Source organism: Hyla sarda, chromosome 10 (genome assembly GCF_029499605.1).
Source record: "Hyla sarda isolate aHylSar1 chromosome 10, aHylSar1.hap1, whole genome shotgun sequence".
Lineage (NCBI taxonomy): Eukaryota > Metazoa > Chordata > Amphibia > Anura > Hylidae > Hyla > Hyla sarda.
Genome location: NC_079198.1, coordinates 81,454,921 through 81,506,547, shown reverse-complemented (window position 1 = coordinate 81,506,547; position 51,627 = coordinate 81,454,921). Strand labels below are relative to the sequence as shown.

Here is a 51,627-nt window from a genome sequence, read left to right as displayed (position 1 = left end):
CCACTCCTGTCCTCACTGTGTGTAGTATTACACCTTGGCTCTATATACTTCAATTGAACTGAGCTGCAATACCACACACAACCTAAGGACAGGTGGGGTGTGGTTTTTGGAAGAAATTAGCTCTGTTTTTCTATTCCTGGATCCATTCAGATATCTTTGACGCTTAGAATAGTGTCCAGAAAGGTTTATTTTGGTTTCAGACAGATCAGAGAATCTTGGTTGTCACAGCTTGAGAATCCTTTTGGTGATTTATTTTTTTTTTTTTTTTGTAAACACCAAGCAGCTTTCATGTGTGTCTTTTACTGAGAAGCTTCTTTTTGGCAACTCTTCTAAAAAAAAAAAAAAAAAAAAAAAAAAAAATTTGTGGAATGTGACTTCAAAGGTTGACTGACCTACTGCAAGTTTCTCCCACATGCACACGGGATCTTTAGAGCTCATCCAAAGTACCAACATCCCCTTCTCCCACAATTACTTTGTTTGGTGGGGTGGCCAGAGCTAGAAAGGGTCCTGGTGTGTCCAAACTTCTTTCATTTAAGAATTTTGGAGGCCACTGTGCCCTTGGGAACATCCAGTGCAGCAGGTCTTTTTTTTATTTTTTATTAATTTTTTGTTCCCTTCTCCAGATCTTTGCCTTTACACAATCCTGTCTCTAAGCTTTACAGGCAGTTCTTTTCACCTCATGGCTTGGTGTGCATTGTCAGCTGTGAGACTTATATAGACAGGGCTGTGTCTTTCCAAATAATGTCTAATTCACTGAATATCCCACAGGTGACTCCAATAAGGTGTAGAAACATCCCCCCGATTCTGTAATTAGGTTTTCTTTACAGGAGATTGGGGGAGAGTTATCAGAACTTGACCAGTTGCCCATGGCAACCAATTAGATTGCTTCTTTAATTTTTGAAAAAAACGTCAAAAATTAAAGGAAGCTCATTGGTTGCTATGGACAACTGATTCATTTCCCTCTGAACAGGTTTTGATTGATGGGGAAAACGTTAACCTTTTATTTTTATATTGGTACAAATGTGTAATGGAAAGACTTTCCGAGTGCATTGTATATGATTCATGCAGACTGCTTTGTATCTGCAGCTAGTGTACACTGCCCTCCAGGGATTCTTTCCCCCTGTCCACTGTCTGATCCGGTGTGCGGTCCCTGTCCCTGCTGCTGTCTGTAGCACTGTCAGCAGAAGGTCGGAGTAACTGATTTATCTTTTTGAGTAGCAGCTAAATAGTATGACATTTCTAAAAAGTTGCTTTATTTTGCATTCAGGAAACAAGTCTATAAAAAATCAGTGCAAAGGTGTCCATAGTCTTTATAGGGTGTGTATACAGTGGTCCCTCAACATACGATGGTAATCCATTCCAAACGGACCATCGTTTGTTGAAACCATCGTATGTTGAGGGATCCGTGCAATGTAAAGTATAGGACAGTGGTCTACAACCTGCGGACCTCCAGATGTTGCAAAACTACAACACCCAGCATCTGGAGGTCCGCAGGTTGAAGACCACTAGATGGGAGGTTATACTTGCATGTCCCCGCCGATCCTGACAGTCACCGCTGCCCTGGATGTCGCCATGTCCCCGACGCTCCAGCAAGGCCTCTGCTTCCCCGGCATCCTCGCTTTCCGTCGCCGCCATCACGTCGCTACGCACGCCGCTCCTATTGGATGATGGGACGGCGTGCGCAGTGACGTGACACCGACTATGCAGGGGCGTCCTGAAGAGGACGTGCCGGAGCCCCGAGGACAGGTAAGTGATCATCAGCAGACCACATGGGGCACCGTAAACGGCTATCCGGTGGCAGCTGAAGCAGTCTGCGCTGCCGGATAGCCGTTTATGCGATGGCCCCGACATACAAAAGCATCGTATGTTGATGCTGCCTTCAACATGCGGTGGCCTTTGAGAGGCCATCGCATGTTGAAATGATCGTATGTCGGGGCCATCATAGGTCGGGGGGTCACTGTATAATTAGTTTGCCAGCTACAGTAGCCTGTGAGGCCCACCCACAGGTTAGTTCTTACAGGCTGATTGGCAGTGTAGCACTGACAGATTTACTATGCTTTAGTACAGACTGTATTGCAGTATAGTATACAGTAAGCAGAAGCTCGAATTTTTTGTCTCCTTAGGGGACTTAAAGCTGCAAGTAAAAATAAAATGTTTCCCATAGAGATACATGGAGGGAGTGTGTTGGCCACTGCTCCGTTCCTGAGGTGAGCCGGAGTGCTGTGCAGGAGATCGTGGGGGTCCCAGTGGTTGGCATTTTACATTTAAAATGTTACCTCCACTTTGCCTTAGAGCGTTACCATCATTAAGAACAACTTTTGAAATGTTGATCAGCCATGTCAAAAGTTGTTGATCACACCGGGTCTCGCAATCTTTCTGTTCCTTTTGTGAGGTTTCTATTGATCTTTTATGCACATTGTAGGCTTAAAAAAAAAATTAGCTTTTTTACAATAATTTTGGTATTCAGTGACTTTTTTTTTTTTTCTACTATAGATTTATTGATTGGTAAATTTTTTTCCCCTCACCAGATGTTTTAAATATAATTGTTTGAAACCTTTTATAGGTGTTACCTTGTTTGGTGGTCAAATAAATGAGCAAATACAGATATTGTAATGTACAGACCAGTTCATAATACAGTGACCCCCCCCCCCCCCCCCCCCGACCTACGATGGCCCCGACATACGATCATTTCAACATACAATGATCTCTCAGAGGCCATAGCATGTTGAAGGCAACATCAACATGCAATGCTTTTGTATGTCGGGGCCATCGCATAAACGGCTATCCGGCAGCACAGACTGCTTCAGCTGCCACCGGATGGCCGTTTACGGTGCCCCGTGTGGTCCGCTGACTATCACTTACCTGTCCTCGGGGCTCCGGCGCGTCCTCTTCGGGATTCCCTGCATCGTCGGCGCTCTCCATCATCGTCATCACGTCGCTGCGCACGCCGTCCCGTCATCCAGTAGGAGCGGCGTGCTTAGCAATGTGATGGCGGTGACGGAGAGCGAGGATGCCGGGGAAGCAGAGGCCTTGCCGGAGTGTCGGGGACACCCCCGGGATGCGGCGACAGTGATGGACGGCGACAACCAGGGCAGTGGTGACTGTCCAGAGCGACGGGGACAGGTGAGTATAACCTCCAATACCAGTGGTCTTCAACCTGCGGACCTCCAGATGTTGCAAAACTACAACTCCCAGCATGCCCGGACAGCCAACGGCGTGCGTAGCGACGTGATGGCGGCGACGGAAAGCGAGGATGCCGGGGAAGCAGAGGCCTTGCTGGAGCGTCGGGGACATGGCGACATCCAGGGCAGCGGTGACGGTCAGGATCGGCGGGGACATGCAAGTATAACCTCCCATCTAGTGGTCTTCAACCTGCGGACCTCCAGATGCTGGATGTTGTAGTTTTGCAACATCTGGAGGTCTGCAGGTTGTAGACCACTGTCCTATACTTTACATTCCACGGATCCCTCAACATACGATGGTTTCAACAAACGATGGTCCGTTTGGAACGGATTACCATCGTATGTTGAGGGACCACTGTACATTAATACTTTTACTGAACATTTAGTAGCAGCAAAACATCCATTGTGCTTTCTCCAATGACACCATCTTGGTTTGGATTATGCATGAACTTTAAAGCGAAGTCTATAAAGCGAAGACTTGCATACTGTGCAGTATTACTTTAACCCATAACATTATTGTATTGGACCTGTATGCAGGTAATAGGTTCGCCATCCCTTTAGTGAACTCTTACATGCTGACATTTAGTTGTTTGCCAGTTGTCTCTCCACACAGCCAAAATCCTTCACTTCATGAAGCCGTGGTCATAGATTTTCCAAAGTGTGGCGCTATAGTACAGACATTGTGACAGTCAGTGTGCTGTTTGCTTTGTTGTACTTTGCGGTGACTGTGTCTTCATTGACCAGCTCGGGCAAATCCAGGTGAAGTTTGAATTTTCCAGGGACTTCAAGCATCAAATCATCCTGAAAAGTAAATAGAGATTGATTTCTGATGTAATGTTTCCTCTACCACAAAACTGATGTAAAAAAATGAATCCCTAGCATCAGGAACTACCGCTCTGCTGATTACATCCTATTACACATGGAGCCATACTAAAACCTCACCTACCTAATGAGGCAGAGGGAATACTTCTTCCTCTTTCTATGAATCATTAATATTATGTCAGAGATTCGCAGAGCACAGTAAAATACGTAGGCACTCCATACTTACACACATAGGGGTACTCTGCCCCTAAATATCTCATCCCCTATCCAAAGGATAGGGAATAAGATGTCTGATCGCTGGGGACTCCTGCAATCTTGGCTGCGGCACCCCAGACATCCAGTGCACGGAGCCGTGACATCACAAGCCTCTGGCGCTGCACCTGATGCTCTAAACAATAAGGAATAAGATGTCTAGGGACGGAGTACCCCCTTTAACCAAGCTCCCAACTAGAGATGAGCGAACTTACAGTAAATTCGATTTGTCACGAACTTCTCGGCTCGGCAGTTGATGACTTTTCCTGCATAAATTAGTTCAGCTTTCAGGTGCTCCTGTGGGCTGGAAAAGGTGGATACAGTCCTAGGAGACTCTTTCCTAGGAATGTATCCACCTTTTCCAGCCCACCGGAGCACCTGAAGGCTGAACTAATTTACGCAGGATAAGTCATCAACTGCCGAGCCGAGAAGTTTGTGACAAATCGAATTTACTGTAAGTTTGCTCATCTCTACTCCCAACTTACTGCTGAATAAGGCAGAACACTGCAGTCTTTTAAAGGTTGTAGTCACACAGTCTTTTCATGTGGATGCCTTGCTAGACTACACATCTAATGGGCTCACAAACATTGTCTCATGTTTTTCAATGGGAAATACATGTCATGGTTTACATATTTTTACATCTTTTCTTAACTCTGCATTGTACCATCCCACTGTTTAGTGTACTGGAAATATATAAACTTGGATGTTGCAGCCGCCATTGACCTCCGTCATAAGGGCAGTGTTTCCAAACCAGTGTCCTCCAGCTGCTGCAAAACAACTCCTAACATGCCCAGACAGCCTTCTGTTGTCTGGGCATTCGGGGAGTTGTAGTTTTGCTACAGGAGAAGGCACACTGGTTGGGAAACACCACCCTAGAGGATTACCCTGCTGGGATATGAGATACAGTCATGGATGTAAATGTTGGCACCCCTTGAAATTTTTCAAGAAAATGAAATATTTCTCACAGAAAAGAATTGCAGTAACACATGTTTTGCTATACACATGTGTATCCCCTTTATGTGTATTGGAACTAAACCAAAAAAGTGAGGGAAAAAAAAAAAGCAAATTGGACATAATGTCACATCAAACTCCAAAAATGGGCTGGACAAAATTATTGGCACCCTTAACTTAATATTTGGTTGCACGCCCTTTGGAAAAAATAACTGAAATCAGTCGCTTCCTATAACCATCAATAAGCTTCTTACACCTCTCAGCCGGAATGTTGGACCACTCTTCCTTTGCAATCTGCTCCAGGTCTCTCTTATTGGAAGGCGCCTTTTCCCAACAGCAATTTTAAGATCTCTCCACAGGTGTTCAATGGGATTTAGATCTGGACTCATTGCTGCCACTTCAGAACTCTTTGTTGCCATCCATTTCTGGGAGCTGTTTGACGTATGTTTGGGGTCATTGTCCTGCTGGAAGACCCAAGATCTCAGACACAAACCCAGCTTTCTGACACTGAGCTGTACAGTGCAACCCAAAATCCGTTGGTAAGCCTCAGATTTCATGATGCCTTGTACACATTCAAGGCACCCAGTGCCAGAGGCAGCAAAAACAACCCCAAAACATCATTGAACCTCCACCATATTTCACTGTAGGTACTGTGTTCTTTTCTTTGTAGGTCTCATTTCATTTTTAGTAAACAGTAGAATGATGTGCTTTACCAAAAAGCTCTATCTTGGTCTCATCTGTCCACAAGATGTTTTCCCAGAAGGATTTTGGCTTACTCAAGTTCATTTTGGGAAAATGTAGCCTTGCCTTTTTATGTCTCTGTGTCAGCAGTGGGGTCCTCCTGGGTCTCCTCCATAGCGTTTCATTTCATTTAAATGTCGACGGATAGTTCACGCTGAGCTGACACTGATGCTCCCTGAGCCTGCAGGACAGCTTGAATATCTTTGGAACTTGTTAGGGGCTGCTTATCCACCATCCGGACTATCCTGCGTTAACACCTTTCATCAATTTTTCTCTTCCGTCCATGCCCAGGGAAATTAGCTACAGTGCCGTGGGTTGCAAACTTCTTGATAATGTTGCCCACTGTAGACAAAGGCAAATCTAGATCTCTGGAGATGGACTTGTAACCTTGAGATTGTTGATATGTTTCCACAATTTTGGTTCTCAAGTCCTCAGACAGTTCTATTCTCCTCTGTCTGTTGTCCATGTTTAGTGTGGCACACACAGACACACAATGCAAAGACTAAGTGAACTTCTCTCCTTTTTATCTGCTTTCAGGTGTGATTTTATTTTATTTTTTTTATTTTTCCCACACCTGTTACTTGCCCCAGGGGAGTTTAAAGGAGCATCACATGCCTGAAACTATCTTATTTATCCACAACTTTGAAAGGGTGCCAATCATTTTGTCCAGCCCATTTTTGGAGTTTGGTGTGACATTATATCCAATTTGCTTTTTCTTCCTTTTTTTTTGGTTTAGTTCCAATACACACAAAGGGAATAAACATGTGTATAGCAAAACATGTGTTACTGCAATCCTTTTCTGTGAGAAATACTTCATTTTCTTGAAAAATTTCAGGGGTGCCAACATTTACAGCCATGACTGTATCTCATATCCATGCAGGGTAATCCTCTAGGGTGGTGTTTCCCAACCAGTGTGCCTTCTGCTTTAGCAAAACTACAACTCCCCGCATGCCCAGACAACAAAAGGCTGTCTGGGCATGCTGGGAGTTGTTTTGCAGCAGCCGGAGGACACTGGTTTGGAAACCCTGCCCTTATGACGGAGGTCAATGATGTGACATTATGTCCAATTTGCTTTTTTTCCTCCCTTTTTTGGTTTAGTTCCAATACACACAAAGGGAATAAACATGTGCATAGTAAAACATGTTACTGCAATCCTTTTCTGTGGGAAATACTTCATTTTCTAGAAAAATTTCAGGGGTGCCAACATTTACGGCCATGACTATTTTTATCCCCCAACAGCTGCATTGCTATGCATTATAGCCACAGTATCATTGGTGCACTCGGCAGAGCCCACCAGATCCCAATGACGGATATATGCATTGCTGAGCAGGATTGAGCACCTGCCAGTGACTGATATACGTGTCAGTTTTAGGCTAGGTTTCCACTTGTCTTTTTTTTTGTGGCAAAAACGCCCATTCTGCCACATGGTGTTTTTTTTGTGAAAAAACGCTACGGCCAGATGTTAGCTGCAAGTCAATAGTTAACTGCAAAATGCCATATCCACTTGGCGTTTTTCAGTTTGGCGTTTTTTTTAAAATCCTTTTGGCGTTTTTGGGCTCCTTTTGGCAGTTTTTAAAAAACAACCTCTTGTTGAGACTTTGGCGTTTTTTCAGGAAAATCTTGGCGTTTTCCTCCCATAGAAGTTTATGGGAGTGAAAAAACGCCAAGATTTAGCAATCCAAAAAAGTGATGGAGATACCTTTTTTTTTTTTTTTTTTTTAATAAAAATTTCGTAGGATACCATTAAAAACAATTAAAATTGTATCTAACGATTTTTTAAACATGGATCAATTTATGTGAGCAGGCAGGGCACTAAAAATGTAGCCGACAATAATAATAAAAATGTAGTGTGTGTTTTTCAAATTTTTTTACATTATTTAGGTAGTACTACTACTCCCAGCATGGAACACACTGTTCCATGATGGGAATAGCAGTACCTGTACTAATTGACAGATCGCCCCGGGTCACAGAGAGCTGTGATTGGCCAGATGGTTCCAGCCAATCACAGCTCTCTACAGGAAATATTAATAGGTGTATATACACGTCAGTGCAGGGGACCATAGAAGAGCGGCCGCCTGCATCTATACATTATACAGGAGGATCACAGCAGGTGTCCGGAGTGACACTCACTGTGATCTGTCTATTAATGCAGGTACTACAGCTCCCAGCATGGAGCAGAGTGTGCTCCATGTTGGGAGTAGTAGTACCTGCAGTAAGGGACAGATCACAGCGGATGTCACTCCTCCTGACACCCGCTGCGATCCTCCTGGAGAACAGCTGATGCTGAGCAGTAGATATACATCCTATAGCTACTGCCCAGCAAGAACTTAGTGAGCCTGCAATGTGTATACAGTATACACATTGCTGGCTCACTTAACCCCTTGCTGAGCTGTGCACTAGGCGCCAGCCCAGCAAGGAAAAAGTTAACTTATACTGCTGGACAGTGTAGGTTAACCCTTTGGGCCGTATACACTATATACAGCTATCTATAGACAGCTGTATATAGTGTATACAGAAGACTAAGTCCGCTTACTTCCCTCCGGTCCCTGATGGGTCCGTGTAACTCCGCCCCCTAGTGATGACATCATCAGGGGGGCAGAGCTACAGACGGGAGCCAGGCTGGTAAGGGTGTACAAAACGTACAATGTGAACAGACCCTTCTGGCAGTGTCTTCCCAGATATTGAGACTCCAGCTGTTGCTAAACTACAACTCCCAGCATGCCCAGACAGTCAAAGGCTGTCTGGGCATGCTGGGAGTTGTAGTTTTGCAAACAATTGGAGGCTCACTGTTTGGGAAGATATTGCATTATGGGCGCTCTCCCCAGCAGACAGTGCCAAAAATGTACTAACCAATATTTTGTGTTTTTTTCTTTCTCTTCTCGTTTCAGATCCGTGTATGCAGAGGATTATGGTGGACTACTGCGGATGAACTGGATTTTTTTTTCCTTTTAATAAAAGGGCTGTGAGGGATTGTTTTTTTTATAAAATAATTTTTCCAACGTGTAGTGTTTTCTTTTATTGAATTTTCAGGCTTAGTAGTGGAAGCCGTCTAATAGACAGAATCCATTACTAAGCTGGGCTTAGTGTTAGCCCCAAAAACAACTAGCGATAACCCTCAATTATTATCCCGGTACCCACTGCCACAGGGGTGCTGGGAAAGCCGGAACGAACAGGCCCGGAGCGTCAAAAATGGCACTCCTGGGCCTAGGCGGTAACAGGCTGGCGTTATTTAGGCTGGGGAGGGCCAGTAACAATGGTCCTCGCCCACTCTGGTAACTTCAGGCTGTTGCTGCTTGGTTGGTATCTGGCTGATAATAAAAAGACAGGGAACCCTATGCATTTTTTTTTATAAATAAATGTAAAAAAAACCTGCATAGGGTTTCCCGTATTTTTATAAAAAATTTGGACATTTTTGGTGCTGTTCGCTGGGGAGAGCGCCCATATTGCAATGTCTTCCCAAACAGGGAGCCTCCGATTGTTGCAAAACTACAACTCCCAGCATGCCCAGACAGCCTTTGGCTGTCTGGGCATGCTGGGAGTTGTAGTTTAGCAACAGCTGGAGTCTCCCTGTCTGGGAGGCCACTGCCAGAATGGTCTGTTCACATTAAACAAAATGGACAATGTGAACAGACCTTCACACTTACCAGCCTGGCTCCTGTCTGTAGCTCTGCCCCCTAATTACATCATCACTAGGGGCGGGGCTACACTGACCCGGCCGGGACAGGAGCAAGGGAGGTAAGTGGATGTCGGCTTCTATATACAGCTATCTATAGATAGCTGTATATACTGTATACACTGTGCACCCCTGTATACTATAGGGCCGGCGGAGGTGAATAGTGATGCTATACGTCACTCCTCATCTCCTTACACTCTGTGGACCGGGCGCTCAGAATCTGACCCACAGAGTGATACCTGAAGGCAGTGAGAAGACTGCCACAGGGGCCAAAACTGGCTGTTTCCAAACATCAGAAAAAACGCCAGAAAAACTGCCAAAATGCAGGAAAAACTGTGGCAGTTTTTTTGGCATTATTGCTGGTGTTTTTTTAGGTGTTAAAAAAAACCAAGTGGAAACCTAGCCTTAAGGGGATAACATTTGGCTTTTGAAAGACTAGTGCTTCCAGTCTTTCTCCCCAGCTGTTCCTCTAAAATCTGGGGTGACTCACAGTTTGAGGAAGTTTTACAGACCTAAGAATGTGGTACTTTAGTATATGTACCTTCACCACTATCCTAATTTAATCTGGACAGTGGTTTATATGGCAAAGGGATCTGCCAGCACTGGACTATTTTTTAAATAACTAAAAAACTGCACTTATATGAGAGGTCATGAGAGATACATTCAGCTCTGTTCTCTTACCTTAGATACATTTAGATCACATCTGGAGACAGAGTGCACCCCTTGTAAGTATGCTGTCAGGATCAGTTTCTGTGGGCTCCCAGCCTCGTCCCTTATTACAGATAGTTCATGCTGTGGGGGAGGTGCGAGGTCATCCTCGTTCAGCTCTGTACTGGACATCACTTCTATAAGGCCTACGTTAGGTTTGGTCTTGGTCTCTGCCATTATCACTATGGGTGTTTTAGGTTCCTCTTTTTCTTCATCTTTCACTGCTATGTTTCTCAGTTGATCCAGTAAAGATCTGTCAGGGACTGATAGGCAAAACCAACATTAAAGCTCTGCCCGAATCACTAGATCACAATAGAATGAACCCCAACAAAAAAACGGTCTGTATGGAGCCAGAGAGTCCTCGTGCTCACACTGTCTTGTCACCTGATCTTCCCTTTTGTGGGACACTTTATAGCTTTAATAGCTGAGTACCCGGCGTTGCCCGGTTTTTCCTTCCTAATCCTTGTTGCGGAGGAAAATAAACAAAGGAGGAAGCTTTTGACTTCAAATCCCAACCCCATATCCTGTCCTCACATCCCAACCTCCTATCCCATCATCATATCTCGACCTTATATCCCATTCTCATATCCCGACCTCCTATCCCGTCCTCCTATCCCGACCTCCTATCCCGACCTCCTATCCCGACCTCCTATCCCGTCCTCCTATCCCGTCCTCCTATCCAATCCATCTATCCCGACCTCCTATCCCGTGCGCCTATTCCGACCTCCTATCCCGTGCTCCTATCCCAACCTCCTATCTCCTCCTATCCCGTCCTCCTATCCCGACCTCCTATCCAATCAATCTCTCCCGACCTCCTATCCCGACCTCCTAATATGTTTACCAGGTATTGAAATATCTCCAGACGTACGGAAGTTATGGGGGAACATACATTTCCCATTGATTTGCATGGGACTTTACACAAAAACCCCGACCCTCACAAATGGGGGTAGTTAAGGGTTAAAGTAACTATCCTATATTTCAAGTGGACATATAAGTAACATGTGACCAAGTATTATCGAAATATCTCCAGCCGTTTGAAAGTTATGCAGTAACATATATTTCCCATAGACTTGTATGACACTTTAAACATAAACTCCGCCCCTGGCAAATCTGGGTGAGTAAGGGTTAAAACACCTATCCTATGTTTGTTGTTGACATATAAGTAACATGTGTGCCAAGTTTCATGTTAATATCTTTAGCTGTTTGGACGTGATGCTGGAACATACACACACACATACATACATACATACATACATACATACATATACACACACACACACGTGAGTTATATATATATATATATATATATATATATATATATATATATAGATTTAGACATATTGGCCCAGATTTATCAAAGAATGTCTACGGTAGAGCTATTTTCCCACATTTATTTGAGTGGTGGGTTTGACTAGCGTGCATCTTATTTATCAGGAAGGTGCAGCAGGATGATGAATTTTGCGCAGCTCTGCTGTGGTGGGAAAAGCTCTACCACATACACTTCTTCTAGACACTTGTGAGGGAGGGAAGTAGACACTTTCCCGGGTCCTGAATTTGGCAGGTTAGGTGTTTTTACTTACTTTCATAGAGCATTTTAGATGCTACAATCAAATTTGATTGTGGTGTCTAAGGGGTTAAAGCCGGGCATCACCGTGATCGTTGATGTCTGGCATTAGAGATGGGTCCTGGTGGCATATAGCCGCCAGGACCACCCAGCTATGACCTGCGCTCAGCTCCTGAGCACGTGTCATAGAAGAGGAGTGGGACGCTGTCGTCCACAAGGGGTTTTAGGTTGAATTGTGGAAGGTACGCCTACTGGTAGGTGGTGTAGCTTTGCACCTAAAAAAAAGTACCTTTGCGCACAAAATAGCGACTTTTGACAAAAGTCGCAAATGATAAATAGGTGACCACTGCATGGTCAAAAAGAAAAAGTTCTACAGGTAGGCAAAAAGAGTGAAACTGTCTATATCAAAAGACGCATTAAAGTCTCAAAATATGCTGCTTGCGCCTGAACTGCGCCTAAACATAGACAAAAAAAATGCTCTAAAAGCAATGATAAATATCCCCCATTGCTCTTTAAGAACTGCCAAACAAGCAGAATCTGGGAGGAGGTAAAACTTTCCTATATCCTGAGATCACCGTACAGGACTGATAAAAAGGTCTTGCAGGGGATAGTGGCGCAAATATAGGGAACGTCTGCTGTGATATCAACTGCTTATGCTCTCTTCACTGCCTATGGTTACTGTGGGACCCAATTGACTTAAGGACTCAGGGTTTTTCCATTTTTGCACTTTCGTTTTTTCCTCCTTACCTTTTAAAAATCATAACCCTTTCAATTTTCCACCTAAAAATCCATATTATGGCTTATTTTTTGTGTCGCCAATTCTACTTTGCAGTGACATTAGTCATTTTTCCCAAAAATGCACGGCGAAACGGAAAATAAAATCATTGTGCGACAAAATCGGAAAAAAAATGCAATTTTGTAACTTTTGGTGGCTTCCGTTTCTACGCAGTGCATATTTCGGTAAAAATTACACCTTATCATTATTCTGTAGGTCCATACGGTTAAAATGATACCCTACTTATATAGGTTTGATTTTGTCGCACTTCTGGAAAAAATCATAACTACATGCAGGAAAATTTATATGTTTAAAAATGTCATCTTCTGACCCCTATAACTTTTTTATTTTTCCACGTACAGGGCGGTATGAGGACTCATTTTTTGCGCCGTGATCTGAAGTTTTTATCCGTATGATTTTTGTTTTGATCGGACTTTTTGATCACTTTTTATTCATTTTTTTAATGGTATAAAAAGTGACCAAAATACGCTTTTTTGCACTTTTGAATTTTTTATGGGCGTACGCCATTGACCGTGCGGTTTAATTAATGATATATTTTTATAGTTCGGACATTTACGCACGCGGCGATACCACATATGTTTATTTTTTATTTTTTTTACACTGTTTTATTTTTTTATGGGAAAAGGGGGGTGATTCAAACTTTTATTAGGGAAGGGGTTAAATGACCTTTATTAACACTTTTTTTTTACATTTTTTTTGCAGTGTTAGAGCTCCCATAGGGACCTATAACACTGCACACACTGATCTCTAATGCTGATCACTGGCGTGTATTAATACGCCTGTGATAAGCATTATCGGCGCTTGACTGCTCCTGCCTGGATCTCAGGCACGGAGCACTTATTCGCCGATCGGACACCGAGGAGGCAGGTAAGGGCCCTCCCGGTGTCCTGCAAGCTGTTCGGGACGCCGCAATTTCACCGCGGCGGTCCCGAACAGCCCGACTGAGCAGCCAGGTCACTTTCAGTTTCACTTTAGAAGCGACGGTCAGCTTTGACCGCCGCTTCTAAAGGGTTAATACCGCACATCGCCGCGATCGGCGATGTGTGGTATTAGCCGCAGGTCCCGGCCGTTGATGAGCGCCGGGACCGACGCGATATGATGCAGGATCGCGGCGCGATCCCGCTTCATATCGCGGGAGCCGGCGCAGGACGTAAATATACGTCCTGCGTCGTTAAGGGGTTAAAGGGGTACATTTTTTTTAAATCAACTGTTGCCAGAAATTTAAACAGATTTGTAAATGACTTCTATTAAAAAATCTTTATCCTTCCAGTACTTATTAGCAGCTGTATGCTACAGAGGAAATTGTTTTCTTTTTGAATTTCTTTTTTGTCTTGACCACAGTGCTCTTTGCTGACACCTCTGTCCATACCAGGAACTGTCCAGAGCAGCATAGGTTTGCTATGGGGATTTTCTCCTGCTCTGGACAGTTCCTGATACGGGCATCAGGTGTCAGCAGAGAGCACTGTGGACAAGACAAAAAAGAAATTAAAAAAGAAAACAATTTCCTCCATAGCATACAGCTGCTAAAAAGTACTGAAAGGGTAAATATTTTTTAATAGAAGTAATTTACAAATCTGTTTAACTTTCTGGCACCAATTGATGTAAAAAAAAAAAAAAAGTTTTCCACTTTAACCCCTTAAGGACCAGGCCATTTTACACCTCAGGACCCGGCCATTTTTTGCACATCTGACCACTGTCACTTTAAACATTAATAACTCTGGAATTCTTTTAGTTATTATTCTGATTCCGAAATTGTTTTTTCGTGACATATTCTACTTTAACATAGTGGTAAAATTTTGTGGTATCTTGCATTCTTTCTTGGTGAAAAATCCCAAAATTTGATGAAAAATGTTAAAATTTTGCATTTTTCTAACTTTGAAGCTCTCTGCTTGTAAGGAAAATGGATATTCCAAATAATTTTTTTTTTTATTCACATATACAATATGTCTACTTTATGTTTGCATCATAAAATTTACGTGTTTTTACTTTTGGAAGACACCAGAGGGCTTCAAAGTTCAGCAGCAATTTTCCAATTCTTCACAAAATTTCCAAACTCACAATTTTTCAGGGACCAGTTCAGGTTTGAAGTGGATTTGAAGGGTCTTCATATTAGAAATACCCCATAAATTACCCCATTATAAAAAACTGCACCCCCCAAAGTATTCAAAATGACATTCAGTCAGCGTTTTAACCCTTTAGGTGTTTCACAGGAATAACAGCAAAGTGAAGGAGAAAATTCACAATCTCCATTTTTTTACACTCGCATGTTCTTGTAGACCCAATGTTTGAATTTTTACAAGGGGTAAAAGGAGAAAATGTATACTTATATTTGTAGCCCGATTTCTCTCGAGTAAGCACATACCTCATATGTCTATGTAAAGTGTTCGGCGGGCGCAGTAGAGGGCTCAGAAGCGAAGGAGCGACAAGGGGATTTTGGAGAATACGTTTTTTTGAAATGGTTTTTGGGGGGCATGTTGCATTTAGGAAGCCCCTATGGTGCCAGAACAGCAAAAAACCCTCACATGGCATACCATTTTGGAAACTAGACCCCTTGAGGTACGTAACAAGGAATAAAGTGAGCCTTAATACCCCACAGGGGTTTCACGACTTTTGCATATGTAAAAAAATAAAAATAAAATTTCACTAAAATGTGTGTTTCCCCCCAAATTTCACATTTTTGCAAGGGTTAATAGCAGAAAATACCCCCCAATATTTGTAACCCCTTCTCTTCTGAGTATGGAGGTACCCCATAAGTTGACCTGAGGTGTACTATGGGTGAAATACAATGCTCAGAAGAGAAGGAGTCATATTTGGCTTTTTGAGAGCAAATTTTGCTCGGGGGCATGTCGCATTTAGGAAGCCTCTATGGTGCCAGGACAGCAAAAAAAAAACACATGGCATACCATTTTGGAAACTAGACCCCTTGTGGAACGTAACGAGAAATAAAGTGAGCCTTAATACCCCACAGGGGTTTCACGACTTTTGCATACGTAAAAATAAAAAAATAATCACTAAAAGGTGTGTTTCCCCCCCCAAATTTCACATTTTTGCAAGGGTTAATAGCAGAAAATACCCCCCAAACATTGTAACCCCATCTCTTCTGAGTATGGAGGTACCCCATAAGTTGACCTGAAGTGCACTACGGGCGAACTACAATGCTCAGAAGAGAAGGAGTCATATTTGGCTTTTTGAGAGGAAATTTTGCTCGGGGGGCATGTCGCATTTAGGAAGCCCCTATGGTGCCAGAACAGCAAAATAGCCCCCACATGGCATACTATTTTGGAAACTAGACCCCTTGAGGAATGTAACAAGGCGTAAAGTGAGCATTTACCCCCCACTGGTGTCTGTCATATCTTTGGAACAGTGGGCTGTACAACATTTTTAATTTGCACAGCCCACTGTTCCAAAGATCTGTCAGACACCAGTGGGGTGTAAATTCTCACTGCACCCCTCATTACATTCCGTGAGGGGTGTAGTTTCCGAAATGGGGTCACATGTGGGGTTTTGTTTTTTTTGCGTTTGTCAAAACCGCTGTAACAATCAGCCACCCCTGTGCAAATCACCTCAAATGTACATGGTGCACTCTCCCTTCTGGGCCTTGTTGTGCACCCCCAGAGCACTTTGCGCCCACTTATGGGGTATCTCCGTAGTCGGGAGAAATTGCGTTACAAATTTTGGGGGGCTTTTTTTCCCCTTTACCTCTTGTCAAAATGAAAAGTATAGGGCAACACTAGCATGTTAGTGTAAAAAGTTTATTTTTTTACACTAACATGCTGGTGAAGACCCCAACTTCACATTTTCATAAGGGGTGAAAGGAGAAAAAGACCCCCAAGATTTGTTAGGCAATTTCTCCCGAGTACGGCGATACCTCATATGTGACCCTAAACTGTTGCCTTGAAATACGACAGGGCTCCGAATGGAGAGCGCCATGTGCATTTGAGGCCTGAATTAGGGATTTGCATAGGGGTGGACATAGGGGTATTCTACGCCAGTGATTCCCAAACAGGGTGCCTCCAGCTGTTGCAAAACTCCAAGCATGCCTGGACAGTCAACGGCTGTCCGGCAATACTGGGAGTTGTTGTTTTGCAACAGCTGGAGGCTCCATTTTGGAAAGAGTGGCGTACCAGACGTTTTTCATTTTTATTGGGGAGGGAGGGGGGCTGTGTAGGGGTATGTGTATATGTAGTGTTTTTTACTTTTTATTTTATTTTGTGTTAGTGTAGTGTAGTGTTTTTAGGGTACAGTCACACGGGCAGGGGATTACAGCGAGTTTCCCGCTGCGAGTTTGAGCTGCCACGCAAAATTTGCTGCATTGCAAACTTGCAGCCCGATACTCACTGTAAGCCCCTGCAAATGTGAATGTACCCTGTACATTCACAGGCGGGGGGACCTCCAGCTGTTGTAAAACTACAACTCCCAGCATGCACAGTCTCAGTGCATGCTGGTAGTTATAGTTTTGCAACAGCTGGAGGCACACGGGTTGGGAAACACTGAGTTAGGAAACAATGTTTCCCAACCAGTGTGCCTCCAGCTGTTGCAAAACCACAACTCCCAAACATTCTCAGGCATGCTGGGAGTAGTAGTTCGGCAACATCTTTAGAGCCATATGTTGCCAAACTACAACTCCCAGCATGCTTGAAGTTGTAGTTTTGCAACATCTGGAGGACTACAGTTTGCAGACCACTAATACAGTGGTTCCCAATCTGTGCCCTTCCAGATGTTGCAAAACTACAACTCCCAGTATGCCAAAACTGTCCAGGCATGCTGGGAGTTTTAGTTCTGAAACATCTGAAGGTCCAGATGTTACAGAACTACAACTCCCAGCATGCCTGGACAGTAAGGGCATGCTGAGGATGTGTAGTTTTGCAACATCTGGAAGGGCACAGTGGTCCAAAAACTGTGGACCTCCAGAAGTTGCAAAACTGCAACTCCCAGCATGCCCAGACGCAAAGGGCTGTCTGGGCATGCTGGGAGTTGTAGTTTACAGGGTCCCAATACAGCAATGCATGTCGCTTTACGGCGACGTGCATTGCTGTAAAGGGCCCGACCGCGGCTGAAGATCTACTCACCTGTCGCCGCCGCCGCCACCGTCTTCATCGTCTGGATCCGGGTCTTCAGGGACGAGGTAAGTACCGGGGCCGGCCCCCAGCACTCCCCCGTCCCCCGCCGCGTCCTCCGGTTTTCCTCCCGTCCTCTCCGGACTTCAAGGGGCCGGGCAGGACGGGAGGAAGTAACCGCCCACCCCTCCTGCGATTGGTTGGTTAACTAACCGACGGATCGCAGGGAATAGGAGGAGGTGGCAGGCTTGCCACCTCGCTCCTATTCTTTAGCATGGTTCTGACTGTCTGTGACAGCCGGGATCATGCGAAATTACCGGGCGGTCGGGTCCCAGAGAACCGATCAGCCCGGTATCGCCGCAGATCGCAAGGGCGATCTCCCTTGCGATTAGCGGCGGTCGCCGACATGGGGGGCCTGCATGGCCCCCCTCGGCGTTTGCCCTGGATGCCTGCTGAAGCATTTCAGCAGGCATCCGGTTCCGATCTCTGCCCGGCGAGCGGCAGAGACCGGAAAACGCCAGGACGTACGGGGACGTCCTGGGTCCTTAAAGCCCAGGGTGCGGGGACGTCCCCGTACGTCCTGGGTCCTTAAGAGGTTAACTTTGGAGCTGTAAAACTAAAGTATCCCTTTGGTCATTTTTACAATAACACTTAAAGGGGTAGTCCAGTGGTGAAAAACATATCCGCTATCCTAAGGATAGGGGATAAGTTTGAGATCGTGGGGGGTCCGACCGCTGGGGCCCCCTGCGATCTCTCTGTACGGGGCCCTGGCTCTCCGGCCAGATAGCGGGTGTCGACCCCCGCACGAAGCGGCAGTCGACACGCCCCCTCAATACATCGCTATGGCAGAGCCGGAGATTGCCGAAGGCAGCACTCCGCCTCTGCCATAGAGTTGAATTGAGGGGGCGTGTCGGCTGCCGCTTCGTGCGGAGGTCGACACGCCCCCTTCCCGCGAGCTGTCGGGCCCCCCGTACAGGAGATCGCGGGGGGCCCCAGTGGTTGGACCCCCCCGCGATCTGCTACTTATCCCCTATCCTTAGGATAGGGGATAAGTTGTTCACCACTGGACTACTCCTTTAATTGAAAAGGGATAAATATTCTACATAAAGAAAATAATAAAGGAAATACTGATTCAAAAATGTATACTATTCTTTGAACAATTAAAAATTATACAATTTTCTAATATACTTGATATATATGATTTCCTTGCAGTTGAAGAAAAGCTCTGAATTTTTTTATAGCTTACTAATAACTAATCAGGGAAATTGGCCAGATAATGAGGAATCGATGGAGAAAATACATAAGAAAATTGTATGACTTCTCACCATGTAACAATTACCTTTCCCTGCTATATGACAGCTTCACTTACCATCCTCTGTTCTTCCCTTTGTCTTCTTTTGCTTCTGTCCAATTCCTTCTAGGCTCCTCCTCATTTGTTGTACGGTGCCCTTCAGTTTAAATGGAGCAATGCAGTAAGAATGGCAGAGGGTGACTTTGTGCTGTTGTTCTATGTATTTCATTGCTAGGCGGATAAGCTGGTCCTGTTCTGTGGGGTCTTTGTCGGCTTTCTTTAGGACCTCTGGGCTGTAGGCAATGCTAATAACTGGCAGAAGAGAGAAAATAACATCACATGTAACATCTGCAGCTCTACAGTGATTCCATCTGATTGCAGGAGATTGCAATGAGTGGGATTGAGCGGCAAGCCAGGGAGTGAAGAGCATTATTCTAATTCACCTGTATTTAAAATGTTACTCCTATACCAATAACCACAATAATCATAATTTTCCATCACCAGTATTATCTATTTATACCCCAGACAGGTCCTATTTGTTGACCCGATGCATGCAGTGGTGCTCACATCCACCCCCACTCATACCTTTCACCGTCTATGCAATGTACAGTACATCAATACTTTGGACAAAGAAGCATTCTGCTGCGGCTGTGTCACGTGTCCTGACCGTAATGGGAAAAGGCTCTGAAATTGACTGGTGTCCCATACATGCATGGACAGCGCTCAGTTTAATGGGCTCTGTAGCTACTGAGGAAGGGCACTTTGCTTTCAGAACAAATACTGACCCTGGAATTTCTGCTGAAGATATGCACTAAAGGATCAGCATTATTAACCAATGAGGCTAATCCTTGACATTTCTGTATAAAATCTGTGGAAATTAGAAGGATGCTACTTATTTCTACAGATGTTTCTTTTCCACGGCAATGCCAAAAGTCTGCACAGAAACTTCCCACTGCACATGAAAAGGGTTGCAGAAACACGATGTAACTGCTGAAGAATTATTACCGATTTCTGCATAGAATATGCACTAAAATCCATGTCAAATATAATACTTGTAAACTGGGACTAGGAGGGCTACATAAATAAATTAATTAATTTAAAAAGATATATTATTGATTTGTTTCCTGAATGCAAAATAAAGCAACTTTCTAGTCTTCATTAAAAATGTCCTACCATTTAGCCCCTTCTCGGACAAAGGTAAGAGAAATCTGTCAAATAGACTTTCTGCTCCAGCGGCAGAGTGGGGGAGGTAGAGCCACACCAGTTCAGACTGTGGACAGCGGGAAAGGTTTGTAGAGAATCATAGGCTGTGTACAATTGTACAGAGAAGGCCAATTTTACATGGCAAGCTGCAGAGGCACCCCATTTATTCATGTCACGGTATCATAGTACCAAACATAACTGATATAACATGCACCCCCCTTTTGCCATGGTAGTCACATTCTGTTTAGCTTCCAAGATAAGTAAAGTGTCTGATGACTGACCAAAAGTAGTAAGTAGTTTAAGAAAATAGCTTCATAGGCCTCATTTTATACATGGTTAAAGAGATACAGTGGTTATTAATGGTACTTATTCTGAGTGGGTGACTGTTACTGGTGGGGTACCACAGGGGTCAGTCTTGGGTCCTGTTCTATTTAATATATTCATTAATGACCTTGTAGAGGGGTTGAATAATAAAGTAGCAATCTTTGCAGATGATACTAAACTATGTAAAGCGGTAAACACAATAGAGGACAGTGCACTGTTACAAATGGATCTGGATAGGTTGGAGGTTTGGGCTGGGAAGTGGAAGATGAGGTTCAACAATGATAAGTGTAATGTAAGGTAATGCACATGGGGAAGAAAAATCTGAGCTGGGATTATGTATTAAATGGGAGAACACTTGGGTCGATTGACGTGGAAAAGGACTTAGGAGTCTTAGTTAACAGTAAATTTAGCTGTAGCGACCAGTGTCGGGCAGCTGCTGCCAAGGCAAATAAAATCATAAATAGGGGCATAGATGCCCACGATAAGGATATAATTCTACCGCTGTACAAATCACTAGTCAGACCACACATAGAATACTGTGTACAATACTGGGCACCAGTGTACAAGAAAGATATAGTGGAGCTGGAGAGGGTTCAAAGACGGGCAACCAGAGTAATACGGGAATGGGAGGACTACAGTACCCCCAAAAAAATATCAGAATTAGGGAAAAAAGAAGGCTTAGGGGAGACCCAATTACTATGTATAAATATATCAGGGGACAGTACAGAGATCTCTCCCATGATCTATTTATACCCAGGACTGTATCTAAGGTGGTCATGGTGAACTCTGTAAAAGAATTTAAAAGGGGTCTGGATGCATTTTTGGAGAGTAATCTAGTTACGTATAATCTGGTTATGTATACTAGATTTATAGGGACAGAACATTGATCCAGGGATTTATTCTGACTGATTTGGAGTCGGGAAGGAATTTTTACTTCTAGTATGAGGGTTTTTTGCCTTCCTCTGGATCAACTCAGTGGGGACTCATTAGGTTTATAGGCTGAACTTGATGGATTATGGTCTTTTTTCAACCTTATGAACTATGTAACTATGTTCCTCAACTTGCAATGGTCTCAACATAAAATATTTTCTATCATACAATGGTCTTTTCTGGACCATTGTAACTTGAAACCAGACTCACCATACAATGCTACAGACAGTCCAGATATAACGATGCAAAACGTGTCAATAACTGGAGGAACCAACTAATCAGAATGGGCATTTCACTGGTAAAACTCCTGTATTACTGAAGTACATGCACTGACTGGCTGTCTGGTAGTGCCCCCTACAGTACAGGGTGGTACTACATGTTCTGTACTGCTCTTTACCTGGGCCAGGGTTAGCTGCTCCTTTGGACACCAGGTGAGGGCGGCTCTCTTTTTTTTGGAACCTGTGTATGTACTGTACAGGATCCTGACGAAGCTCCTGTCCTCCACATAGTGATTTACAGCTTTCACCAGCTGTATCTTGCTTTATATATATAAGGACTTGCATTATTTTATTATTTATCTACTTATTTTAACCTCTTGGGGATGCAGGGCATATGCATATGCCTTGTATCCCCGATCCTTAAGGACTGAGGGCGTACCTGTCCCGTTTACTGGGTTATAACCGTTCTCACAGCAGAGAATGGATTCAACCCAGTGGGTCCCGGTTGCTAGGGGCATCCAGGACCCACGGCTAATGCCGGGCACGGCCGATCGGGCCGATGCCCGGCATTAACCCTTTAGATGCCGCAATCAAAGTTCATCGCGGCTTCTAAGAGGAAAGTAAAAGAATCCCGGCAGCTCAGCGGAGCTGATCGGGACTATTGCGACAAAATCGTGATGTCCCGATCAGCTTACCGGACCACGAGAGGGTCCTCACATGCCTCTCTGTTGTCCGATCGGCGATCTATTGCTCCATGCCTGCACAGCAGGCTAGAGCAGCAGATCGCCGGTTACATTGATCAGTGCTTTGCAATGGGAGAGCACAGATCAGTGTATGCAATCAGAAGATTGCACGTTTTAGTCCCCCATGGGGTTAAAAAAAAGAAAAAGGGTAAAAAATAAATATAATGTAATAAATAATAAAAATACTCATATGTGGTACCGCCGCATGCGTAGATGTCCGAACTATAACAGTATTAGGTTAGCTAAACCACATGGTCGATGGCGTACACGTAAAACAAATACCAAAGTCCAAAATTGTGCATTTTTGGTCAGTTCATACACCATAAAAATATTAATAAAAGCGATCAAAAAGTTCCATCAAAACAAAAATGGTACCAATAAAAACTACAGATGACGGTGCAAAAAATGAGCCCTCATAGCGCCCCGTACACGAAAAATTAAAAAGTTATATAAATTGGTTATCCTTGTAACCGTATGGACCTACAGAATAAAGATAAGGTGTCATTTTTACTCAATATTGCACTGTGTAGAAACGGGAGCCCAAAAAGTTACAAAATGGCTTTTTTTTCCACCACACAAATCATTTTTTTAATTTCGCCGCAGGTTATAATATAAAATAAGTGATGTAATTACAAAGTACAACTGGTGATGCAAAAAACAAGCCCTTATATGGGTCTGTAGGTGCAAAATTGAAGGCGTTATGATTTTTAGAAAGGAAGGAGAAAAAAGAGAAAATGCAAAAAACGAAAATTTGCTGAGTCATTAAGGTGAAAAAAGGCTGAGTGCCTAAAAGGTTAATTTAATCCTCAGTTTTTTTTCCCTCTTTTTTTTAGATAACATTTTGGGGCTTCAGAACCAATTACCAGGTTTCCATATAGTTATTGTCTCAACATACAATGGTTTTAACATATAATGGTCGTCCTGGAACCAATTAATATTGTAATTTGAGGCACCACTGTATAAAACAATATTCATGTTTATATGCCAACCCTGGACAGGACTGGTTCATTGTGGCACACTCACCTGCTCCATCAGATATATCCTTCAATTCCCCAGCCATGAGAGGCACAGGGTGTTTATCAGATTCAGGAGATGGGATCTTTTTCCATTCACATATGTTAATAAATAACAACTGTTCATCTGGATCCTGCACATACAGTGTAAAGGGAAGTTTTAATATACAGATTTGTTAAAATGGCATCAGTCTAAAAAGCCGTGTTTTAAAATATGGTTTAATGAGGTTTTCTAATGATTAAATATTAATCTACTCATGAACTACATGAAAAAATAATTTCTTTATAACATGCATCTGTGTTTTTATATATTGCTATTATGTACTTATGATGGTGCCCCCTGTTGTCTGATTCCCTCCAAGAGGCCCCATCTAATGTGCCCAGTGCTGCTAGTGTACCACATTTTATTGGCTGATCTGTACAATAACAGGAGTCACTCTACTGTCTCCCATGTAGAAGAGGATCTGGGCAATGGGACTGAGCTACTGAGTATGTGTTAAAGGGGTTAAATTCACACGGAGGAACAAGAGAGTCCGGCAGCTACCAGTGACCACAATGACCCCTTTAGTAACAGACGCCAGCTGCTCCAGGTGGAACACTTGTGGGGGTGCACTCCAATAGCGTACATACAAATATTATGAAGTGAGATAAACAGTAGGATGCACTCACCGAATCTGCTCGCTTGAAGAACTTTATTTCATAGAAGCATACAAAGGTACAGCGGGTAGAAACAGAAGAGCGGCCTCACAGGGGCCTGTGTTAAAGGGGTTACAGCCACTGCAGTTTTTGAGCAAAAGACAGAAGTGTATTCAAAAGGAATAGGACATATAAAGGAAGGACTTACACGTCTCCTCCCTTATGGATCCACTTCTGACTTTGGCTCAAAAATTGCAGTGGCAGTTTTCCAAAAACTGCCTGAAAAAAAAAAGTGGAAACTTAGCCTTAGGAAGGATCCGTGCTTGTCTTTGGGCTAAATGGCTATGTTTTGAGTCCACCATAATGCTGTTAATTTATTTTTGTGAAATGGCTTTTTCCTGTTGAAGTTCCCTTCCTCCAACTACAAGTCCCAGGATCCCTTGTTTGTAAGTATGAGGTCACTTTTCTTGATCCCACACAACAGCCCCCCCACCCATTGCAGTACGGTTGCAGCCCTGTAGAGAATGATCTCCCTCCCACCCAGCGGTCACTTCACCCACTGAGCCAGATAGGCTTCCTTTCAACACCTGACTAGTGATGTAATATATCTGGCCGCACTGCAACCTGGGAAAACCTGGGAGACGACAATCATTTTGTCTGCTGTTGAAAATAAACATTGGGGCAAAGATCATATAAGAATTGCAAAACCATGCATCAATCACAGGTATAGACACTATATTATGAACTACATTTACTTTACAGCCCCTGTAGCATAGTCCAAAAATAAAAAATCCTTAAATATTCCTTTAACATCAGTTCTAGACATATTAGGTGCAGGTTCTTGGAGTGGAAATTAAAGGGGTATTTCAGGAAAAAACTTTTTTTTTTTTTTTAATATATCAACTGGCTCCAGAAAGTTAAATAGATTTGTAAATTACTTCTATTAAAAAATCTTAATCCTTCCAATAATTATCAGCTGCTGAAGTTGAGTTGTTCTTTTCTGTCTGGCAACAGTGCTCTCTGCTGACATCTCTGCTTGTCTCGGGAACTGCACAGAGTAGAAGAGGTTTGCTATGGGGATTTGCTTCTCCTATGGACAGTTCCTGAGACAGGTGTCATCAGAGAGCACTTAGACAGAAAAGAACAGCTCAACTTCAGCAGCTAATAAGTACTGGAGGGATTAAGATTTTTCAATATAAGTAATTTACAAATTTGTTTAACTTTCTGGAGCCAGTTGTATAAAAAAAAGTTTTTTTCCCTGGATAACCCCTTTAAAGTAACACCAGAGGGTGCCATAACTAGTATGTAACTGGGCCAGTTTTTACCCTTAATGACCGGATAATTTTTTTTTTTTTTTTTTTTTTTAACCCTTGTTAAATATTTTCTTTTAATTTAGTTATTCAGATAATTTTTGCAACTGCTCCTGTTGGCTTTATTTTTATGTTGTTTTATAAAGCAATTTAAATGTATTTATTGTGATATTGGGAGAAAATGTTAAAAAAAAAAAAAAGGAAAGAAAAGAAAAAAGTGCCAGTGAACTACTTTTCTTAAACTGTGTCCCCTTATCCTTGCAGTTTTATTTTGTTTTAACTTTATATATTTTATTTTACATATTCCCTTCAGGTCATAAAAGACCTCTGGGATATTTTTTTGCGCTGTGTATAAAATAATTCGGGAAACAGGGATAATAAAAATAATGTATCTCTGACTTCTGCTTGGAAATCTTCTGAGGCTGAACAATTTCCATGTAGAGCAGCGTTTCCCAATCAGGGTGCCTCCAGGTGTTGCAAAACTACAACTCCCGGCATGCCTGGACAGCCTTTGGCTGTCCAGGCATGCTGGGAGTTGTAGTTTTGCAACATCTGGAGGCACCCTGGTTGGGAAACACTGATGTAGAGTCACTCACTTATGGACTGACCAGGTATAAGAAGTCTAATATGAATCTGTTTTCCTAGTTCACAGGACAACCTTTTAACAATGTGACTATATAAGTCTTTTATCCATGTAAAATCATATTACCAATATTTTGGTTTGAAGACACAAGTGCTGTTCAGGGGGAGCCATGGATTCTTTCCCTTCTTCCAGATGTCGCTGTATGAACTTCTGGTAGCTCTGCGGGCTGTTTTCAGCCATGTCATCCAACATACTCCAGAACTGGTTGACCTGAGACAATAGTTGGTCTGGGGCGAGTTTGATGTCCATCTTGATTTCTGTAAAGACAACACATGAAGACAGAATATGACTTAAAAAGAAATATACAAAAAAGTCAACTTCTACAGACAAGATCAATACAATAACTACACTGCTACAAATCTGTTCAGACACAGACTAAAGATCTGGCAATAATAAGTAAGTTACAGTAGGTTATTTCATAAAAGTTAAAACAAGGCTTATGGCATGAATGAATGAATGAGGGAAACTGAAGCTTAAAGGGGTACTCCGCCCCTGGCATTTTATCCCCTATCCAAAGGATAGGGGATAAGATGTTAGATCGCCACGGTCCCGCTGCTGGGGACCTGGGGATCGCCGCTGCGGCACCCCGTTATCATTACTGCGCAGAGCGAGTTCGCTCTGTGCGTAATGACGGGCGATACAGGGGCCGGAGCAGCGTGACGTCATGGCTCCGCCCCTCATGATATCACTGCCCGTCCCCTTAATGCAAGTCTATGGCAGGGGGCGTGATGACCGCCACGCCCCCTCCCATAGACGTGTATTGACGGGGCGGGCCGTGACGTCACGAGGGGCGGAGCCGTGACGTAACGATGCTCCGGCCCCTGTATTGCCCGTCATTACGTGCAGAGCGATCTCGCTCTGTGCAGTAATGATAGCGAAGTGCTGCAGCAGCGATCCCTGGGGTCCCCAACAGCGGGACCCCGGCGATCTGGCATCTTATCCCCTATCCTTTGGATAGGGGATAAGATGTCTAGGGGCGGAGTACCCCTTTAAACTGGACAGTTCAAAGTTTTTGTGCTTCAGTGGCTAGCTGATCATGTTTGGGCCATTGGAGTGAATAGACCCAATACTGTGTGCCTGGGGGACATTTATCAATGTTGGTGTAGCTGTTGAATACTACAGAGGAAATTATTTCCTTTTTGGAACACAGTGCTCTCTGCTGACATCACGAGGACAGTGCTCTCTGCTGACTTCTCTGTCCATTTTAAGAACTGTCCAGAGTAGGAGAAAATTCCCATAGCAAACATATGCTGCTCTGAGATGTCAGCAGAGAGCACTGTGGTCCAAAAAGGAAATCATTTCCTCTGTTATATTCAGCAGCTAATAAGTACTGGAAGGATAAAAATTTTTTTAGAAAATTACAAATCTGTTTAACTATCTGGCACCAGTTGATTAAAAAAATAAATAAATAAAAAGTTTTCCACCGGCGTACCCCTTTAAGCTTTGTGCTCTGGCATCTGACACTTTTGTATGTGTCCTATTAGGTGGTGTAGAATTGCGCAAAAAAAGTAGGCTTTGCGCTAAAAAACACTTCTAAATTTAATTTGCTCAAGTAATAAATACAGCTCCACTACAAAAAAGTGGGGGTACGGTGCACCAAACAGTAGACAACTTTGAAAGATGTTCTACTGAAAAGTGTGCAAAAAAATTGTGCAAAAAATGCTATTGCGCAAAATTTGCAGGGCCATTTAGAACATTGAAGTAGTGTAAAGCCAATGATAAATGTCCCCCACTGAGTAGGTAAGGTTGACATTCGCCTAAGGCGCCACTGCCTAACCCACCTAGAAGGGAAGTAACTGGCGGTGGTTGCTAGCATCCCTGGGTTAGTTAGCGCTGCTTTTAACTGCAGCAGTGCCCTTAGGATGCACCAACAGAGCTGACAACAGAACAAAGGGCTTCAGGCACTTAGCCTGCGGCCTACAGGGAAAGCAACATGGCAGTCTTGGGCCTCCAGTCTACAGGGTGCTAGGAGTAGCGCAGGACCTTTGTCCTGCTTCAGGTGCAGGCATGCATTGTGCGTATGCATCAAGTCTGCAGAGCAGAGGAGGAGTTGGCTGTGCCAGCAGGGGGAGCGCAGAAGAGGTTAAGTATACACTATCTACCTCCAAGGGGTGGGGGTTAAACTATCTTCTATACAGTGCGGGCAAGTAACTACCTACTGGGGAAGGCCTATCTATCAATTGGTGAACACTTATCGAGCTACTGGGGGGCACCTGCCTACTGGGTGACAACTATCTACCTACTTAGGGTAATTACCTACTAAGAGCACATACTGACCAACTGGAGAGACCCTGTCTGCCAAAAGGGGCATTGGGAGAGATTTATCAAAACCTGTGCAGAGGAAAAGTTGCTGAGTTGCCCATAGCAACCAATCAGATTGCTTCTTTCATTTTGCAGAGGCCTTTTAAAAAATGAAATAAGAAATGTGATTGGTTGCTATGGGCAACTGGTCAGCTTTTTCTCTGCACTGGTTTTGATAAATCTCCCCCAATTTTACCATTTTGGACACTGTAAGTGGGGAAAGGCAAGGATCATTCTGGAAAAGTGTGGAGACTGCTTGTCCAACAGATTCTGCATATAATGGATTGCAGAAAATCAAGGTGACTGGAACCAGTGCAGGAATATCTTCGGCACTGGAAGAAGGAAGTTGGTGGGACCAAAGGAATAAAACCAGGCTTGTTTATTGTGCAAAGATGCTACGCGTTTCTCTTTCTTCGGTACACTTCTGTCCACCAGGGGTCTCCCTTCATGGCCAGAACACATTCCGTCTGGTCAAAACCTCAGATTTTGGTCTCCTGCTTGTAATGGCATGAGACCAAACTCAGGAAGTGTTTCTCTGCACTGAGCTTGATTGACAGCTGCAAAGAGTCTCACTGAAAGCAGCACAGACTAAAAGCTGCAAAGAGCCTCCCTGAAAGATACACAGACTGAAAGCTGCTGCACAGAGCCTGAGATTTCTATTCATCACAGCACTGCAAAGATGTGAGGGCGAAAGTGGTCCCCCAGCAGACTTCAGCGATGTCATGCCTGCTGGGAAACACCCACTTTCTCCTGCTGTGAGATTGGACTATGTGAGCAAGAAGAATGGTAAAATACACAGCTTTTTAAAGCTCTGAAATTTTTCTTAAGGGTGGGAAGGGTATTAGGAGTAGATAGGGAACATAGCCTGGGTTAGTTTAGAAATGTTTATTTGGTGACAGGTACTCTTTAATAGTATTCTACTGTCCCATTCACACAAAATGTAAAGACATGTCTTTAATTTTGTGGAATTCATCTGCAGAATCCCATTGAGGTCAATTGGGGCTTTGGATTTCAGCAAAGTTCTGTGTTTTGAGAACACAGAATTCTGCGGCAATTCTGTTCAGCAGGCTTCACTGAACGGAAATTGTGCAGGATTGTGGATATTCTGCTGTGTAAATGTAGCCCGAGTCCCAGCAACTACTAGAATGTGATATAAGCGGCAGCCTCCTACTAGTGTTCTTGGTAACCTAAACAGTATGAAACCCTGTACCATTACATTTCTATGACGCTGGCTCTTGTTAAGTAATGGTTACCATGGAGACCGAGCGGGAGGCTGCAAATCATAAGGCGAACGGTAGCTGGGACCAGGGAACATGGCCGCTCAGACAAAGTATTTCCCGCCCGAATTTTTAAAGTATCACAAATACACAAATGACTATCATGCTCATGGCTGCGTAATAGAAAAAATAAACTAAACCTAATTGATCTGCTTTAGGGCAGAGTTCCTGTTGCGAAACTACAACTCCCATCGTGCCTTGACAGCCTTTGGCCTTCAAGCATGATGGGTGTTGTAGTCTGGCAACAGCTGGAGAGTTATTGATGGCTTTAAGGCATTGTTTTCCCAACAGTGTGTCCACAGCTGTTGCAAAACTACAACTCCCAGCATGCCCGGACAGCCTATGGCTGTCCGGGCATGCTGGGAGTTGTAGTTTTGCAACAGCCGGGGACACACTGTATGGAAAACACTGCTTTATGGAATAAAAAATGTTTCTACTGGTCAAGCAGCCTGTGTCCCTGGGATAGGTGAATTTGTGCACCATAGTGATACCGATGAAGAGCAGTTTTATTGGATGGTATGCTCGGCCCTGAGAACCCCCCCTACCCCCAAACCTGAGATATTGGGGCACTGGTGACTATTTTCACACAAAAAAACAAACAAAAAAAATAAGACAATGGAAAAAAAAAATCCAAACATCCTAATGGTCAGTCAGCTATGGGCCCCTTGTCACTGTTACATCACAGCAGGCAGGGATCCCCTAACACCTTAGGGGGGGGGGGGGTGTATTCATAAAAACCAGCGCAACGGAGTGACTTGTTGCAACCAATCAGAATAAAGCTGTGCAGGCACCTTTAAGCGGTTGCTATGGGTAACAGCCTGCCATTTTTTTCACTCAATCTTGAGTGGTGTCACTTTGGGTCGCCCTGGGGGGTGCATGCTCTGTTTTTCTTGGTCATCTCTTTGCCCTGGAGGTAGCGCAGCAGTATGTGGGTCAGTGACTATGGTCTGCTGAGAGGGGGCCTCCTCTGTGGGGACATGGATAGACAGCTGCTGCTTTATAAAGTTACACTCAAAGTCTGCCTGGAATATGGTGGTTTGTCTCATGTTTTCTCTCTCTCTCCCTTCAGCGGCTCCCGCTCTACCGTTTGATGGGCCGCGCAAGTGATAATGACCGTCACGTTACCAAACGACGCCGCAGCGGGCAGCCGTGTGGTCACATGACTCACCTGTCTGCCGTCACTTATTGACCTGTATTGCTGTAATGTCATGTATCAAATAATGATAACTGCACAGTGTGTAGGTCAGTGTTTCCAAACCAGGGTGCCTCCAGCTGTTGCAAAACTACAACTCCCAGTAGTAGTTGTAGTTTTGCAACAGCTGGAGGCACCCTGATTAGAAAACACTGACCTACACACTGAGGAGTTATCATTATTTTTATACATGACATTACAGCAATACAGGTCAATAAGTGACGGGCATGCTGGGAGTTGTAGTTTTGCAACAGTTGGGGGGGACTCTGGTTGGGAAACACTAGTGTAGGGGTATGTATGTATGTGTATGTATGTATATATATATATATATATATATATATATATACACACACACGATAAGATAGTCATACTTACATGTCCCGTCTTCCAGTCAAAGAAGAAACGAAGAAACACAGTAGTTTCTATGGAAACAAGAACGCAGTGCTTCATGTATAGGATTCCCCCTTACAACAGAAGCCCCGCATACATCGTTCCGCCCCGATGTGTGTAGAGGACTATGAGAGGTATTTCCGGGAGGAACGGGAAGCACGGGCACAGCTCTGCTCCGAGGTGGGGGTGTTGTGTGGCTCATCACCGATGTGCTGTATGCGGGGATAACGAAGAATACACCGCGGGCCGGAGAATGTCATAGAGGACGGGGAGGCCGAGGCGGAAGTGACCGTGTGCACCTGATGTCCTCCGAGCTGCTCACAACTACCGACACTCAGCAGCTCTAGTACGTGGCAGGGGCATGGTGGGCATCTGATGTGTGCCAGGCGGGTGATCATATTCTCATATGTAGCTATTGTATACATGTATGGATCCTGTATATAGTGTAGATGTGTTCTATATGTATGGATCCTGTATATAGTGCAAAAGTGTTCTATATGTATGGATCCTGTATATAGTGTAGATGTGTTCTATATGTATGGATCCTGTATATAGTGCAAAAGTGTTCTATATGTATGGATCCTGTATATAGTGTAGATGTGTTATATATGTATAGATCCTGTATATAGTGTAGATGTGTTATATGTGTATAGATCCTGTATATAGTGTAGATGTGTTATATATGTATAGATCCTGTATATAGTGTAGATGTGTTATATATGTATAGATCCTGTATATAGTGTAGATGTGTTATATATGTATGGATCCTGTATATAGTGTAGATGTGTTATATATGTATGGATCCTGTATATAGTGTAGATGTGTTATATATGTATAGATCCTGTATATAGTGTAGATGTGTTATATATGTATGGATCCTGTATATAGTGTAGATGTGTTATATATGTATGGATCCTGTATATAGTGCAAAAGTGTTCTATATGTATGGATCCTGTATATAGTGTAGATGTGTTATATATGTATGGATCCTGTATATAGTGTAGATGTGTTATATATGTATGGATCCTGTATATAGTGTAGATGTGTTATACATGTATGGATCCTGTATATAGTGTAGATGTGTTATATGTATGGATCCTGTATATAGTGTAGATGTGTTATACATGTATGGATCCTGTATATAGTGTAGATGTGTTATATGTATGGATCCTGTATATAGTGCAAAAGTGTTCTATATGTATGGATCCTGTATATAGTGTAGATGTGTTATATATGTATGGATCCTGTATATAGTGTAGATGTGTTATATATGTATGGATCCTGTATATAGTGTAGATGTGTTATATATGTATGGATCCTGTATATAGTGTAGATGTGTTATATATGTATGGATCCTGTATATAGTGTAGATGTGTTATATATGTATGGATCCTGTATATAGTGTAGATGTGTTATACATGTATGGATCCTGTATATAGTGTAGATGTGTTATACGTGTATAGATCCTGTATATAGTGTAGATGTGTTAGACATGTATGGATCCTCTATATAGTGTAGATGTGTTATATATGTATAGATCCTGTATATAGTGTAGATGTGTTATATATGTATAGATCCTGTATATAGTGTAGATGTGTTAGACATGTATAGATCCTGTATATAGTGTAGATGTGTTAGACATGTATGGATCCTGTATATAGTGTAGATGTGTTAGACATGTATAGATCCTGTATATAGTGTAGATGTGTTAGACATGTATAGATCCTGTATATAGTGTAGATGTGTTAAACATGTATGGATCCTGTATATAGTGTAGATGTGTTAGACATGTATAGATCCTGTATATAGTGTAGATGTGTTAGACATGTATGGATCCTCTATATAGTGTAGATGTGTTATATATGTATAGATCCTGTATATAGTGTAGATGTGTTATATATGTATAGATCCTGTATATAGTGTAGATGTGTTATATATGTATAGATCCTGTATATAGTGTAGATGTGTTATATGTATAGATCCTGTATATAGTGTAGATGTGTTATATGTATAGATCCTGTATATAGTGTAGATGTGTTAGACATGTATAGATCCTGTATATAGTGTAGATGTGTTAGACATGTATGGATCCTGTATATAGTGTAGATGTGTTAGACATGTATGGATCCTGTATATAGTGTAGATGTGTTATCTGGCAGTGCATGCATTTGTTAGATATGCAAAATGTGGCTTGTATAGCCAAAAAGATGTGTATTTCTCTGATACGTGGCTTAGGCATATATGTGTGAATCCTCTAATATGCAACATCGTGTGCATGACGGAAAACATCCTGCAAGCATGAAGAAGCAGCTTTCATGTCATTGTAAGGCTATAAAGATGTGATGAGGAGATATGATCACAAATGTTTAGTAGTAAATGAGTGAATTGTTGGCTGTAGACTGAATGGCGGCTCGTATTGACTCCTTTACAATTTACCTTTTTATAGGTTTTACAATGTCCCGTGTTCCACTTGGAAAAGTTTTGCTTAGAAATGTTATTCGACACACAGATGCACATAACAAGGTCAGTAGCCATATCTTTTGGACATAATGCAATGATGCAGTTTTTTCCTTAACACATCTATATAACGTATACATATGTATGTTGTTTTATGGTAAACATTATATATAGAAACAGACATACAACTGGGAATTGCACTTAAAAAGTTATTCATCTCAATATTTATCCATGTACAAACTTGAAAAGAGATATATAGAACATAATCACCCGGTGCTCAATAAACTGCTCAGAGGTAATTCCACTCGGTGTCTTCAGAACCTTCCATCCCAGACTTGCTGCTTGTCGGACGGTGTGTTCCTGGCCATGTGGACGCTAATTCTGAGGGGGTGTGGAAAGGCTCGCTGGCATGCGAGCTGCTGGACGTCCAGTAACACACTGTCCGACAAGCAGCAAGTCTGGGATGGAGAGTTCTGAAGACACCGAGTGGAATTACCTCTGAGCAGTTTATTGAGCACAGGGTGATTATGTTCTATATATCTCTTTTCAAGTTTGTACATGGATAAATATTGAGATAAAGAACTTTTTAAGTGCAATTCCCAGTTGTATGTCTGTTTCTATATATACGGTCTACTGCACTCAGGATACGGAGCCCTGGGATAGACATAGGGAAGCCACCCATTCTGTGCACACCTGTGGTCTGATTATATAGACAGAAAAGCTATCTGAGTCTGTGCACATGACACTATGACAGATCTGTGTGGAATGGAATAATAATAAAGTGCTCATCGGTTTCTGTGGGCTCATACTTCACCTCAGTGTATATCTTAAAGAATTATTGAATGTTATTTTTAGGCTGCAGTTGCATGCTGTATTATGGCAGTATTCTTATAAAAACAGCATACATATAGTGCAGAACCAAAGGGACTCAATATACCACCCGACAGGGGCTGTGCTTGCAGATTTAGCACATAGACCCTTCAATGTATTTCTATTCTTTTTTAGTGTGCTTCTCGGTTTGGTCACCAATAGGAGAGAACTAGTAACAATAAAGGCACTGGCAGGGGAAATCAATAACATGGGGCATGTCAGGGTGTGCAATATACAGTGGGGGAAAAAAGTATTTAGTCAGCCACCAATTGTGCAAGTTCTCCCACTTAAAAAGATTAGAGAGGCCCTGTAATTTTCATCATAGGTATACCTCAACTATGAGAGGCAGAATGGGGGAAAGAATACAGGAAATCACATTGAAGAATTACTAATAATTAATTGGTAAATTCCTCAGTAAAATAAGTATTTGGTCACCTACAAACAAGCAAGATTTCTGTCTCTCACAGACCTGTAACTTCTTCTTTAACCCCTTAAGGACCGGGGTTTTTCCGTTTTTGCATTTTCGTTTTTTGCTCCTTGCCTTTAAAAAATCATAACTCTTTCAATTTTGCACCTAAAAATCCATATGATGGCTTATTGTTTGCGCCACCAATTCTACTTTGTAATGACGTCAGTCATTTTGCCCAAAAATCTACGGTGAAACGTAAAAAAAAATCATTGTGTGACAAAATTGAAAAAAAAAAATGCCGTTTTGTAACTTTTGGGGGCTTCCGTTTCTACGTAGTACATTTTTTGGTAAAAATGAAACCTTATCTTTATTCTGTAGGTCCATACGATTAAAATGATACCCTACTTATATAGGTTTGATTTTGTCGGACTTCTGGAAAAAATCATAGCTACATGCAGGAAAATTAATACGTTTAAAATTGTCATCTTCTGACCCCTATAACTTTTTTATTTTTCCGTGTATGGGGCGGTGTGAGGGCTCATTTTTTGCGCCGTGATCTGAAGTTTTTAACGGTACCATTTTTGCATTGATAGGACTTATTGATTCATTTTTAAATGATATAAAAAGTGACCAAAAATGCACTATTTTGGACTTTGGAATTTTTTTGCGCGCACGCCATTGACCGAGCGGTTTAATTAAGGATATATTTTTATAATTTGGACATTTCCGCACGCAGTGATACCACATATGTTTATTTTTATTTACACAGTTTTTTTTTTTTATTGGAAAAGGGGGGTGATTCAAACTTTTAATAGGGGAGGAGTTAAATGATCTTTATTCACTTTTTTTTTAACTTTTTTTTTGCAGTGTTATAGGTCCCATAGGGACCCATAACACTGCACACACTGATCTCCTATGCTGATCACTGGTTTCTCATAAGAAACCAGTGATCAACGATTCTGCCACATGACTGCTCATGCCTGGATCTCAGGCACTGAGCAGTCATTCGGCGATCGGACAGCGAGCCGCGGCTATCCCGAACAGCCCGACTGAGCTAGCCGGCAACTTTCACTTTCACTTTTAGCCACGCGGCTCAGCTCTGAGCGCGCGGCTAAAGGGTTAATAGCGCGTGGCGCCGCGATCGGCGCTGCGCGCTATTAGAGGCGGGTCCCGGCTTCACTATGACGCCGGGCCCGCCGTGATATGATGCGGGGTTACGCGTTATATCAGGAGAGCAGGACCAAGGACGTACCGGTACATCCTTGGTCCTTAAGGGGTTAAGAGTCTCCTCTGTCCTCCACTCGTTACCTGTATTAATGGCTCCTGTTTGATCCACTATGGCCAAGACCAAAGAGCTGTTGAAGGACACCAGAAACAAAATTGTAGGCCTGCACCAGGCTGGGAAGACTGAATCTGGGAAGCAGCTTGGTGTGAAGAAATCAACTGTGGGAGCAATTATTAGAAAATGGAAGACATACAAGACCACTGATAATCTCCCACGATCTTGGTCTCCACACAAGATCTCACCACGTGGTGTCAAAATGATCACAAACATGGTGAGCAAAAATCCCAGAACCACACAGGGGGACCTAGTGAATGACCTGCAGAGAGCTGGGGCCAAAGTAACAAAGGCTACCATCAGTAACACACTACGCCGCCAGGGAGTCAAATCATACAGTGCCAGACTTGTCCCCCTGCTTAAGCCAGTACATGTCTGGGCCCGTCTGAAGTTTGAAAGAGATTATGCAAGAGAGCATTTCGATGATCCAGAAGAGGATTGGGAGCATGCAAGAGAGCATTTCGATGATCCAGAAGAGGATTGGGAGAATGTCATATGGTCAGATGAAACCAAAGTAGAACTTTTTGGTAAAAACTCAACTCATCGTGTTTTGGAGGAGAATGGATGCAACTCAGCATTCTAAGGACACCATACCTACTGGAAGCATGGGGGGGGGGGGGGGAGACATCATGCTTTGGGGCTGTTTTTTTTATTTTATTTGAAAAGGGACCAGGAAGACTGTCCTGTGTAAAGGAAAGAATGAAAGAGCCCATGTTTTGAGTGAAAACCTCCCTCTGAAGGGCATTGAGGATGAAACATGGCTGGGTCTTTCAGCATGACAATGATCCCAACCTCACCACCCAGGCAATGAAGGAGTGGCTTCGTAACAAGCATTTCAAGATCCTGGAGTGGCCTAGCCAGTCATCAGATCTCAACCCCATAGAAAAACCTTTGGAGGGAGTTGAAAGTCTGTGTTGCCCATTGACAGCCTCAAAACATGACTGCTCTAGAGGAGATCTGCATGGAGGAATGGGCCAAAATACCAGCAACAGTGTGTGAAAACCCTGTGAAGACTTACAGAAAACGTTTGACCGCTGTCATTGCCAACAAAGGGTATATAACCCTATATAATGCCGGGAAACTTTACAGTGGTCCCTCAACATACAATTGTAATCCATTCCAAATGGACCATCGTTTGTTGAAACCATCGTATGTTGAGGGATCCGTGCAATGTAAAGTATAGGACAGTGGTCTACAACCTGCGGACCTCCAGATGTTGCAAAACTACAACACCCAGCATGCCCGGACAGCCAAACGGCTGTCCGGGCATGCTGGGAGTTGTGGTTTTGCAACATCTGGAGGTCCGCAGGTTGAAGACCCCTGGTATTAAAGGTTGTACTCACGTGTCCCCACCACTCCGGACTGTCACCGCTCATCGCCGCTGCCTTGGATGTCGCCATCCATCGCTGTCGCTGCGTCCCCGAGGTGTCCCCGACGCTCCGAAAGGCCTCTGCTTCCCCGGCATCCTCGCTCTCCATTGCCGCCATCACGTCGCTACGCACGCCGCTCCTATTGGAGCACCGACGATGCAGAGGATCCCGAAGAGGACGTGCCGGAGCCCCGAGGACAGGTAAGTGACCGTCAGCGGAGCTCACGGGGCACCGTAAACAGCTATCCGGGGGCAGCTGTCTGCCCTGCTGGATAGCCGTTTATGCGATGGCCCCGACATACAAAAGCATCGTATGTTGATGCTGCTTTCAACATGCGATGGCCTCTGAGAGGCCATCGTATCTTGAAATGATCGTATGTCGGGGCCATCGTAGGTCGGTGGGGGGGGGGGGGGGGTCACTGTATTTCCTGACATTCATGGGGTTGTTGCTTTGACGTGTACCACCTAATTATACATTGTTGCTAATGCAGTACACCTCTTCCTGGCAGTGGTTTCTCCTAATGGCAGTGGCCCCTTTCAGCAGGATAATGGGCTCTGCCATCTGCAGACAGTGGAGGGGCCATGTATGTTCTTCTGTACCTTGAAATGGATTACTCATATGCAGATTTCTTATTTATAGAGAAGGCCTGGGGCCTCAAATGATTCTTAAAGGGGTATTCCAGGCAAAAACTTTTTTTTATATATCAACTGGCTCCGGAAAGTTAAACAGATTTGTATATTACTTCTATTACAAAATCTTAATCCTTCCAATAGTTATTAGCTTCTGAAGTTTTCTGTCTAACTGCTCAATGATGATGTCACGTCACGGGAGCTGTGCATGATGGGAGAATATCCCTTGCATCATGGGAGAATATCCCCAGAGGAACTGCACAGCTCCCGGGACGTGAGTCATCAGAAAGCAGTTAGACAGAAAACAGCAACTCAACTTCAGAAGCTAATAACTATTGGAAGGATTAAGATTTTTTAATAGAAGTAATTTACAAATCTGTTTAACTTTCTGGAGCCAGTTGATATATAAAAAAAAGTTTTTGCCTGGAATACCCCTTTAACTTCCATCCTTTCCCTGTTCCAGGAGGAAGGCAGCCAGCTCACAAAAAAATACAAAATCCTATAGCAGAAAAATGTATTTTCTTACTTCACTTTCATGTTTACTATTCGCAGATCCAAGAAGAAACTGAAATGTGGAAGATTCGGGAACTGGAGAAGCAAACGGAAACTAGTGGGACAAAGCGGAGACGCGTGTCCCCAGATCTTAACAGGTTACTTATAGATTCTAGACTTCAACAGGTGTCACTGCTAGTGGAGTCTGTTGCATTTGGCAGGAAGAAAGCCACAGAAACAGGGTTTGGGTTTTTATGATTTAAAGAAACAGTGCTAGAAAATGTGTGCTTGGTTACCGTGCCCACATATGGTTACCATACCTAAACAGCCTATCACATCAGCTCAAATACACTAACAATATATATGATAATCTCTGATAGAGAATTCTATATACCTATATAAATAATAAGTGGTATACACAGTGGACGGAGTTTTAATCACATCACTGCCACCTTGTGGTCACTGAGCACAATTATTCATTTTAAACAGAGTAATAATATAAGCTAAGTTTTATTAATGTGTCTATAATTTAGAGTAGCCCCTTTAGGGGTATCTACCCCAAAGTTGTGTTGAATTATATAAACCCTGAGACCCTCTGGGGAGTTAAGGGAATTGGTTACCATGCCCAGCACAGATTTTAGCAGCGTCTGTTATGAACAAAGTGGCCCCCTTAAGACCAGTGACACCTTAGGGGCAAATTGGCCTTCATAACCTAGAAAAGGCTTTATTTGTGATCTTTGTCTGGAGGTACACTTTGAAGGGGAGCTGTCAGATTAAAAAACTTTTTATATGTTGTACATCTTGGCAAAACATTAGCCTTTCTAACATACATCATAAGAAAATGTTATTTCCTTTTTATAGAAATTGTGGCTTATAAAATCATGGCTTTGTCCAAGCTGAAGACCAGGAATGGACAAAGCCCAGTAAGCGAGTGTGGGCTAGCACTCCTCTGTGCTCTCTCCTGTCTGATAGTACTCCTCTGTGCTCTCTCCTGTCTGATAGGACTCCTCTGTGCTCTCCCTTGTCTGATAGCACTCCTCTGTGCTCTCTCCTGTCTGATTGTACTCCTCTGTGCTCTCTCCTGTCTGATAGTACTCCTCTGTGCTCTCTCCTGTCTGATAGGACTCCTCTGTGCTCTCTCCTGTCTGATAGGACTCCTCTGTGCTCTCTCCTGTCTGATAGGACTCCTCTGTGCTCTCTCCTGTCTGATTGTACTCCTCTGTGCTCTCTCCTGTCTGATAGCACTTTTCTGTGCTTTCTCCGGTCTGATAGTACTCCTCTGTGCTCTCTCCTGTCTGATTGTACTCCTCTGTGCTCTCTCCTGTTTCATAGCACTCCTCTGTGCTCTCTCCTGTCTGATAGGACTCCTCTGTGCTCTCTCCTCTCTGATAGGACTCCTCTGTGCCCTCTCCTGTCTGATAAAAAATTTCTTATGAAGTATATTAGAAAGGTTAATGTTTTGCCAAGATGTACAACATATAAAAAGTTTTTGTATCCGACAGTGCCCATTTATGTTTACTTTTTCCCCTGCACAACTGCACCCAGCTACCCAATTTGCTGTAAACTGCAACACTGAATGTCCAGTACTGCAGCGTCTTCTGTCTCAGGATCAGTGAGGTTTACAGAAGTCAGGCCTCCTCTCATACGATAATTTATAGAATACTCTTTTAGAAGTGTCCAGGTTATGCAAAAAGGTAAGAAATTAGTTCTTTACTTGGCCCAGCTCCTCATTTTTTCCCCTTCTGTCAAGTAGATGAACCCTAATATCCATGGATGTCAGTAAAGTAGATGATACATTATCTTTTAGCCATATAGGCTTCTAAGTTAGTTTCCTATAAGCATTTTCTTTACAGCTTTATTCTGGGTTGAATTTGTGTTCTATTTGTATTATTTCTTTATTGACTGTGTGAAGAAATCACTGTGCACTTCTCTCCTGTACAGATGGGATCACAATGGCTATAAGGAGCTGTATCCAGAAGAGTTTAATGATAACAGGTAGGCTGATACAATTCTTTGCCATGGTAAATCGCTAGACCACTAGTTAAGAGAAGAAACAATTATAAAGAATTGGGAAATTTCAAATATATAAAGTTCAAAAGTAGATATAGTCTGGCACTTCAGCTCTCATGGGGTTAACTGCACTTCAGGAGGGCTTCGCTACCCCGAGGGACTAACTGCACACTTGTATGGTATATCAGTGGTGCTCTATTGTAGTGGTAAAGATATCACAAAGGCAAAACTTGAAGATAAAAATGAAACAATGGCAACTCACCAATACCGATCAGTTCAGTCTTTATTCAAGCGATTTTCATGTGCAAACACTGAGGCAGGGGGGCTGCAGAGCTGTTTAGCAGGAGCAAGGAGTCTCAGGCACCTGGTGAACTACGTGTTGACGTAGGAAACAGCTGTCGCGCTGACTCCTTGCTCCTGCTAAACAGCTCTGCAGCCCCCCTGCCTCAGAGTTTGCACATGAAAATCGCTTGAATAAAGACTGAACTGATCGGTATTGGTGAGTTGCCATAGTTTAATTTTTATCTTCAAGTTTTGCCTTTCAAATATATAAATATCTACATGTAAGTGGGAGTTGGAAAAATCCAATTTATATGCTGCAGAAACAACCCCATTTAGGTGTATGAAATAAATCTGTGCCACAGAAATTCTGCAACAAATCTGCTGCATATGAAGGTAACCTGTAGCCCAAAGCCTGCTGCTGTTTTACAGCTTCAAAAACCTTGCAGCAGCTCTATATACCTTCAGTTTTAAACAGGAGCTACAAGAGAATATCTCAATAATATGGAGAATACCTCACTGATATGGAGTTGGAAAGAGACACCGCAGGATTACACACAGAATGCTTACTGCAGGAACTGCAAGCTTATCTTAAGTTCTTCCTATCTCTTGGTTCATCAATTAATGTAATGCTTTATCTAATAAATTAATATGAATAAAATAATATCCTGTCCACAATATACAGTAATATTCCATCTACTAGAATTGCAGAGATGTGAAGATCAGCTCACCAAATCAAGGTCCCGTCCACAGCGCGGCAGGTGTGCGGCAACACCAACAGATATGAAAAGGAGAAAATGGCCAGTATGGAAAGTGCAGAAAATCCCTTTATTGCATAAAATCCAAAACACAGGAAGAGGCAACCATAATGACGCGTTTCAGGTGTGTACCTCCCTTAGTCATATACTTGACTATATGACTAAGGGTGGTACACACCTGAAACGTGTCATTATGGTTGCCTCGTCCTGTGTTTTGGATTTTATGCAATAAAGGGATTTTCTGCACTTTAAAAGCTGGCTATTTTCTCCTTTTCATGTCTACTAGAATTGTATGGTTCCCAGATGTACTCTCTAATGGTGTATTAACATGTACAGTATTCTGCGCAGATTTCTATGTAAACGAAATGACTGAATACAACTTCAGATCTGCGCAGGTTACTGTACGTGAGAATAGACCCTAAATGTCTCTGTAACATGTACACATCATATCATATCTACAGGTTGGGCTGATGTGTATTTGAAATAACTATACTGAATTTATATATTTAATATTAGGAGCCGGATGAGATCTGATGGCTTTGATGCCGAAGGAAGCAAAGAAAGTGCCAAAAAGGCGGCAGCAGCAGCAGAAATCACTCTAAAACAGAATGCACTGAGCGTACGGGCCTTGAACAAAAAGTACTATGAGTGTGAGTCTAGCATTCCTGACAGGTAAGTGTTTTTCCTCTCTCATCCTTCAGGTGGCAGCATGGGAATGTATAAAATAGAAGGCTAAGTTCACACCATGTTTGTCATACACTTCAGCACTGTATGAAATAGGATGCCGATGTATAATCCAACAGCATAAATGCAAAAGAAATTCCAAACACCAAAATTGCTGATGGTGCTTTTTTTTTTTTTTCACTTCACATCCTAGATAAAAATGTTTGAAAAAGTCAGAACACCACAAATGGGTCATTGAGCAGATTTTTATTTTATTTTTTTGTTGGTTTAACTTTTAACCATAAAACGAAACCTAAATTATCCAAGTTTTGTATCAATGGAATTATACTGACCTACTGAGCTGCAAAAAAAAATTGCCTCACAAAATTCTCTGAATTGTCAGACAATCTATAAACCCACATATCTCAGGAACAGAAGGGTGTACCAAGAAACTGTAAAAGGGTGTTTGATCGGGGCATCCTAAGCTATTTAATGACAGTAAAATCATACATTTTGTGATTAGTTAAAGGGGTACTCCGGCCCCAAGACATCTTATCCCATATTTAAAGGATAGGGGATAAGATGTCTGATCGCGGGAGTCCCGCCTCTGGGGACCCCCGCAATCTAACAAGCAGCACCTACCTGTAAGCATTGCAGGAAGCACTGGAGGCTCTCAGTGTTATGCCTCCCGACCACGGGGACGGAGTATCGTGACATCACAACTCCACCCCCGTGTGCTGTCATGCCCCGCCCACTCACTGCAAGTCTATGGGAGAGGGCAGGGTGTCATGTCACACGGGGGCGGAGTCGTTACGATACTCCGTCCCCATGGTCGGGAGGCATAACACTGAGAGCCTCCAGTGCTTCCTGCAATGCTTACAGGTGGGTGCTGCATGCTAGATTGTGGGGGTCCCCAGAGGCGGGATCCCCGCGATCAGACATCTTAGTCCCTATCCAAAGGGGGCCGGAGTACCCCTTTAAGGAGGACCTTTGGCCAATCAGAACTCTGCTTTTGAATCTTTAAACTCCTGGTAAAGCTGAGCTCTGGCTGTTGCTATGGAATGCAAAAACAGATTTTTTTTTCTTTTTTTTTTTTTTTTTTTTTTGCTCAATGGTGCCCATTATATGCGTTTTTATCTAATGTGATGAAATCTGTTTTCATATTAAATTATCTAAATCTTGGATAGTGAATAAAATATCACTTATTATTCTTTAGTAAATGTTTTTCATAGTAATATAACAGTTTGTATTTTTATGGTTTCCAGGTGGGGTCATAGCGGCTATAAGGAACTATATCCTGATGAATTTGACACTGACAGGTATGTGTGGGGAAATACGATTGATATGCACCTATGGAAGTCATTTCCTTTATCGAGCATGAAAAGCAGAGGAAGAGTAGTGGACATAGTAGTTATTGAGATCTGTCTGTTATCCAATAGTACTGAACATAATATTCAGTATTCTACCCTCTTTGGTCTTTTTTCAATTGCCATTGGTGTTACATTATACAGTTATAATGGCTGAAGTACTTGCTATAAAAATATATAAAAATCTTCTTTTTGAAACCTTATAATCTTAGAGGGAAAGTGATGACAGTAAATGAAAAGAACCTCTTTGTATGAACATTACAGCTTGTATAGATGTTTCTACGTTTAGAAAAAGGTAGGCAAGAAATCCTTCAGGTCGAGAAAAGCAGATGGAGCATCCATCATGAAGCAGAGGAAGAGTAGTATGAAGAGTAGTATGAAGCAGAGGAAGAGTAGTATGTTCAGAGGTTTCCTCATGAGGCAACCCTTTTAACTAAATGATTTCAATCTATGTAAACTATGTTCATATTCGGTAGATAATATCACATATTATGTAAATGTAGGAATATTTTGTTACAAGGGGATGTTTTTTCTTTTTCTTTCCATTGACAGTGATGTAGAAGAAAGGAGAGGCAAAAGAACAACCAATGGAGAAGGTAACTCTAGATGCAAAGATCAGAAGGTGCAGGAATCCCATAAACGCAAACGGTCAAAGAAAACTCACAAGAAAAAGCAGAAGAAGCGTTCACATAAAAAGCTGAAGAAGAGGAAAAAGGAGCACGAGGATAGCACAGAATCCTCAAGTGACAGTGATAGCTCAGACCATGTAGAAAAGAAACCAAAGAAGTCCAAGCGGAAGAAGAAAACTCGAAAAAAGACCTCAAAAAAGAAGCCATCATCATCTGGCCAAGACAGTGACACCTCGAGCAATGAGATGAGCAGCACTGAAGATCATGAGACGAAGGAACGTAAGGAACGATGGACTGAAAAATCCAGCAGGAAATCTCACCGAAGATCAAAATCTAAAAAAGACTCTGAAACAGAAGCCAGGAAAAGCAGGAGGACCAACTGGAAAGTGGCCAAAGATGAGAGTTCAGAAAGTTCTGATGATGACTAGTGAAGCCACTCCACCTCAGACTGGTTTACCATATTACAAACAAGATAGATAAGCAAATGCTAATTCTTCAAACATTTCCGATGTGCAATATGACTTTGTTTTTTGTTTTTTTTTAAAGAAAAGATACAAACAATGATGACTTTTTTAGCCATATCAAGTGTTGGTAATTCAAATATTTGGATTGGAGGAGACGTATAATGGCATCGAGTTTGGTAGCAACTTTACAAGCGTTACCTTCCTAAGAATGTTTTTGTAGAATAAGAGTTATTGTGCTGTGGAATAGAGAAGTCAAAGGTCAAGTAGAAGCTTGGCCGTGAAAGTTTACCCTATTACAAATCCAATAATGGATTAAAAAAAAAAGCCACCTCATTGTGTAACATAGTAGGTTTGTACAGAAGAAGAGTAATACAATGAATAGAGATAATAAGATTGTGTTTTATACCAGAGCTGTCTAGTGGTCATATAGGGCAGTACTTCTCAAATGCATGACAGTGAACCCTCAACCTACAATGGCCTCAACATACAATAGTTTCAACATACAATGGTCTTTTCTGTAAGTTGAAACCAGACTCAATATACAATGCTACGGACCGTCCAGATCTGTGCAACGTGTCAGTGGCATCAGAATGGGCAATTTACTGGTAAAACACATGTATTACTGAAGTGCATGCACTGACTGATGTCTGGTAGCGCCCCCTACAGTACAGGGAGGTATTAAATCTTCTGTACACTTTACCTGTACCAGGGTTAGCTGCTCCTTTGGACACCAGGTGAGGGCAACTCCATGTTACTTTTTTAGGACATTGCATGTACTGTACAGGACCCCAAAGAAGCTCCTGTCCTCTACATAGACCAGTGTTTCCCAAGCAGGGTGCCCCCAGCTGTTGCAAAACTACAACTCCCAGCATGCCCGGACAGCCTTTGGCTGTCCGGGCATGCTGGGAGTTGTAGTTTTGCAACAGCTGGAGGCTCCATGCTTGGGAAACACTGACATACAGTGATTTACAGCCCCAGCAGATCTTTCTTACTTTTATATGTAAGGATTTGCTTTATCTATATTAGTTATCTACTTATTTTTCTTTAATTCCCACTTTTTCCTATTTTTGGATGACATTTTGGTGGCTTCTAGAGATGAGCGAACTTAAAGTAAATTCGATTCGTCACGAACTTCTCAGCTCGGCAATTGATGACTTATCCTGCATAAATTAGTTCAGCTTTCAGGTGCTCCCGTGGGCTGGAAAAGGTGGATACAGTCCTAGGAGACTCTTTCCTAGGAATGTATCCACCTTTTCCAGCCCACCGGAGCACCTGAAAGCTGAACTATTTTATGCAGGATAAGTCATCAACTGCCGAGCCGAGAAGTTCGGGGCTAATCGAATTTACTGTAAGTTCGCTCATCTCTAGTGGCTTCAGAACCAATTACCAGGTTTCCATAGAGTTCTGGTCTCAACATACAATGGTTTCAACATATAATGGTCGTCCTGGAACCGATTAATATTGTAACTTGAGGGACCACTGTATTGTGATGCCTTCCAGTTCCTGAAGAGATGTGGCATGCCAAAGAACACCATATATAACAGGACAATCCTGCTGTCCCCGGATTGGATTCTAGATGGGAGTTTTTTGTCCTGGTAGAGGAAGTCTATTACAGATAAAATAAAGCTAGCCATACACTTAAACATAAGATAGCCATCTGTCTTTCCTGCGTCCCCCATAGACATGCCTGTTTAGCTGAGCATGCATGTGCTCTCTGCAAGGAGAAAGTCACTGCCAGACTCCTGGTGACACCTCATGTTCCAGGGGCCAAAAGGATTAGGCAGTTGAGATCCAAAATGCCCAATCGGGAGGTCCCCGTACACATTAGATGGTCGATTGATCCTTCTAAAATTGTCGGGTTCGCCCAACACTTTTGTACATCTGGAAGACTTATTTCTGTGAAGTTGAGCACAGTAGCAAGAAGATACAACATTGTTTATGTAATTTTCTTCCTGAAAATTTAGGACTGAACTGCTGTGCATTCTAGATTATTCTTTACACATATTACATCACATACCTGAGACTATTGTCTGGATAGTTTGTCTGTACTGACTATATAATGCATATCCAGAATGTCTGTATCTTTGTACAAAGGGGTTGCCTGACATTAGATTGGACTGTTTCTTCCTTAAAACAATGCTGCACTTGCCCATGTGCGGTGAACATACATGTCTACTGTGCGGTGAGCTGGCTGGTTTTGTGGCTATGTCTAGTATTGTAACGCCTCCCCTATTAGGTCAATGGATCTGAGCTTCTGTACCAGACACTGACCATAGGGTTGGGTGGTATGACCAAATGTGTGTATCACTGTATTTTTTAAACTTTTGGCGGTTCCACGGTATATAACGGTATTTCGTAGACCCCCCCCCCCCCATATTAATTATCTGCCAGCATCCCCATCGGGGTAAATACTCACATATCACCCGCATGGTTGCCCTCTTGTTGTGCTGCTTGTTGTGGCCGCTGGCACTGGCACTCTATACTGTGCTGTATCACTATGCCCGGGATGCAGAAGGTAAACAAAATAAACTTTAACGCACCTACGTCGGCCTTAGGTTGGGGACGGGAACGTTGGAGAGCTGTCAGCCTATCACCGGCCGCAGTGATGTTCCGCCCCGGCTTCTTACATGACAGTGGGCTCAGCCTATCACCGACCAAGGCCGAACATCTCTGCGGCTGGTGATAGGCTGATGGCTGTCCGACGTTCCCGTCCCCAGGAAACAAGTGAGGCCGGTACCGGAAAAACGGGAGGTGAGTTAAAGTTTTTGTTTATTTTTTGAAGCCCGGGCATAGGGATACCCCACAGTATAGAGCAGCTGGGAGTTGTAGTTTTGCAACATCTGGAGGTCCACAGGTTGGAGACCACTAGTATAGAGTGTCAGTGCCGACGGCCGCAACAAACAGGACGAGGAGGGCAGCGCTTGCAGGTGACATGTGAGTAGTACCCTGATGGGGACAGCACTGGGCTGGGCTAATAATTAATTGGGGGGGGGGCAGAACAGCGCTTGCAGGTCACATGTGATTAGTTCCCCGATGTGGGGACAGCGCAGCGCTGGGCTCATAATTCATTCATTCCCAAGGGGGAGGGGCCAAACCGGTATTGCGGTATGGGAAAATTTCATATCGTGCAGCCCAAAAATTTCGGTATTCGGTATGAACCGGTATACCACCCAGCCCTACCTGACCATGAACAAAAGTGGGTCTGTTTTTGAAAATGTTAAATCCACTCAGCCCCTTAAGGTTTGTACATTTTGGATATAAGGACAGGTAGATCTACTAATCAGATTGCTGGTTTACTGTACATAAGATTGATGTATGGTCACTTCATGTAAAGCTGTGGTCTACTGTATATTATTGTTAAGCACTGTGGTGAAGCATAAATATTCTCTTATAAGTTATAAAACACATTACATGGATCTGGTAAGCCCTTTTTATTGTTACATTGATGACCTGTCTGAACATAAGGCCATTAATGTTTGGGCTGTGATGGGCCGACCTCATCTACTACTAATCAGCAGCCCAGTCAAGCTAAGCTACAGTACCGGACACGGCACCATGTATCGAGAAGGCTCCTTTGTTCTCCTCGTTGTATAAAGTAGATGTCCGACCCTCAGGAACCCCAACAATCGGCAAAACAAAGGAGCTTCCTCAGTTCTGTTCTTTTCTACTGCTGGAAAACCTCTTTCTCCAGTAAAGATAACCGAATCATGCAGAATGGGCAAACAATACCAGTCATACTACACATCCCATGACCTTAAGCTGCAAGCAAATATTTAACATCCATTATAAGTAATGAGACGTCTCTTTGCCAAACTTTCCCTAACATTCTTCTCTGCTTTCGGAATGGATTTGCAAAACATTCATTACTCATTTTATAGTAAATTTTGATTTCCCAAAATCTCAATCCCTTTCAACATAGTGGCAGCTAACTGCACACACTGCGCCTATTACTTGTAGTATATAGAGTACCGGGTACATAGTGGCCGTACAGTATGTGCAGTGACATATCATTTACCTTTACTTTTAATGGAAAGTTCATGTCATGATTCCTGACTAGAGATGAGCGAACTTACAGTAAATTCGATCCGTCACAAACTTCTCGGCTCGGCAGTTGATGACTTTTCCTGCATAAATGTGTTCAGCTTTCAGGTGCTCCGGTGGGCTGGAAAAGGTGGATACAGTCCTAGGAAAGAGTCTCCTAGGAATGTATCCACCTTTTCCAGCCCACGGGGGCACCTGAAAGCTGAACTCATTTATGCAGGAAAAGTCATCAACTGCCGAGCCAAGAAGTTTGTGACGAATCGAATTTACTGTAAGTTCGCTCATCTCTATTCCTGACCAAAGGGGCACTCCTCACCTAGTCTCTGGTTACTGAATGGACTATGCAGTTTTGCTGACATGTTGTCTCATGTACATTCTTTTTTATTAGTAGATAAATAAATAATTTCTTCACTTTCCACACTGGATGAAGCTTGTTGTTTTATGCTGTGCACAGTCCTTGGTGATCCAGTGACCTATTTAACTATATACTATGGATAGTCTGGGGGTTGTTGAGCCACAAACTGCTACTGATAATCATGATGATGATTTTCTTAATAATGACCTGTTATTTAAAGCCAATACAGTGGACAACTTCTTCAATGGAGTGAGACTCTGGTGGTGGGACATGTTGCTACCCTTTACTGTACCCGTTGTATTGTAATTTGCCACCAAATTCTGTAAATCTGTAATGTACCCTAAAATAGCATCAGATCGTTTCCCCCAAAATAATAAGGCTAAACAGATAGTACTCTAGGCAGTAATAGTGGCCCAATTTGTGTCCCAGACAAGTCTACTACGTGGTAGGGTTGGGCGGTATGACCAAATATGTGTATCACGGTATTTTTGTAACTTATGGCGGTCCACGGTATATAACAGTATTTCTTTCACATCCCCCCCCCCCCCAAATCATGTGACCCGCCAGCGCTATTCTGCTCCCCCCCCCCAATTAATGATCAGCCCAGCAGGGTACTATTCACATATGTCACCCGCAAGCACTGCCCTCCTCCTCTTTGTTGGGGGCTGCTGGCGCTGGAACTCTATACTGTACGCCAGTGGTCTCCAACCTGCGGACCTCCAGGTGTTGCAAAACTACAACTCCCAGCATGCCCGGACAGCCAAGGGCTATCCGGGCATGCTGGGAGTTGTAGTTTTGCAACAGCTGGAGGTCTGCAGGTTTTAGACCACTGCTGTACGCTGTATCCCTATGCCCGGGCTGCAAAAGATAAAGAAAATAAACTTTAACTTACCTACGTCGGCCTCACGCTGTTCCTTGGGACTGGAATGTCGGACAGCCGTCAGCCTATCACCGCTCGCAGAGATGTCCCGCCCCGGCCAGGAATAGGTTAAACGCACTGTCATGTAAGAAGCCGGCCATAGCTCCTTACATGACAGTGGGCTCAGCCTATCACTGGCCGGGGAGGGACATCGCTACGGCCGGTGATAGGCTGACGGCTGTCCGACGTTCCCGTCCCCAGCGTAAGGCCGACATAGGTAAGTTAAAGTTTATTTTCTTTATCTTTTGCAGCCTGGGCATAGGGATACAGCGTACAGCAGTGGTCTCCAACCTGCGGATCTCCAGCTGTTGCAAAGCTACAACTCCCAGCATGCCTGGACAGCTGTTGGCGGTCCGGGCATGCCGGGAGTTGTAGCTTTGCAACAGCTGGAGGTCCACAGGTTGGAGGCCACTGGCGTACAGTATAGAGTTTCATTGCCGGTGTGAGATTTTTTCACAGGTTTGAATTTTTCACCCCACACCGGCGGCCCGAAACAAAGAGGAGGAGGGCAGTGCTTGCGGGTGGCATATGTGAGTAGTACCCCGCTGGGCTGATAATTAATGGGGGGGGGGGGGGGGGGAGAAGAGCAGCGCTGGCGGGTAACATATGATTAGTTCCCTGATGTGGGGACAGTGCTGCGCTGATAATTCATTCTCAAAGGGGAGGGGCCCAAAATTCATATTGTGCCGCCCAAAAATGTTGGTATTCGGTATGAACCGGTATACTGCCCAGCCCTACTACGTGGTAATAGTGTCTGATTGGTACCCCATATACCAGTATATCTTCCTAAAGAACAAGAGCACTAATTGAAAGTTGAATAGAACAATGATGAGGTTCCTAATTGTTTCAGGGGTCATTGTTCAGGATCAGTGCTCCTATCTCTAATACTATGTGAAGGTTTTGGTGACACCGTTAACTTGTTTCCTGTTGATAATTTGCATTTCTGATTCCAAATTCACTTAGCAAACCCTGCTGGTGAATGTAAAATATATCCATGGTAACACATACCTAATGAAGACAAAGTATTGGTTAGGGGTTAATAGGACGAGCAATACCATTGGTATGAAGCGTCGGATGCTCCAATACATACCATATGAGGGTTCAGCTTGTTTAGCAATATGGAAAGTACCAATGTCACTGCAAACTTGTTTCCTATTGATTTATTTCAAGAGAGTGAACACATACTGGAGAGGGAATATTCCAGATTTTTGGTTTCTGTTCTCATCTGGTGATCCCTGCTGCTGAAAGCACAATCTAGCCATTTAAAGAAAATGTTTCCATTTTCTCTGTTGCCGGACTGCAAAAACAAAAAAAAAAACTTCTGACATTCCCCTGTTGCGCCGATATCGGTGTCCCAGT

General features: G+C 43.2%; 2 protein-coding genes across 3 annotated transcripts; one reads left to right on the top strand and one right to left on the bottom strand.

Moving 5' to 3' along the window:
- Window positions 1-3,436: 3,436 nt before the first annotated feature.
- On the bottom strand, window positions 3,437-31,340 carry PIH1D2 (PIH1 domain containing 2). The gene is made up of 6 exons (XM_056543308.1): window positions 31,203-31,340; window positions 26,124-26,314; window positions 23,479-23,602; window positions 19,116-19,349; window positions 10,303-10,592; window positions 3,437-3,983 (listed from the first exon to the last, which is right to left on the bottom strand). The coding sequence occupies exons 2-6, from the start codon at window positions 26,304-26,306 to the stop codon at window positions 3,849-3,851; spliced, it is 966 nt and encodes a 321-aa protein (XP_056399283.1). The 5' UTR covers window positions 26,307-26,314; window positions 31,203-31,340; the 3' UTR covers window positions 3,437-3,848.
- An 86-nt stretch (window positions 31,341-31,426) lies between these two features.
- On the top strand, window positions 31,427-45,799 carry NKAPD1 (NKAP domain containing 1). Of its 2 annotated transcripts, none has more exons than XM_056543309.1 (7): window positions 31,427-31,563; window positions 33,664-33,740; window positions 38,844-38,941; window positions 40,725-40,778; window positions 42,347-42,502; window positions 43,759-43,812; window positions 44,413-45,799. In XM_056543309.1, the coding sequence occupies exons 2-7, from the start codon at window positions 33,672-33,674 to the stop codon at window positions 44,915-44,917; spliced, it is 936 nt and encodes a 311-aa protein (XP_056399284.1). In that variant the 5' UTR covers window positions 31,427-31,563; window positions 33,664-33,671; the 3' UTR covers window positions 44,918-45,799. The 2 variants fall into 2 exon arrangements, with proteins under 2 accessions (XP_056399284.1, XP_056399285.1); XM_056543310.1 differs by having other exon boundaries at window positions 31,467-31,603.
- The last annotated feature ends 5,828 nt before the right edge of the window (window positions 45,800-51,627 follow it).

Excerpts from the sequence above, each read along its gene's own strand:
- NKAPD1 (XM_056543309.1), top strand. The coding sequence starts at position 33,672 with ATGTCCCGTGTTCCACTTGGAAAAGTTTTGCTTAGAAATGTTATTCGA. Across the intron at positions 33,741-38,843 it reads ACACAGATGCACATAACAAG|ATCCAAGAAGAAACTGAAAT; the intron begins GTCAGTAGCCAT and ends TACTATTCGCAG. Across the intron at positions 42,503-43,758 it reads GAGTCTAGCATTCCTGACAG|GTGGGGTCATAGCGGCTATA; the intron begins GTAAGTGTTTTT and ends TATGGTTTCCAG.
- PIH1D2 (XM_056543308.1), bottom strand. The coding sequence starts at position 26,306 with ATGGACATCAAACTCGCCCCAGACCAACTATTGTCTCAGGTCAACCAG. Across the intron at positions 19,350-23,478 it reads GGATATATCTGATGGAGCAG|TTATTAGCATTGCCTACAGC; the intron begins GTGAGTGTGCCA and ends CTCTTCTGCCAG. Across the intron at positions 3,984-10,302 it reads GTGATCTAAATGTATCTAAG|GATGATTTGATGCTTGAAGT; the intron begins GTAAGAGAACAG and ends TTTACTTTTCAG.